The sequence below is a fragment of the Callorhinus ursinus genome, unplaced genomic scaffold, assembly GCF_003265705.2.
Source record: "Callorhinus ursinus isolate GAN/ISIS: 27379988/994484 unplaced genomic scaffold, GSC_fseal_2.0 scaffold4, whole genome shotgun sequence".
NCBI lineage: Eukaryota > Metazoa > Chordata > Mammalia > Carnivora > Otariidae > Callorhinus > Callorhinus ursinus.
In genome coordinates this window covers 46,482,989-46,555,077 of record NW_027397066.1, presented here as the reverse complement: position 1 = coordinate 46,555,077, position 72,089 = coordinate 46,482,989, and positions in this window count along the sequence as shown.

Genomic DNA, 72,089 nt, shown 5'->3' with positions numbered 1-72,089 from the left:
ACATTTGTATCTTTGTGGTAAATACCCAGTAGTGCAATTGCTGGATCGAACGGTAGCTCTATTTTCAACTGTTTGAGGAACCTCCATACTGTTTTCCAGAGTGGTTGCACCAGCTTGCATTCCCACCAACAGTGTAGGAGGGTTCCCCTTTCTCCACATCCCCGCCAACATCTGTTGTTCCCTGACTTGTTAATTTTAGCCATTCTGACGGGTGTGAGGTGGTATCTCATTGAGGTTTTGATTTGGATTTCCCTGATGCTGAGTGATGTTGAGCACTTTTTCATGTAAGGCTGGAATTTTCAAGAGTCTACATAAACTATGTAGCCCACAGACACTTTCTGTCAAGGCAGAGATTAAAGAATTTTGGAAAATGTACTATACTGATATTCTTCTGCATATTTATTCTGTTTTGAAAGGTATCATTTTTTAAATTAAAAATATTATATTTTAACATGTAAGGAGTTTATTATTGTTTTTAAAGAAACCATTAAAATAATATTTTTTTCATTGTCAGTTTTAATTTCTAATATGGCAAATAGTGATAGATATAGCCCAAAACAAAAGTTCTTTGAGGTCCTTAATGATTTTTAAGAATGGAAAAGTGATTTTAGGCCAAAAAGTTTGACACTACAGCACCAGATCTTTAAGTTTACTTTACTTCTGTTTAAAATATTCTTTCCCAAAACTTTCACATGGTTCTTTTACCAAGTTGTTTCCATGGCCTCTTTTTCAACATTCAGATCCCTGCTCAGATGTCAACTCTTCTGAGAAGCCCCTCCACTGAAAGAGTGAAAGAGAAGCTCTGTTATTTATAAAAATCTGTTTCTTTGTGTTAGCTGAATGTAGTATAGATTTTCAAATCAGATTTTATGAATCGAAGATAACACCTAGCATCAAAGGCACAAGAAATCAACTGTCATGGGCAAATCAAATTTGTGAGACTTTGGTGGTGGCTCCTGGTCCTTCATTCCCATGTGAGGTACTCTTTCTCTAACCCAGAGTAATAGATGAGTTTTCTGAATGAAGTACATGGTTACTTCTCACAGGGAGCATCTTGTTTATGACACCACTTTATACACCAAAGCATTGCATAAATGACATGGCATTTTCTAAGGATCCAGGCCTGAAAAACTTGCAGATTTGTTTACCATAAGCAATCCTATTCAGGGACTTCCTGTTAAAATTATTCCATGTAAATATTCTCTTCATTATTAGTCTGTGTGTTAGGGAGTCTATTTATTAATATATTTACAAGGAGATTAGATTGGGTCACTTTCTTTCCCCAGTGCATCCTTCTCTTAATAAGGACAGAAAATGAGCAGGTCAGCTACATAAATACCTTTTGTCCAACCACTAAAACCCTAGTTCTTAGGATAGAAACCTAGAATATACTAAGTGTTCATTACTATGTGTAATTTGAGTGACTGGAAGTCATTATATTTCAATGTTCTTTTAATATTTCACTATGTAATTTAATACAATTTATGCCTTTTTAAAAACAACTGGGGGCCTTTACGTAACATTGTAGTGAACATTCTTGCTGATCTTTCTTGGTGCATTTACCTAATTCTTTCCTTACATTAAAAGTGGAGTCCTGGAGGCGCCTGGGTGGCTCAGATGGTTAAGTGTCTGTCTTCGGCTCAGGTCATGATCTCCAGGTCCTGGGATCCAGCCCCATGTCAGGCTCCCTGCTCAGTGGGGAGTATGCTTCTCCCTCTCCCTCTGCCTCTCCCTCTGCTTGTGAGGTCTCTCTCTCTCAAATGAATAAATAAAATCTTTAAAAAAAATAAATAAAAGTGGAGTTCTGGATCTAAAGACATACATATATCACATTTTTAAGCATGTGACAAAACTGCCATTAGAAAGATTATACCACATTGCATCCCTGTCAGTAATATATAAAATTCTCTACTGAGTCACACTCTCATATATATTTTGTAATGACAGACTTTAAAAGTTGTTAATGCTATAAGCCAAAATAAAGCAAGCTTTTAAAATATGTATTTCTACATGAACAGACATTTCTGCAAAGAAGACAGCTAAATGGCCAACAGACACATGAAAAAGTGCTCAACATCACTCAGCATCAGGGAAATACAAATCAAAACCTCAATGAGATACCACCTCACACCAGTCAGAATGGCTAAAATTAACAAGTCAGGAAATGACAGATGTTGGTGGGGATACAGAGAAAGGGGAACCCTCCTACACTGTTGGTGGGAATACAAGCTGGTGCAGCCACTCTGGAAAACAGTATGGAGGTTGCTCAAAAAGTTGAAAATAGAGCTTACCCTATGACCCAGCAATTGCACTACTGGGTATTTACCCCAAAGATATAAATGTAGTAATCCAAAGGGGCACCTGTACCTCAATGTTTATAGCAGCAATGTCCACAATAGCAAAACTATGAAAAAAGCCTAGATGTCCATCAACAGATTAATGGATAAAGAAGATGTGGTGTATATAATATATACACAATGGAATATTATGCATCCATCAAAAAAATGAAATCTTGCCATTTGCAACGATGGGGATAGAACTAGAGAGTATTATGCTAAGTGAAATAAGTCAGTTGGAGAAAGACAATTATCATATGATCTCACTGGTATGTGGAATTTGAGAAACAAGGCAAAGGATCATAGGGGAAGAGAGGAAAAAATGAAATAAGATGAAACCAGAGAGGGAGACAAACCATAAGAGAATCTTAATCTCAGAAAACAAACTGAGGGTCGCTGGAGTGGAGGGGGGTGGGGTGGCTGGGTGATGGACACTGGGGAGGGTATGTGCTATGGTGAGCACCGTGAATTGTGTAAAACTGATGAATCACAGACCTGTACCCCTGAAATAAATAATACATTATATGTTAATAAAAAAATAAAAAATAAAATGTGTATTTCTTTGATAAATAGTAAGAAAAAACTTGTTGCATATTATAATTATATTTGATTTTTATGATGTCTTTTATATATTTCTATATTTTTATCTATATTTTTTCTGTATTTTTCCTTTTCTAGGTTTATACATACAGTTTAACCAGCTGAGTGTATATTCACATATATATAGACATACATATGTGTGTATATATACATATATTTCTCTAGATTTATAAACACACATTCATATTTTCACCCATGTTAAGAATTCAATATGCATAATAATTCTGTACAAATTCATTGGTTAATATCTGATTTTCTTGGTACAATGGCCATCATCCTATGAACTTTTGACTGTTAATTATGCCATGAAATATGGCTTGTTATTGATATACATTGTCATCACAGGGTAGCTCTTATATGATTGTAATGTCCTAAGTTATAATTCAGCTCTGAATTCTCAACTCATAATTTTATAGAAAAATTTAACTCCTTCAAGTAGATTATTTGAATATTTCATTGTATTCCTGAAAAAGTTATTTTCTGCAAACTTTTATAAATGATTTTGCTTCTGTTCTTCTAAGGCTTAAAGTAGAAGTCATAAATCAATGTCTTCAGGGACAGAAAGATAGTTTTAATGTCTAAAAAAAAATAACATAATGAGGTGTAGTGCCAATGGTGGCCATGTAAAGATGTTAAGTCCAACTAAAGGCAAATTCATTTTGTATAATTAATTTTGGTGAAACAAAACCTATCTACAGGCTGAGAATCACTACAACAGTTCTCAAGCTTTAGAGAGTGAAAATTCTATACATTTAGTGAAGACTATCAATCCTTATTAATTTCATAGAATAAATTCATCTTTGCTTTAAATATACGGACATGCACACACATGGGCATGTGTCCATACTACACAGGAACATATATATGTATGTATATGCATATATATAAAATATTTTTATTATTAGTCGAAGTTAGACATATAGATATTTTTTGTCTTAGTATTCTGTATATGCTAGAATTTTGAAATTGGCAATAACAAAACAGACCAAAACTTTAGGTGTAATAAAAAAATTTGGATGTAAGTCTAGCTTGTACCCAACAGAAGAATTTTTGTATGATCTACCTTTTTCTATTTGTTTAATATCTTCCTTCCCAACCAGAATGAGGGAAGAAACCAATTGGAAATAATTAATATAATGTGTTAGTATCTCTCTATTTCTTCCTAGGATATTGTTCATTCAATACTTGGGTTTCTTTGGAACTACCTCATTTAATGTAAGTCATTTTACTTACATTTATATATTGGTTTTTTAATGTTATTCTTCATGGAAGCTATTCAGAACCTATTTATGAGATATCAGTTTGAAAGTACATGAAGAAATGTGGTATCTCTAGATGCTAAAACATTTGTGTAGTTTAGTTATACAACTTCTCAGTTAAGTGCAGCTTAAATTGGAACTCAGCTGACATGTCTCAAAAGAGTTTTTCTCTCCTTCCCAGGCATTTGAAAAACTTGCTATAAACTTCAGGTCTTCTGCTAATTAGCGTTGGTAATAAACTTTTTAGAAGGGTTAGAGTTCCTTGTATTTTTTCTTGAAAAGCCCTGAATGATTTTTTTTTCCTCATGGTCTGTGAATGATTTAATCATTGATTTGTGGTACATAGATAAAAATATTTCCATTTATCTTTGGCTTTAACAATAACTACTAGGAGAAATAGAATGTCAGTGATTTTGTTTGATATAGCATTTGTCTTTTTTTAAAGATTTTTAAAAGATTTTACTTATATATTTGGGAGAGAGAGCACATACCAGCAGGGGAGAGGGGAGTGGATGGGAGGGAGAAGCAGACTCTGGGCTGAGCAGAGAGACTGATATATATCCCAGGACTCTGGGATCATGACCTGAGCCGAAGGCAGACGTTTAACTGACTGAGCCACCCAGGAGCCACCTGGCATTTGTCTTTTGAATGTGATATCAAAGGAGATACAATAAAGACTTTTACATTTTGACAGTGTTAAGTATAAAATGGAAATATGTATAAGCACAAAACAAAACACAATAGTGTCCATGTAATTAAAGTAAAGGAATAAAATAAAATCATAATCATAAAGAGATTTGACTTAATAATACTTAGATTATAGAATTAAATGCACCAACTTGGTGAATGTTTATTAAATAACTTAGATATTCCACCTTATTCACTGACACTCATTTCATTTCTTTATTCCTTTTCTTTTTTTCTTTACATGGTAAAAGATTGTAAATTTATGTTACTAACACAGAATTTTCTAATTATGCAAAGATTGATCTTTAAAATGCTGCACATTTAATTTCTTTTTTAATTTGGTATTTGTGGGCCACAAATTTTTTGAGAAAGATAGAATTTGGAGGATACTTTCAGATTTGGTCAAAAATAATGAAATAGATCCAGTAAGCTGGAGATCTGAACATTATTTTGACAGATGTGGGAAATAAGGGTTGTACTTGCCGATCTAGGACCTGGTTTTTAGTGCTTCACTTGCACTGGCTTCCAGCCATTCTCAACCATGGTATGAATGAAGTATATAGTTCACATTAAGTGACAAGGTCACTACTAATGATGTCCTGGAGGGCAGCCAGTCTAGTCCTAAACTCTGAATTGGCCATGTGGAAAGAAATGAGCATAAAATGTGAAAAACTGCTGCATCTAAATTCTGTGATAATAATACAAATAAATACATATCTTCTATGCTTTACAAAGCACATTAACATACAGAATATATTATGATAGTCACAGTTAAAACAATGAGGAAGGGCAATGCTTTTAGCCATACTTAAAAACAACAAAATTCATCTTCAGAAGCAAATAGCATGTTTGAGGTCAGACATTAATAAAAAAAAAAAAAAAAAAAAGATGCTTTCCTAAGCAAGACAAAGAGAAAGAAAAAGGAAGCCCTAAGAGATCATTTTGAGTTTAAAACTGATAGCCAAGAGGCGCCTGGGTGGCTCTTAGTCGGTTAAGCATCTGCCTTCGCTCAGGTCATGATCTCAGGGTCCTGGGATCAAGCCCCATTGGGCTCCCTGATCAGCAGGGAGCCGGCTTCTCCCTCCCCCTTTACCCCTCCCCCACCACTCGTGCTCTCTTTCTCCGTGCTCTCAAATAAATAAAATCTTAAAAAAAAAAAAAAGTGATAGCCAATACAAAATGTCAAAGTACCTCCATACATACAGAATGGAGTGGGGGATGGAGACAGCAAAGGCTCTACAGGTAGTCAATCTGACAGTAGATGCCTTTTACAATTCTGTTCAGATACGTGATTCAGTAATCCCTTGACTCAATGGTTTGTTAAAGAAAAGTTTGTGATAAAATAAAAATGATATGGATTGACTTAAATCACTCGTCCTTATTTTCTTCAAGCCTACTAACCGCTCTTACCTGTTAACTACCTTTTCTTTGCGGCCCTGTGGAAAACAAGTGTGTGTTGCTCTTTCACCGAATAATCACTTATCTACATTGTGAGCTATTAAGTTCCTGTTCTCTTAATTTCTTGTTTGTTGTAAATTGGAAATCATTTATTTTTAAGTTCTTTACACAGTGACTTTACAAATATAAACTTAAACCTTATGCTCTATGGATTCTTCTATCATTCTCTTTAGTCCTTATCAGAAGCTGTCCCATCCCTTCCATTCCTATCATAGGTCGTATAATGTTTGAGCTAGGAGAACCCCCAGACACACCGAAGGCGACTCACTTACAGATAAGACATGTTGGTTAATAGATTAATTCTCACCCTAACTGTCACCCTAACATTTCAAAAGAAAGAGCACTCACATCCTAGGCACTACTGTGCCATTCTTGTATACAGAACAACACTGAAAAGCAGATAGCCACTTTAACTTAAATTCAGGTCCGATTTTTTTTTAAGACTTATTTATTTATTTTGGGGGTGGGGCAGAGGGAGAGAGAAAATCTCAAGCAGAGTCCCCCCTGAGTGTGGAGCCCGATGTGGGGCTCAATCTCACCATCCTGAGATTGTGACCTGAGCTGACATCAAGAGTCGATGCTGAACCAACTGAGCCACTCAGGTACCCCAGGCCTGATTTTTTTCTTAGGTACTTGTAATACCTAACCCTTCTTCAGCTTACATCAAGTAATAGCAGGGTGACTACTTTAAAATCATGCTAAAAGGAGAAGAAAATATATTATTAAGCAATGCAAGGTTAATTATGTAATTCATAAATGAATGCACAGGCCTATTCTTGAACCTTGAGTTGAGTGAGCCTGAGCATATAGGGCACTCAACTCACAATTTAGCAAATGGCAAAAGATTGCTAAATAAAACCCCCAAACTGATCACCTAAAATACTGTATATTTACCAATAGAACATGTAATATGTTACCTCTATATTTCAAAATAATCATGACTATATGTGATCTATAACAACAAAATATGTATTTTATATCAAGACAGAAAAAATAAATAAAAGCTATGGTCTCTCTATTTTTTTTAATTTTAAAGATTTTACTTTTTTTTAAGATTTTATTTATTTATTTGAGAGAAAGAGAATGAGAGAAAGAGAGCACGAGAGGGAAGAGGGTCAGAGGGAGAAGCAGACTCCCTGCTGAGCAGGGAGCCCGATGCGGGACTCGATCCCGGGACTCCAGGATCATGACCTGAGCCAAAGGCAGTCGCTTAACCGACTGAGCCACCCAGGAGCCCCAAGATTTTACTTTTTAGAGCAGCTTTAGGTTCAGAGTGAAATTTAAAAGAAAATATAGATGTTTTTCAAACACCTCCTGACCCCACACACACATAGCCCTCCCCATTGTTAACATTCCCACTGGAGAGGAACATGTGTTATAATTGATGAACCTACACTGACACATCATCATCACTCATAGTCCATTGTTGGCATTAGAGTTTATATCTGAAGCCGTACGTTTTGTGGATTTGGAAAGTTGTCTAATGGCATGGGTCCATCATTATAGGATCATACAGAGTATTTTTCACAGTCCTATAACTCCTCTGTGCTCCACCTCATTTATTCCTCTCATCCTACCCCACCCCTGGCAACCACTGAATTTTTACTGTCTCCATAGTTTTGTCTTTCACAGACTATTGTATAGTTGGAATTGTATGCAGCCTTCTCAGATTGGCTTCTTCTATTTAGTAATATGCATTTAAGATTCCTCCCTGTCTTTTCATGCCTTGGTAATTCATTTCTTTTTGATGGTGAATAACCCTCCTTTCTTAGTCTGTTGATGTGATGCATTACATGAATGGATTTTGGGGAGCTTTTTAAAAATTTTAATTCCAGTTAATTAATATACAGTGTTATATTAGTTTCAAGTGTACATTACAGTGATTCAACAATTCCCTCTACCCCCCAGTGCTCATCACCACAAGTGCATTCCTTAATCCCTATCACCTTTGCCATGGCCTTGTTCTGGTCTTCCATGTGGGATACATTTCTCTGCCTTCTCATTTTGTCTAAGTCTCTGCCTGTTTGTGTGTGTCAGAAAGTCAGCTACATCTCCCGTTCTTGAGGGTAATGGCTTTAGGAAGAAGCAGTCCCATAGCGCCTTGCTGGGTAGTGTCTCCTGTTCCCTAGGGCTAGGTGCTTCCATGAGGGTCTGCAGCGTGTGCTGTGTGTGCTCTGCTGTTGTGTCCAGGGGCCACTTTGTCCTTCAGGCCCGTCACCTGCGGAGGCTCTTTGCCTGTCACGGGCAGTGTTTGCGGCCTGGCCTGAATGTGGCACATTTTAAATGGGTGTGCCCTCATCTGTTTGTGAAATGAGACCTGTCACCACTGCTGCCAGAACTGAGGCTCCATAAAACCCCCAGCTGGAAGACACAATGTGAGCAGGGGTTTGGCTGGTGTTCTGGTGGAGGGGGCCTGCTGCACTGGGACGGAGACCAGCTTGACTGGGAGAAGCGGTTCCACTGGAGCAGAAGGGGGCAGCGCTTGGTGTAACCAAGTTAGGTAGTGAATGTTCCCATGGTGCTGGTTCCCACAGGTGGCCCTCTGCTTATGCTGAGAGGTGGGGGAGGGAAATGGCGCCAGCCAGTTCCTTTGCTCCTGGAGGGATCTCGCCATGGACGCTGTTTCTCTGGGACACACCCCAAGATGAGTAAACAACCTCCCAACTGTGAGCCTCAGGAGATCTTCAGATCACTGTTTCCATGCCGTATGTCCATACATTTTTTGCCAGACTTCTCTTGAAGATCAGCACAATACCCTGTGGTCTCTATTCCACCCAAATCTGCTAACCTTCAAAACTCCAGGCTTTAGAACCCCGCTGGTTTCAAGAACTCACAAAATTCAGCCCCTCTTTCTTTCCAAGCCAGCTGCTATGGCGATTAGTTTAGTCTCTGTGTTAGTCTGTCTCTTGCCCTTCTTCAAGTCTGTGGCTCCCTCCCCACTGCAATGGTAGGATCCATTTCTCTCCGAAACCACATCTCTGTACTTCCTACCTTCTTCAATGTGACCTCTTCTCTACCTTTAGTTGTGGAGTTTGTTCTGCCAGGCTTCAATGAAGTCAGTTTCTGGGTAATTAGGATGATTTGACATTTATCTAGTAATATCCTGGGACCAGTTGAGCCTAGGTCCTCCTACTCTGCCATCAGCTTCCAATCTCTTCTATATTAATTGATTTTTAAACATTGAACAAACCTTGCATGCCTGAGATAAATCCCAGTTGGTCATAATGCATAATTCTTTTTATGCATAATTGATTTGACTTGCTAATATTTTGTTGAGGATTTTTGCATTTTTGTTCATGAGAGATATTGTTCCATATTTTTTTGTTTTTTGTAATGTCTTTGTCTAGTTTTGGTATTCGGGTAATGCTGGCCTCATTGAAATGTCCTCTGGCAATAAATTCCTTCAATTTCTGTTTGTCTAAATAAGTCTTTATTTCACCTTCAGAGGAGAAATAGTTTCACAGAATACAGAATTAATTCTAGGTGGATTTTTTTTTTAACCTCTTAACCCTTTAAATATTTCACTCCATTCTTCTTGTTTGCATGGTTGTTGAGAAAATATTGGATGTGATTCTTCTCTTTGCTTCTCTATGGGTAAGATATTTTTTTTTCCTGTGGCTTTTTTCAAGATTTTTTTTTACTTTATCTTTGATTTTTCTGTAATTTGAAAATTATATGCCTAGGAGTAGGGTTTTTCAGCATTCATTCTGCTTAGTGTTCTTTGAGCTTCCTAGATCTATGGTTTGGTGTTTGGCATTAATTTGGGGAAATTCTATCATTTTTTTCAAACATTTTTTCTGTTCCCTTCTCTTTATTTTCCATCTGGTATTCCCATTACTTGTATGGGATGCCTTTTGTAATTGCCCCACAGTTTAGATATTCTGTTGTAATTTTTTTTGTCCTTGCTTTTCAGTTTTAAGTTTCCACTGGTATACCCTCAAGCTCAGAGACTCTTTCCTCAGCAGTATCCAGTCTACTAGTGATTTATTGTGATGGGTAATTTTGTGGGTTAACTCGACTAGGCTAAGGAATGCACAAATGGCTAACACACTTTTTTTTTCTTTTTTTTTCCTGGATGTGTCTGTGAGAGTGCCTCTGGAAGAAATAAGCATTTGTACCAGTAGACTTAGTAATTAAGATTCACCCTAACCAATGTGGGCTGGGACCAACCAAATGGCTGAGGACTTGAATAGAAGCAAGAAGAAAAGAGGAGAAGAGAGGAGAAGAGAAAAAGAAGAGAAAGAAAAGAAGAGAAAAGAGAAAAAAGAAAAGAAAAGAAAAAAGGAAAAAAGAAAAGATAAAAAAAGAAGAAAAGGCAAAGGAAGAGCTAGTTCTTGTGCTCTCAAGATGGGAAGTTCGTCCTTTCCTGCTCTTGGACGTCGGAACTCCTCGTTCTTGGGCCCTCAAACTTACACCAGTGGACCTCCCAGTTCTCAGACTTTCAGCCTTGGACAAGGAGTTATACCATCAACTCCCTTGAGTTGTCGGGATTTTAGATATGAGCTAAATTATATCACCACTCCCCTGGTTTTCCAGCTTGTGTAAGGCATTTTGTGTGATTTCTCATCCTTCACAATCACGTGAGCAAATTTCTATAATAAATCTCCTCTTATACATATCTCTATATCTTTTGCTGGTTCTGCTTCTCTGGAGAAACCTGACTAATACACCAACCAAAAGCATTCTTCACTTCTTGTATAGTGTGTTTGACCTCTAGCATGTCTAGTTAGTTCTTTTTAGGATTTCCATCTCTGCTTATGTTGCCCACCTATTCTTACATGTTATCTACTTTATGCATTAGAACCCTTAGCATATTAATCATAATTATTTTAAATTCCTGGTCTGATAATTCCAATATCCCTGCCATGTCTAGTTCTGATGCTTGCTCTATCCTTTCAAGTTGTGTTTTTTGCCTTTTATTAAGCCCTGTAATTTCTCCCTCATAGCCATACATGAAGTACTGGGAAAGAGGAATATCTCTAAATAGGCCTTTAGTAATTGGTAGTAAGATTTAGAGGGAGGGGAAGTGTTCTATGGTTCTGTGATTAGGTTTCAGTCTTTTAGTGAGTCTGTACCTCCGGACTGTAAACTTCACAATCCTGTCTCAGGTTTTTCTCCTCCCTAAGGTAGGCCAGGATGGCTAGAGAGGGCTGGAGTTGGGTATTGCCTTTCTCCCACTTGGCAAGATAGAGCTGACTGGAGTTGGATAGTTCTACTCCCCCCAGTCAGTAAGGCTCTGATTAACAAAGTAGGTTAGGCTAGGCTCTGGTTAACTAGTTTCCCCTGAAGGTGGGATTTTAGGAAGAACAGAATTCTCTGGTATATTTCAAAATGTTTCCTTTTCCCTTTCTCTCCTGCAAGAAGCAGGCAGGGGTTTTTCTCAAATGTTTACTGAGGGAACCTGGTTCCCTGGAGGTAAATGATCTCCTGGAGCTCCTGGAGGTAAATCTCACAAAAATTGTGGGGACCCCCTTGTGACAGGGTTCCCTTTACGTTTTTAATTCTCAGAGTTGTCCACCCTGAGCCTGCAGCAATTCACCATTTTCAGTTCAGTTTTCTACTTGGCAGTTCCCATGGCAGCTTCCACTCTTGAATCCCTGCTCTGTTAAGCTGTGCCTTATTATATTGGTCTGTCTGAATCTCTCATCTTTGGCTAAGCCATTTGTCATGCATCCTCTCCTCTCTTATGGAACCAAGAATTGTTGATTTTTCAGTCTGTTCAGATTATTACTTGTTGTTACGATGGTGGGGTGATGTCCAAGCTCTTTACATGCTGAACCAAAACCCAGAACTGATTTATTTTTATAACATAACTAATTATGTTCTCTATAATCTGTCTCTATAATCTGATTAGAGTTGTGCCCATCCTAAAACCATTCTTACTCATGTTAACATTGGATTGATTTCTATGTGCTGTGACACACACTTTTTGTTTTCTACTTTCTTACTGATATTTGATGGTTTGGGTGTTGCAATTAATGACTTCTGTCTTACTGACTGTAATTATTTGAAAATGTGGCCAAGGTAAATGTCTCTTTGCCCCGCCACCCCATAGGTATATATAGCTTATAATCTATTGCTCTCCAAAGTCTTTAGCCCCACCTGTTTCTTTTCTTGTTTCCTTTTCCTTTTCCTTCATTTGGCTTAGACTTTCTTAGAATTTGGCTGTTAGATCTGAGTTATCAGGAACCTGATCATAAAAAAACAAGAATGTTGCCATTCTTGTACCATGCAGAAACAATGACAATTGTCTCTAGTGCCATTCAGCATTCAATCCCCCCAGTATTTTGTTCACTCCATGCCAATAAAGGAATAAAGTTTATAGCTCCATAATTCAAGGAATTTGGAATACAATAGTGGAATAAAAACATGTACATATTACTATAACAGAATGTCATTTAAAATGTGGGCCAACAAGGTACAAAGTGTTATTCAATTTAATTCAAGGAATACTGAGTGTATTAACAAGCACTGTGTTGCAGGCTGGATGGAAAATGATGTTTTCTTAGCAGCTCTCTGTCTAATGAGAGAGATAGGAAAGTAAACAAACCATTATGATACATTGAGAAAAGTGCTATGATAGAGGAATGTTATAATAGTTCAAAAAAAAAAGAGAGAGAGAGAGAGAGAAAGTCACATCCCACACACTACTCTGTTATAATGCAGGTTTTTATTTTATTTTTTTATGATTTTAGAATAATAGAAAAAACTTCTAAAGAACCTTAATGAGAAAAGTTGCATTAGATATTCAGCTGATTCCAGAAAAAGGTATATATGTTGACAAGTTCTTTTGCTAAAACTTAATGCTATTGAGAAGTGCAAACTCAGGCAGAAATATTCTCAAAGACTTTCATCTTTTAGGATAGCCTCAATTCTCTCTAAAATTTCCTTGTTCAGCAAAATTCTATTAATCAAAACAGAAGTTTACACATTTGCTAGATAAATTCTACAAAAGGATAAACCACAATGTTAACTATAATCAAATACAAAATTTTAGAAGCACAAACAATTAGAACAGGAGGATTTGGAATAGTCAAGCTGGAGAAGGCTCCTACGTGTCACTTTAGCCTCTCAGAGTTTATTCTTTAAGTTACACTGGACATAGGTCTAATAACGAATAGTTGACATAATTCAATGATTATATTTTTACATTTTAGAATTTATAAAACAATTTAACAGAGGTTTCCTCATTTCAGTTCCATATATACACTTTGCAGTGATCATAATTCTAATTTTAGAAAGAAGATGAACAGAGATTGGAGAAGATAAGAAACAGCAAGCTGGCTAAGTCACACTTTGAGCAATGTCTTCTAATGTCAAATTCAACAATTTTTCTAAAACATTTCAGCTACTAGCAAAATATTGGTTCTGGTTTATTTTTACCTTATAATCTATAAGTTTTCTGCAGAGATATCTATCAAGTCTTTCTCATTTTACCATTAAACTCTTCAAAATATTAGTTAGGGTAGAAATTTTCAATACATTAAAGCTAAAATAAATAAAAGTTCTAAAGTACTTGACACCCTCCAAAAAGGCTTTGCCTTAATTTTATGTAGAGTTTTCTTTCAACAGAACTTTGCATTCATTAGTTTAAAAATGTATGTTTATGACCATTCATCATACTCACATCCTCCAATTTGTATTGAGTGTTTAAAAAAAAAAAACATTTGATTGTTTAAAGATACTTAAAGAGAGGTCTAAAACAATTAAACTGAATAAAGATATTACAAAATGGCTTAAATGACACCAAATAACTTTGTGTTCACATTATCACATTGGTAAACATTTGTATTCTCTAATTTAAACATGCACTTTCAATGTGAGTGATATAGCTTCCAAGCGGACAAAAGTTGGTACTTGGGGTATAAAAAATGTTAGCTATTATAAAGAAGTCCTCCAAAGAGCCACAGTATATCAACAGATATATACATATACATTTTTGGTATTAAATGTTACAGAAGTAGGCAATTCAAAAAAAAAAAAAGGTCTAAAAAGGCTAGTAGGGGAAGGGGACAATAATGAAAAAAGGTTGAGATGTACATTCTAAAGATTATGTCTCAGTGGATCTCAGCATTCTCTTTTGTAAAAACAGAGGTGGTGGTGACTGCGGTTGGCGGGGAGAGATTAAATTATTGAATTTTATGAAATGGAAAAGAGAGATTTAACATACAGGTCCACTGTATAGTTACCACTTATCCACAATTCCAAAATCCCAAAACTCTGCTTTAAATTTTAAAAAATTCTCCTAAGTTGGTATCTAAAGAAACACAAATCGAGATATCCCTGAGATCTCTTCCCCTACCTTCCTTTTGGTAGATTAGTGAAGTGCTATTTCGGCAGACCTGAGTTAACTCAGCAAAGAACAAACTGGTAACATTTGCTTCTAGTTCCAGAGCCCTCTCCTTCTCTCCAGTGAAGCCACTTCCTTGACCTCTGAAACTTTCATTACCTCGCAGTCACCTAGATATACCCTGCCACCTGCACTTCCATTGTATAAGTGATGAACAGTTTGAGAGCTGGGGTTTTCTTCTAGATTTAATTCCATACTGTGTCCCACCCACTTCATCCAGACTAAACACAACCCTGACTTGAAGTGATGTGAGGCTATTTACTGCCTATGCTTATACCACTTAATGTAAATAGTCATTCCTGAGGGGCGCCTGGGTGGCTCAGATGGTTAAGCGTCTGCCTTCGGCTAAGGTCATGATCCCAGGGTCCTGGGATCGAGTCCCACATCGGGTTCCCTGCTCCTTGGGAGCCTGCTACTCCCTCTGCCTCTCTCTCTCTCTCTGTCTCTCATGAATAAATAAAATCTTTAATAAAAAAAAAATAGTCATTCCTGAGACACCAGAAAAAAAAAAACAACAAAAACATATTTACTTACAGAGTGCTGCCCCAAACCTCACTGAGTGTTATTAACTATACAGAATATTAACTGTATTGTCTTTCTAAAATTCAAAAAATTCTTAATTTCAAAAATTATCTGGCCCCAGGGTTTCAGATAAAGATTACAAGTAGGAAATGCAAAGTTTTGCCAGGGAACTTGAGATAACATAGTAAGGTTTGTGAGTGCAAAATAGAAAAAGTAAGAAACTATTTCTGTGAACAGTGTGTTTGTGGTTAAAAGTAGGTTAGATATGAGACACAAGTCTGTGTGGGATGAACCTTAGAGATGATTTCCTTAAAGCTGCGATCCTTTACTGCGTATTCTGCAAGCCTGAGCACCTTCCAATTGATAATGTTTACACTGTTTTGCCTTAAGTTTGCCTCTGAAGCCAAGTTAGGTTGTTCCTCTTCTTAAGCCAGCAGTCTTCCTCAAATGACTGGTAGTATTTGCTATATAAATCCTCTGATTCCTTTACCTTTTAAAGCAAGTGGGCTTTAATAATTTTCCCATGGGGTTAAATCCCAGTTGTCCACAGCATAGCTGGCTTGATAGCATAATCTATTGGCTGCCTCCACTCCCTTTTTTTACTTCTGTACTTCTCCACTGGTGTTTACTACCTCTTCTAAATAAACTGCTTGTGCTTTCTTCTTTCTCGATCTAATCCTGGGGAACTCAAACTAAAACAAAGACTTATAAGTTTTCTAGTCCTCCCTAAGAGCTGGAATTCTTTGACTGAATCCCACAGAGGTGCCAGGGCAGCTGTTACTTATAATTTTCTAATGCTGTTTGACTGTTTGCCTAGCTTTCTAACAACTTGTTTTTACACTCCTTATTATGAAACAGTACTATTCCCTTCAAGTTGCTTGATTATTTGACCTGTTGTCTAGTTCCATAACCTACTAAAAATTATGATACACCAGCTGGATGAAACATCTATCAAGCCTCTCCATTGGATCCAGAGGCTTCTCTATGTCAGAATATCTTAGTTTCAACAGCACAAATTCAAGTCCAACAATGATCGGTCTGCTTTTCTCCACTGTAATTAAGTGGGCTGTGTCTAGCCATGTTCTGAGATAATAAGATCTTAAGAATCATGATAATTATCATCATAATAATAAAAAAGTTATAGAGGACTTACTAAGTGCCATGAACCTTGCTAAATGCTTTACTATTGTGTATCATATCTATGAACTAGCTCTGTTTATCATCACACAGACCTTGAATAGTGAAGTAACACACTCAAGGGCATACAACCGGGAAGATGTAGACTAGTAGTTTGTCCCCAGGACATTTGATTGCAGAATCTAAACTTTTAACTGCTATAGTGTGATATCACTCTAAATTCTTTCAAAAGAAAAATAAATTATTTCAAACTAAAGAATTTTTGTCCTGTGAAAAAAAGTCTTAGTCCAGTGTTAATCATTAGATGCCCCTTAGCCATGACCTCAGGACCCTAAGATACTTCTTTTATTCAGGAAATGCCAAGATTTCCAAGATTGGTAGCCTATAAATTTGCCCTTTTCTTGCTTTTACTTACTGTCTTTCACAGATCAACAGCCATAACTGAGCAAGAGATATAACTGCTACCGCAACTCCAACTTCTGAATATTTGCATTACATGACTCACCATGAATAACACATGTTAGAAGCAATCTTAAGAAGTTTAAAAAAACAACTAGATAAATATGTCATTAAAATCAGGGCTTATTTTATCTCTCAAGACATCGTTGTATTACAAATGCTTGTTTAATAGTTTAATCATTACAAGATGCTTGTGTGATTAATATCTACTTATTATTTAAATCCTTAAATGGAGCTTTCCTTGCAAATCACCTCCCATCCAAACACTGATATTTAGCATACAGATGCATGATGAACATTGAAGCTATCATTGAGTACCTACTTTGAGTCAAGAATTTTACACACATTATCATGATAAAGCCTCCCCACAACCTTGGAGAGTATAGATTATCTACATTTTCTTTTTCAGAGAGACTGAAAATGGGAAGTTTTTGACCAATGCCTCAAAGGCGACAGCGTTTAAATTAAGAATTCAATTGGTATCTCGTTTCCTTTTCTCCAATGTTCCTATAGAAAATTTTAATTGTGATCAAATATACATAATAAAAACTTCCATTTTAACCTTTTTTTTAATTTTATTATGTTACGTTAATCACCATACATTACATCATTAGTTTTTGATGTAGTGTTCCATGATTCATTGTTTGCGTATAACACCCAGTGCTCCATTCGATACATGCCCTCTTTAGTACCCATCACCAGGCCAACCCATCCCCCCAGCCCCCTACCCTCTAGAACAACCTTCAGTTTGTTTCTCAGAGTCCATAGTCTCTCATGGTTCAAATAATACATTATATGTTAAAAAAAAAAAAGAAGAAGATAGTAGGAAGGGAAAAATGAAGGGGGGGAAATCGGAGGGGGAGATGAACCATTTTAACCATTTTTAAGTGTATTGTTCAGTAGCATTAAGTACGTTCACATTGTTGTGCGACCATCACCACCATCCAACTCTAGAACTTTTCTTCATCTTCCCAAACTGAAACTCTCCATCCAGTAAACAATAATCCCCCATTATCCCTCTCCATAGCTCCTGAGAACCACTACTGCAGTTTGTTTCTATAAATTTGACTACTTTAAAAACCTCATATAATTGCAAACATACAGTACTTATCTTTTTGTTACTGGCTCATTTCACTTAGCATAATGTCTTCAAGGTTTCTCCACCTTGCAGTAAGTTTCAAAATTTCCTTCCCTTTTAAAGTTGAATAATATTCCATAGTAAATATGTATCACACTGTGTTTATCCATTTGTTTATTGATGCACACTTGAGTTGTTTCCACTTTTGGCTATCATTAATAATGCTGCTGTGAACATGGGTCTACAAATATCTGTTCAAGTCCTTGCTTTCAATTCTTTTGTGTATATATCCAGAAATGGAATTGCTGGATCATATGGTAATTCTACAGTTAACTTTTTGAGGAAATGCCAAACTGTTTTCCACAGAGTTTCTGCCATGTTACATTCCCACTAGCAGTGTGCAATGTTTCAATTTCTTCACATCCTCACCGATACTTTTTTTTTTTTAATAGCAGCCATCCTAATAGGTATGAGGTGATGTTTCCTTTTGATTTGAATTGCATTTCCCTCATGATTAGTGATGTTGAGCGTCTTTTCATGTGCTTATTGCCCGTTCATAAATCTTCTTTGGAGAAATGTTTATTCAAGACCTTTGCTCATTTCTGAATCAGATTGTTTATTTTCTTAATGTTGAGTTGTAGTTCTTTATATAATCTGGATATTAATTCCTTATCAGATACATGAGTTGCAAATATTTTCTCCCATTCCATTGGTTGAATTTTCAATCTCTTGACAGCATTCTTTGATACACAAAAATGTTTAATTTTGATATAATCCAATTTATTTTTTTCTTTTGTTGCCTATGCTTTTGGTATCATATCCAAGAAATCACTAACAAATCCAAGAGGGTAGCCTTCCTGTGCTGCTTCTTTCTTTTGCTCAGGCCCATGGCACCAGCAGGATAGTCGAGTGTCACGGTTTTTGTACTGCCAGAAAGCTCCCTAGCCACTGATGAGATCAGAAGTGGCACAATAAACAGTACAAGAACGTCCATTTGGATACAGACCTGAAGGCCAACCCTTACGGAGACATTTTCCATGCAAAGGGAATTGTGCTGGAAAAAAGTAGGGATTGAAGCCAAGTTTTTCCCTCAGAAAGTGTGTAACGGTCTAGCTGATCAAGAATGACAAAACACAAAAAAGAAAAAAAAAATCACAGCCTTTGTACACAATGATTGTTGAATTTTATGACGAAAACGATGAAGTTCTGGTTGCTAGATTTGGTTGCAAACCTCGTGTTCCCAGTGACTCAAAGTAGCCAATATCTCTCTTTTGGTCTTATACAAAGACAAGAAGGAAAGATAATAAGTTTTGATGGTGAGAACATGATAATAATAAATTTTCATAAGCCAAAAAAAAAAAAATCCAAGAGCATAAAGCTATCTCTCTTTATTTTCTTTTAAGAGGTTTATAGTTTTAGTTCTAATGTTTTTGATGTATCTTGAGTTAATTTTATATATGGTCTGAAGTACAGATCCAATTTCATTCATTTGCATGTAGATATCCAGTTTTCCCAAAGCCAGTTGCTGAAAGGATTATCCCCCCACCCTTTAATAATCCTGGCACCCTTGTAGAAATCATTTGACCATATAGTAAAATGTTTATTTCTGGGATTTCTATTTCATCTGTCCATATGTCTGTTTTTATGCCAGTACAACACTGTTTTGATTCCTTTGTAATAAATTTAGAATCAGTAAGGTGATACCTCCAACTTTGTTCTTTTCAGGATTGTTTTAGCTATTCAGAGTCCTTTGAGATTCCACGTGAATTTAAAGTTTTTAAAAATATTTTTGCAAAAACCATCACTGGGATTTTTATATGGATTGCAGTGAATCTGTACATTGCTTTGGGTATACTGACATTTTAACAATATTAAATCTCCCAGTCAATGAACACAGGAAATAAACTTTCCATTTATTTTTGTCTTTAACTTATTTCAGCAACATGTGGTATTTTCCTGTGTACAAGTCTTTTGCCTCCCTGGTTAAGTTTATTCCCAAGTATTTTATTCTTTGTGATGTAAACAGAACTGGTTTCTTAATTTTTATTCAGATTGTTCATTGCTAGCATGCAAAAATCCAACTGATTTCTGTGTTGATTTGGTTTTCTGCAAATTTGCTAAATTTGTTTATTACTTCTAACGACTTTTGGGGAAGGTATTTCTTTCTTTTTTTTTTTTTTTTTAAGATTTTGTTTATTTGACAGAGAGAGACACAGCAAGAGAGGGAACACAAGCAGGGGGAGTGGGAGGGAGAGAAGCAGGCTCCCCGTGGAGCAGGGAGCCCGATGCAGGGCTCGATCCCAGGACCCTAGGATCATGACCTGAGCTGAAGGCAGATGCTTAACGACTGAGCCACCCAGGCACCCTGAAGATATTTCTTTATGGCATATCATTTTGCTATATCACACTGCCTCTACTATTAGCTTGAATTGCAGTCACCTATCTATGCAGTTGTGGCAAAGGCATAACTCTTATTTCTTTTTTCATCTTGGGACTATGAAAATAATGATGAAAACAGTAACAATAGCAATGTGATTAAGAACATAGATTTTGGCAAAAGTTAATTTTGGCCCTTTACTTGCTTTGTCCCTGGGCATCTTTATTTATTGAATTAAACCATGCTTACCCTAGGCTTATTAAGTACAGTCACTTGCTAGTCCTTAATATATGAGTCTCAGATTTCTCTTCTATTATTTGGGTATGATCAAAAGTTGTAAGGATTCAATAAAGTGAATCAACAGTGTCTGGCTCATCCATCAGTAAATGTTAGAAAATGTCATCTCACAGTATCCTCACATCAAATGAAATAATATATATGAAAATACATTGTGATCCAGGAAACTCTCTTATAAAATAATAATTTTTAAAGCATGTATTCTTTCATTTACTGCCCCAGAAGGAAGACATTTTATCCCACAATATTTCTGCAGGAATAATGAGTTGCTACCACTGGGAGAATAAATGAGCAGTAAAATGCTCTGTTCTTGCCTTTTCCCATTGGACCACTAAGAATCACCCACTGATCATGAGAAGTCCCATTATCTCCACAATCCCTCTTTCTAAACATGTAGCTACTTCACATGAAAGCTATAAAGTACATAGTAGTTCAGCCATAGTTTAATAAGGATTAACAAGTTTAGATTTATAAAGCATTTAGAATGCTGCCTGATATATATACAGTGTTATATAAGTGTTTACTCAATAACTAAAATAGTTATGTGAAAAGTCGTGATCTGCAAATGCTGTCTTTGTGTCCTGCTTAAAGTGGTGTGATTTTATGTTTTTGTCTTATACAAAATTCTAATGAAAAGAATATAATGTCAGGATAGAAGATTTAGCAAACAATTTTATTCTTTAATTCTATCCACTCAGCCTTAATTAATAAATCGTTTTATTTTTTTTATGAAATATTTGGGTATTTTACAAGTTTTGCCTCCAAGATTCTGTAGGCTTCTTTTTTCTCTTACACATCTCATGATGTTATGATTCCTTGACTGTTTACTTGTAAATATTACATCAGTTATAACACCAGTATTGATGAACTCCTCAGTGTTAAGCATGTGATGGTTACCTGTGGATCTACCACTGGTTAGTGAAGTAGTCATTGTGAAACAATAATTAAGAAATTTAAGAGGAAGATTTGGTCAGGGCAGGAAAAGCCAATGTCTTAGTATTAGCAAAATGAAGCTTTGGTGTTACAATTACTAGAGAACAAGTTTCTTAAGAAATTTAATTCATTTTATGATACCTGCATAGGCTGAAATTACGCTTGGTGTGGAAGTAATCTCAAATCAAAACTTTGAAGTTTAATAGGATGTTGAGTTCTGTCTTATGAAGACAGACAGTGATCAATTTGGAATCACCTATATACTATGAAACTGAATTATGAAATGTATACTTGAAAAACGTATCAGATTAATGTGGAGAAATAACAACATGAAGAAGGAGGAAATCAAGCATCTCTCAAGGATACATTTGAATGGGTCCTTAAAAGAACACCCTTGCTGGTATATAAGGTGGTTATCCCTTCCCAAACTAGGTGCCTTCCAGAAATAAAAAACAAAACAAAACAAACAAACAAAAAAAACCCTGATCTCACTTGTATTAAGAAAGGGGATAACAGATGGTCATACAAAAGTTATTTTTTTCCTATGCACATGGGCAAGGTGAACAGATCCACTATTAATTTTGGCAATTGTTGACAGCTATTATAGCATCTATAATGAGCCTGAATGCTAGCATAGCTAAGTGGAATTGTGTTTTTTATTTGTTTCATGATAAGCCTTCATGTTTCTATAATAAAATAAACCATAAAAATGAAATGGTTAGAATGAAAGGTAAAAATAGTCATTAAGAATAAAAATATAACAATTTAAAAATTTTTAACTGATGTGACATGATAAAGATGTGTTTTTGAATGTGCCTTGAAATTAGATAAGTTCTTACATTTTTTTCCTGAAAGACAGGCCTAGCTACCTATGTTGCACACAGTAGTCATTCTGTTTGAATGTAATCAATGGTAATGTGTTTATTGCTGTAGTTTTTTCTTCTAAGAATTATAACCTAACTTCTGTATTAAAAAGATTTATTAAGACTCTATTTTACACAAGATCTATAAGTTAATATGGTAATTATTACATTACTACCATATTCATCTAAAAACAAAGCGCAAAATTACCGTTTTATGTATTGTAATCGTAAAAAATGAGAGTAAAAGCAGGTTAACATAAAATAATCATAAAGGGAAAATATGAAATGCTATACCACAGGAAAATATTATAAAGAAAAAAAACATGAATCATAGGGTTAAATAGAGGAAAGTAAAGGTGATCATTACAGGAAGACAGTATTTATACAAAGATATCAAAATGGTCTAATCATTCACTGAGTATAAAAAAATAGAAAATAAAATTAAGACACGCTAGAACAAGAGGGAGATAATCCAATGGGGTATTCTTTTTGATGGCTCCCATCATATACAATAAAGTTAGCTACTTCCTTGTGGCCGAAAAATTGTTCATGGTCTGGCCACTGCTCACTTTTTTCTATTCTTTCTCGCACCAGTCCCCTCATCTGACTCTGTGACCCATCTCCATGACAAAGCAAACACACCCCACATTCCAATTTTACTGAAATGTAGTTTCCTGGCAATATTGCTCCTCCAATGTAGTCTCAGACTATCATGCTATTATACTTCAATTTTCTGTACCTGAAATCCTTTTTCTTTCTTCTCTCTGTTATTTCCTGGTCTCATTTCTACTTGTAAGATACTTGAGAGCAGGAGCTACGCTTCACTCCTTTTTGTATCCCCAGATCAGGCCACATTTTAAAGTCTAAACAAGTTAACTAAATAAAATACAAATGTCCTAGGACACATGGGTGACTCAGTCGGTTAAGCATCTGCTTTCGGCTCAGGTCATGACTCCAGGGTCCTGGGATTGAGTCCCATGTCACGCTCTCTGCTCAGCGGGGAGCCTGCTTCTCCCTCTTCTTCTGCCCCTCCCCCTGTTCTGTCTCACATGTTCTCTCTCTATCAATAATAAATTTAAAAAAATAAAAAATAAAATACAAGTGTCCTGTTAAAATTATTGAATAAGAAAAATAAAAGATATAGGAGAGATAAAAATTATTCCAATAGATACATAACAGGATTAAACTTAAGAAATAATGTATTACAGTCAGAGCAAGATGGCAGAGGAGTAGGAGACCTGGATTTCGTCTGGTCTCAGGAATTCAGCTGAATAGGGATCAAACCATTCTGAACACCTACGAACTCAACAGGAGATCCAAGAAAAGCATAGCAACAACTCTCTGAACAGAAGAGCAACCACTTTCTGGAAGGTAGAATGTGCAGAGAAGTGAATCCGAGGCGATATTCGGGAGGATGGACGGCGGGGGAGGGGGCCTCCGTCAGCCGCTACTCGCAAGTGATAGAGCCGCGGAGCACAAAATTAGAACTTTTAGAAGTCTGCTCCGCTGAGGGACATCGCTCCAGTGGCTAAGCGGGGGGTGGAACCCTCACGGGGACAGTGTGGTCTCAGGACCCTAGGGGTCACAGGAAGACCAGGGGTGCCTGAGTGAGGCAGAGCTCCCAGGTATCAGAGCGGGGAAGTTGGCCGCAGAGACGGAGCCGAGGTGCAGGCTCTCAGCTAGTGGTTGCCATAAACTGTGATCTGCGGCACAGTTGGGCCACTGCTCCTCCAGCAGGGACCCAACAAGCGGCAGATCCGGGGAGACTCCCCTTCCTCCACTGGGAGGAGCAGCGTGGGAGTGCACCACAGGGATCTGCTGGGTTTGGAGACTCCACATGGGGTCGGGTGCCAGAGATAGAAACGCTTGGTCACCAGCCGGGTGAGCATGGAGTATAGCCGGAGACTGGGAAGACGGGAGTGATTGACTGCTTTTCTCTGGGGGTGCACTGAGGAGCGGTGCCCTGAGTTCTTGGCTCCTCCAGAGTGGAGATTGGGAGGCCGCCATTTTCACTCTCATCCTCCAAAGCTGTACAGAAAGCTTGCAGGGAACAAAAGCTCCCTAGAGCAAACTGGAGCAGATTCCTTAGCTGGGACCGGCAAGGGTGGGGCAATTCCGCCTCCAGCAAAGAATGTGGGAACCATGGCAACAGGCCCCTCCCGCAGAAGATCAGAAAGCACAGCCAGCCAAGACCAAGTGTACCAATCAATGAAAATGGCAGAACTCCAGGGCTAGAGAAATACTTCACATAGAATTCATGGCCTTTTTACCGTGATTCTTTAGTCTTTCAAAGTTAATTTTTTTAACTGTCCTTTTTTTTAAATTTTTCTTTTTCCCTTTTTCAACCAACATCTTATCAATCCCTTTTTAAAAAAATATTTTTATTTTTCATTTTTAAGGTCATATTCTATCCCTTCATAGTAGTTACCCTTATTTTTGGTATATATATATATATATGTTGTTCTCTCTTTAAAATTTTAGGTACAGTTTCTTCTAACAGATCAAAATATACCTAAATCTCTAGTGAATGGTTTTGTTCTAGTCTCCTGTCTGATCACATTCTCTCCTTTTTTTTTTTTTTAAATCCTCTTCTTTCTTTTTTCAACCAACTTCTTATCTTATCGATTCCTTTTATAAAATCTTTTGTAATTTTCATCTTTACAGTCATATTCCATTTCTTCATCATATTAACCCTTATTTTTGTACATATATAAGTTTTTCTTTCTTTAAAATTTTGGGAGGCACTTTCTTCTAACAGACCAAAATACGCCCAAAATAAAGTGTGTGGCAATGATCTATGCACCAACATGACCATATTTGATCAAATTCTGTTTTTTTTTTTTTGTTTGGTTGGTTCTTTTTTTGTTTCTTTATATCTTTTTTTTATTCTTTTTTCTTTCTTTCCCTTTCTTTTCCCCCAGTTTCAGGTCTTTTCCGATTTGTTCAGTATATATTCTCAGAGGACGTTATAACCCTGTTAGCATTTTGTTCTCCCATTCATCTATTCTCCTCTGGACAAAATGACAAGATGGAAAAAATCACCTCAACAAAAAGAACAAGAGGCAGTACTGACTGCCAGGGACCTAATCAATACAGACAATAGTAAAATGTTGGAACTAGAGTTCAGAATGATGATTTTAAGGATACTAGCTGGGCTAGTATCTCTAATAACATGGAAGTTATTAGAGAAACCATTCCTGGAGAAATAAAAGAACTAAAATCTAACAAGTTGAAATCAAAAAGACTATTAATGAAGTGCAATAAAAAAATGGATGCTCTAACTGCTAGGATAAAAGAGGCAGAAGACAGAATTAGTGATATAGAAGGCCAAATGATGGAAAATAAAGAAGCTGAGAAAAAGAGAGATAAACAACTACTGGATCACGAGAGCAGAATTTGAGAGATAAGTGATACCATAAGACGAAGCAATATTAGAATATTTGGGATTCCAGAAGAAGAGAGAGAGGGGCAGAAGGTATATTGGAACAAATTATAGCAGAGAACTTCCCTGATTTGGGGAAGAAAACAGGCATCAAAGCCAGGAGGCACAGAGAATCCCTCTCAAAATCAATAAAGACAGGTCAACACCCTGAAATCTAATAGTAAAACTTACGAGTCTCAGAGACAAAGAGAAAATCCTGAAAGCAGCTCAGGAGAAGAGATATGTAACCTACAAAGGTAGAAACATTAAATTGGCAACAGACCTATCCACAGAGACCTGGCAGGCCAGAAAGAACTAGCATGATATATTCAGAGGACTAAATGAGAAAAATATGCAGCCAAGAATACTATATCCAGCTAGGCTGTCACTGAAAATAGGAAAGATAAAATATTCCAGGACAAACAAAAACTAAAGGAATTCGCAAACACAAAACCATCCCTACAAGAAATATTGAAAGGGGTCCTCTAAGCAAAGAGAGAGCCTAAAAGCAACATAGACCAGAAAGGAATACAGACAATATACAGTAACAGTCACCTTACAGGCAATACAGTGGTGCTAAATTCATATCTTTCAATAGTTACCCTGAATGTAAATGAGCTAAATACCCCAATCAAAAGACACAGGCTATCAGATTGGATTAAAAAACAAGACCCATCGATATGCTGTCTGCAAGAGACTCATTTTAAACCCAAAGACACCCCCAGATTGAAAGTGAAGGAGTGGAAATCCATTTACCATGCTAATGGACACCAAAAGAAAGGTGGGGTGGCAATCCTTATATCAGACAAATTAGATTTTAAACCAAAGACTGTAATAAGGGATGAGGAAGGACACTATATCCTACTTAAAGGGTCTATCCAACAAGAAGATCTAACAATTATAAATATTTATGCTCCTAACATGGGAGCAGCCAATTATATAAACAAATTAATAACAAAAGCAAAGAAACACATCGACAACAGCACAATAATAGTGGGGGACTTTAACACCCAGCTCACTGAAATGGACAGATCAACTAAGCAAAAGATCAACAAGGAAATAAAGACTTTAAATGACACACTGGACCAAATGGACTTCATAGATATATCTAGAGCATTCCATCCCAAAACAACAGAATACACATTCTTCTCTAGTGCCCATGGAACATTCTCCAGAATAGATCACATCCTAGGTCACAAATCAGGTCTCAACCGGTACCAAAAGATTAGGATTATTCCCTGCATATTTTCAGACCACAATGCTTTGAATCTAGAACTCAATCACAAGAGGAAAGTCAGAAAGAACTCAAATACATGAAGGGTAAAGAGCATCCTACTAAAGAATGAATGGGTCAACCAGGAAATTAAAGAAGAATGAAAAAAACTCATGGAACCCAATGAAAATGAAAATAAAACACAACTGTTCAAAATCTTTGGGATGCAGCAAAGACGGTCCTAAGAGGAAAGTATATAGCAATACAAGCCTTTCTCAAGAAACAAGAAAGGTCTCAAAAACAATCTAACCCTACACCGAAAGGAGCTAGAGAAAAAACAGCAAATAAAGCCTAAACCTAGCAAGAGAAGAGATATAATAAAGATCAGAGCAGAAATCAATGAAATAGAAACCAAGAGAACAGTAGAACAGATCAATGAAACTAAGAGGTGGTTCTTTGAAAGAATTAACAAGATTGATAAACCCCTGGTCAGACTTCTCCAAAAGAAAAGAGAAAATGACCCAAATCAACAAAATCATGAATGAAGGAGGAGCGATCACAACCAACACCAAAGAAATACAATTATAAGAATATATTATGAGCAACTATATGCCAGCAAGTTAGATAATCTAGAAGAAATGGATGCATTCCTAGAGATGTATCAACTACCAAAAGTGAACCAGGAAGAAATAGAAAACCTAAACAGACCTAACCATGAAGGAAATTGAAGCAGTCATCAAAAATCTCCCAACAAACAAAAGCCCAGGGCCAGATGGCTTCCCAAGGGAATTCTACCAAACATTTAAAGAATTAATACCTATTCTTCTGAAACTGTTCCAAAAAATAGAAATGGAAGGGAAACTTCCAAACTCATTTTATGTGGCCACCATTACCTTGATCCCCAAACCAGACAAAGACTCCATCAAAAAGGAGAATTACAGACCAATAACCTTGATGAACATGGATGCAAAAATTCTCACCAAAATACTAACCAATAGGATCCAACAGTACATTAAAAGGATTATTCACCATGACCAAGTGGAACTTATTCCTGGGCGGCAAGTTTGGTTCACATCCGCAAATCAATCAATGTGATACAATACATTAATAAAAGAAAGAACAAGAATCATATGATCCTCTCAATAGATGCAGAAAAAGCATTTGACAAAATACAGCATCCTTTCTTGACCAAAACTCTCTTCAGAGTGTAGGGATAGAGGGAACATACTTCAATATTATAAAAGCCATCTATGAAAAGCCCACGGCGAATATCATTCTCAATGGGGAAAAACTGAGAGCTTTCCCCCTAAGTTCAGGAACATGGCAGGGATATCCACTATCACCACTGCTGTTCAACAAAGTATTAGAAATCCTAGCCACAGCAATCAGACAACAAAAAGAAATAAAGGCATCCAAATTGGGAAAGAAGTCGTCAAACTCTCACTCTTTGCAGATGATAGGTTACTTTATGTGGAAAAACCAAAACACTCCACCCCAAAACTGCTAGAACTCATACAGGAATTCAGTAAAGTGGCAGGATAGAAAATCAATGCACAGAAACCAGTGGCATTCCTATACACCAACAACAAGACAGAAGAAAGAGAAATTAAGGAGTCGATCCCATTTACAATTGCACCCAAAACCATAAGATACCTAGGAATAAATCTAACCAAAGAGGCAAGGAATCTGTACTCACAAAACTATAAAATACTCATGAAAGAAATTGAGAAAGACACAAAGAAATGGAAAGGCGTTTCATGCTCATGGATTGGAAGAACAAATATTGTGAAGATGTCAATACTACCTAGAGCAATCTACACATACAATGCAATCCCTATCAAAATACCATCCACTTTTTTCAAAGAAATGGAACAAATAATCCTAAAATTTGTATGGAACCAGAAAAGACCCCGAATAGCCAGAGGAATGTTGAAAAAGAAAAGCAAAGCTGGCGGCATCACAATTCTGGACTTCCAGCTCTATTATAAAGCTGTCATCATCAAGACAGTATGGTACTGGCACAAAAACAGACACATAGATCAATGGAACTAAATAGAGAGCCCAAAAATGGACCCTCAACTCTGGTCAACTCATCTTTGACAAAGCAGGAAAGAATGTCCAATGGAAAAAAGACAGTCTCTTCAACAAATGGTGTTGGGAAAATTGGACAGCCACATGCAGAAGAATGAAACTGGACCATTTCCTTACACCACACACAAAAATAGACTCCAAATGGTTGAAAGACCTAAACGTGAGACAGGAGTCCATCAAAATCCTAAAGAAGAACACAGGCAACAACTTCTTTGACCTCAGCCACAGCAACTTCTTCCTAGAAACATCGCCAAAGGCAAGGGAAGCAAGGGCAAAAATGAACTATTGGGACTTCATCAAGATAAAAAGCTTTTGCACAGCAAAGGAAACAGTCCACAAAACCAAAAGACAATCAACAGAATGGAAGAAGATATTTGCAAATGACATATCAGGTAAAGGGCTAGTATCCAAAATCTATAAGGAACTTATCAAACTCAACACCCAAAGAACAAATAATCCACTCAAGAAATGGGCAGAAGACATGAGCAGACATTTTTCCAAAGAAGACATCCAAATGGCCAACAAACACATGAAAAAGTGCTCAACATTGCTCAGCATCAGGGAAATCCAAATCAAAACCTCAATGAGATACCACCTCACACCTGTCAGAATGGCTAAAATTAACAAGTCAGGAAACGACAGATGTTGGCGAGGATGCAGAGAAAGGGGAATCCTCCTGAACTGTTGGTGGGAATGCAAGCTGGTGCAGCCACTCTGGAAAACAGTATGGATCATATGACTTCACTGATATGAGGAATTCTTAATCTTAGGAAACTGGGGGTTGCTGGAGTGGTGGGGGTGGGAGGGAGGGGGTGGCTGGGTGATAGACATTGGGGAGGGTATGTGCTTGGTGAGCGCTGTGAATTGTGCAAGAGTGTTGAATCACAGATCTGTACCTCTGAAACAAATAATACATTATATGTTAAAAAAAAAATAAGATAGCAGGAGGGGAAGAATGAAGGGGGGAAATCGGAGAGGGAGGCGAACCATGAGAGATGATGGACTCTGGAAAACAAACTGAGGGTTCTAGAGGGGAGAGGGGTGATGGGTTAGCCTGGTGATGGGTATTAAGGAGGGCACATTCTGCATGGAGCACTGGGTGTTATATGCAAACAATGAATCATGGAACACTACATCAAAAACTAATTATGTAATGTATGGTGATTAACATAACATAATAATAAAAATAGAACTAATGTATTACAAGCTGAAAGAGGGATTTTTTGTTGAATTACTGTTGCTTATATGGTGAAATTCTAGGAAGGAAAGATTAAAATTATTGCATATAAAGAGAAAAAACACTGAGTTGTGAATTGAAATGCTGGGGAAGTCCCATATCTGCTATTAACCAATTATCTGGTGAGGGAAGTAATACATCATCTGTATCCTCATGAAAAAAAAAATCTTCTATAAGCCCCTCTTCATTATTTTTGAGTTTATATCACATTTCAGTCAAGATTACTATTGATTTTTGCTATATCATAAGTAGCAAGAAGTTTCATAAGCAATAATGTGGTTAATAAATAGAAAATTTAAAACATTTCAGTTTTGATTATTTTCATGTGCTTTACTTCAATGATAAAATATGGTCGAGAGGACATTATGTTGAAACAGCAGTACAGTTAGCAGGAGGTGTCAAGAGTAGCCTAGAGATCAGTTTTTGATCTGGTAAAAGACTGCTTACTGATAACCAGTTTTCCATTCTTTCTAGACATACGAAAGACTGAACTTGATGAATCCCTTAAGTTTGGGTATTTGTAATACTATTGAGGTAAGAGAGGGGAATGTTAGTTCCCAGTGTCATGAGAATTCTCCTGAGTTCTCTTTCCCCTGCTAGGTTGATTATGGGAACACATGTTCAGATGGCACTTCATCATCCCTGTCCCTAAGTAAACAAGATGAGAAAATAAACATCTTCTCAGTGCTACCAACCCACAAAAAATAAACTGTTTGTCTTAAGCCACCAAAATTTTGAAGGTGTTTAATTCCACAGCATAACCTAGTTTATCCTGATTGTTAGAGAATTTGGTTCACATATTTGAAATGCTGACTTATAGAAAAGCCAAAAACATGTGGCATTAGATTAGGTATTCAGAGGCAGGTAATGAGGTAAATGTTATCAAAGACTTGAAAGGTGGGGATCAGGAACAGTTTAACTATGAAGTTAATGAAACAGACTTCAGGTCTGTTTCATAGTCCACGTACACAGGTCCATCCCAAAGCCGTAAGAGGGAATTAGTAATGTGTTCACAGGGACTTTACAAGCAGACATATTTGCAAAATTTTCTGACATCAGTACTATAATCTCACTTTATTAAGACGACTGTCTCTTTTTACTCTACCTCTCCATCACCTTCTTCATGTTAAGTGGAACTAGTGTTACCACAATCATTTCTGGTATTTGTCTAAGGGGAAATTGAGTTGGAGATACATTTAGTTTGAGTGTAATAGAATATAAGAATTAACACAATTTATAACTAAGTTTTGTTAGCCATAACAGGGGAGAAATGCTTTCCAGAACATTCGTACAGCTCCCTGTGCCAATCCACCTGGTATTATTCAACAGAAATGTGTCCTCTACCATCTGGCACCAGAAGAATGCGAGTTGTGGAGGAGTAACAAGATCGGTATGTATGGAGTTAGAAACAAGTATATGGAATATTTTTTCCAGTTTTCCAGTTACAAAATTGTAAGCAAAAGATTTGTTTTTTATAGAAGCCAAGTCAAAACTGAAGTTCTCTCCTTTATGTTACATAGGAAATAATGTGATGCATATAACTATAAACACACAATACATTTTTAAGTGGAATTATAGAATTCATCAGCATTCCCTTATTTTGAGGGGCAAAAAGATGCACTTACTTCCAATAGTGTGTATTTCTATAAATGAAGTCATGTTCTATGTGTCTAAACTGTCAATAATTTTTAAAAAGATCTACCATGTTAAAGGAAAAACAGATGCACTTTTCTGTTCTGCGAAAGAAAATATTATTAAAATTCGCTGTAATATGAAGATGCAAGAAAAGATAATATAATTAAAAAGGCAGAAAAAATTTATAGGTATATCATAAGTAAGATTTTAAAAATGTGTGATTTTAGGGGCGCCTGGGTGGCTCAGTCGTTAAGCGTCTGCCTTCTGCTCAGGTCATGATCCCGGGGTCCTAGGATCGAGTCCCAGATCGGGCTCCCTGCTCAGCGGGGAGCCTGCTTCTCTCTCTCCCATTCCCCCTGCTTGCGTTCCCTCTCTCGCTGTCTCTCTCTCTCTGTCAAGTAAATAAATAAAATCTTAAAAAAAAAATGTTTTAAAAATGTGTGATTTTAAAAATTTGTTATTTTTTATTTGTAATTATTTTGTGGTTTATCTTCTCATCGTAAATATCTAAGTTTGTGTTTATAATTTGTTCTTATTTATTTATTTTTAAAGATTTTATTTATTTATTTGAAAGAAAGAGAACACAAGGAGTTCTCTTGTGAGGGAGGGGGAGGGGGAGGGGCCAAGGGAGAGGAAGAAGCCGGCTCCCCACTGAACAGGGAGCCTGATGCAGGGCTCGATCCGGGGAACCCCGGGATCATGACCTGAGCCTAAGGCAGACACTTAACTGATTGAGCCACCCAGGTGTCCTTTGGTGTTCTTTTTTAAAAGAGGTCTTCTCGGCTTCTTCCCTGAAAACTTCAACACACACCATCATACCGATTCACACTTTATGGTAGAAAAACTTTTAGCAAAACTTTTTTTTCACCATTTGGGATTCAGGTAATATCTAACAAACTAATGACACTGGGGCTACAGGTTGAAATACAGAATGTTAATAATGTATGTTTGTTATTATTGGCTGCGTTTGGCAAGGTATTGAGAGAGATGAATCCAGAAAATGACTGACAGTAATGAATGAAAACAGACAAAACCCTTCAATTCAGAGCCCTATAGATTTGGAAGAAGAAACTGCTATTCAACCACAGATAATAAAATGTACCATTTAAAACAAAAAAATAAAGATATTTGTGAATGAATATTCAAAGCAGTTTTATGGGGGTGCCTGGGTGGCTCAGTCATTAAGTGTCTGCCTTCGGCTCAGGTCATGATCCTAGGGTCCTGGGATGGAGCCCCTCATCGGGCTCCCTGCTCCGCTGGGAGCCTGCTTCTCCCTCTCTGCCACTGCCCCTGCTTGTGTTCCCTCTCTCGCTGTGTCTCTCTCTGTCAAATAAAAAAACGAAATCTAAAAAATAACCACACACAAACAAAAAAAAAAGCAGCTTTATTAGCAATAGATAAAAACTAGAAACAACTCAAGTGTCTATCAATTGATAAATAAAAACATTTTTATACATCCATAAAATTAAATACTATGCAGCAATAGAAAAAAATTATGCTAAGTGTAACAAACAAAATTCTATTTATGTAAAATTATACACAATATTTACTATAGTCACAAAAACTAGATCAGTTGTTGCTTGGGGATAAGGAACAGAAGGGAGGATATATACACAAAGGCATGAAGAAATATTTGCAGGTGATGAATATGGACATTATTTTGACTGTGGTGATGCTTTTGCAGGTGTATACACATGCAAAAACCTAAAAGACTATACACTTTAAATATGTGTAATTTACTGATTGTCAATTATAGCTCAATGAAAGTATAAATAATTACTATGAGAAACAAAGGCTATTGAAACTGGTTTGTTGCAAGGATCAAATCAAGAACATGGCCATCCACATTGTTTAAAGTCTCTGATGGGATAGAATTGATGCCCAGAGTATCTTCACAAATGGAAATATATATATCTGCCACAGAGAAAATATACTGCATGAGTGGATTTCCCAATGAAGCCTGAGAAGATGAGGGTATCTAAATATAAATCATATGTGAGAGTGAGAAAAATTAAGAGAGAGCAAAAGAGAGAGAATTGTATTCAATGTAGACACAAATCTTTAAAAAAAAGCAAAAATGAGAAATATTCTAGAAAAGAGCTTGTATATAACCTTTAGCATATGTTGCTGATTTGGAATCAACTAGATGATAGATCCACTAAGGTTTTAGCAGAGTAACACTACCAAAGAAACATAGCACAGACCCTAGAGTAAAAATGGGTCTATGTCTGAGATGTGAAACAATCCTTGATTCCAAACCCAAAGAATGTACAACACCAAAAGTGAACCCTCATGTAAACTATGAGCTCTGGATGATTATGATGTGTCAGTGTAGGTTCTTTAGCTGTAACAAATGTACCACTCTGGTGAGGGGTGTAGATAATGGGGGAGGGTATGCATGTGTTGGGGGCTGGGAGCATATGGGAAATTTCTGTACCTTCCCCTGAATTTTGCTGTGAACTTTAAACTGTTCTAAAAAAGAAGTTTTAATTAAAAAAAAAAAAAAAAAAAACTTCACAATGACAACAACAATAACAAAAACCCTTGGGTTTCAGCTTTCTATAAGCAGGCTTCCAGCTGAGAAAGCTTCTTACCTTCTTGTAACTCCCATGCCCCAACCCCACTCACATACAACCAGGAAAGCATGCCTCTCAACATCAACTTTCTCTGTAGTGTTACATTAATTAAACATGGAGGGCATTAGACTGAGGTGGCTCTGATGTCTTGATGACCCATGTAAGCAAACCAAAATCTAAGCCTGTAAACGCCTCAAAACTAAGGACAACCAATCATAAACAGACAACTGGACTTTAAGCTATAGCTCATCAATAATTTCCTTGCTTTGCTTCTGCCTTTTGTCTATAAGTGTCTCTCACTGAGCTCCTGTCATTGGAGCACTCCTGACTACTTCCAGTTTGCCACTGCCCTGATTGGGATTGATTTTGCTCAAATAGACTCTTAAAAATTTTACTACTAAAAAAAGTTTATATTTTACAGTAGCCAACAATGTTATCTTTTTTATAAACACATACACACACACACACACACACACACAGAACAGAAAAACCAAATATAATGGGACAATGGTATGACATGACAAAGAGCCTGTTGATTTTGATCTCCACAGGTTTGTCAAGGGTGGATTGATGAGGGGCAGCATCTTAAGGAAGGGACACCCTCACAGTACTCTGAGAAGTGGAAGAGATAGAGAAAGCAAACTAGCTTTTTTTAGTAAACCAGCTTGTGGATGGGCTAATCCTCTTTGCCCTGCCTCTCAATATAGTAAAAAAAGGATGCAATTTCAACTGAGATGAATCCTCTTCTAGGATTCACATTTAGTCCTCTTAGCATAACCCTTTGACCTGACAACACCCCCTCCCTTCCCTAACCGTACACGGGCTCCCACACACAAGCCAATGAAAAACAAGGATGGTATTTGTTTCATTCCTTCACTTATGAAATATCAACACATATTCATTGACATTAAACCTTTTCATCAGTTGTAAAATGATAGATTTAAGGATACTTTTAGGACTTCTATTTAGATGAATACACATAGAATATTCATCACAGGATATTATACAATATCATCGACACTTAAAATTTATGCTCTGAAATAAGACCGACTCTTTGGACGTTCAGACTGTAATATTTACTGGCTGTGTGGCTTTGGATACATCACTTATCCATGTATGACTTCAGTTTTTATCTATAAAATGAGCACAAGAATATTATCAACCTAATGTAGTTATTTAGAGGATTACATGGAAAAAAAAAAAGCAATTTAATGAGACCAGCTTAATGTCTGGCCCATAATGAGCACTCCAAAAGATGTTATTATTTTTATTACAGGAAGAAATCAAGTTTTGAAGTTGTCACAATTTTTTAAAAAGTCTCAGTTATAATAAAATAAAAATTATCTTTGCCTATAGCTTACACACACGTACATGCACAAAGGGCCTAAAACTTCCTGGGAGAATAGCACAGTTGGATAGCTCCAGTTTTTCATGGTTCCTTCAGAAAATGAACTATGATCTGAAGTTCTCTTTTTTATGAATTATTGTGAAACTATCAGGAGGGTGAAGAGCTAATAAAAAGGTGGGGTTTTTTTGTTTTTTTTTTTTTTTGTAGAAAATCTCTCCTTGGCCTGAAGCCAAAAGATCAGAAGAAAGAATAGAAGGTAGGCCAGTACTGATGAATTTCTAATGAACATTGAGGGTCAATGGGTCAGGCTACAACAGTGTGAGGTGCCATGAATAATTTTTACTCACTTGAACCTGCAGCCACTTATATCTTTTATGTTTTCTTCAAATGTAAATGTTTGTAGGTTTTGAAGAGTGAAAAACTATCAATTTATAATTCTATAATATAATTTAACTAACGATTAAAAACAAAAGGTGTATATCAATATAATTGTTTTGCCAGAAACTTAGTAAGTGGTAGAAACAATCTAATAATAGCAGTGCATGCAGATAAAGGGGTGAAGAACAAGTCAAATGAAACAACGTTGTTAGCTTTGGTTGGGACTGACTCAAGGAATAGAGTTTAGGATAGTTGGAAGGGATTTTTTTCCCCCTGTGTTTTGTTGCCTTGTTAAAAGCTATTATTTGTTTTTATTATTGTTTTATAAAGAGAGATAAGGTGAATCCCATAGAAATTCAAGAAAGTCCATGATAAAGCTGAGCTGTTGGCCAGATCTGAATTAGAGGAAACTCTTGGAACCTCAGCAGCAGATTTTGTGAATCTTCATTTGAAGTTTTCTGCATTATCTTGACTCATTTATTCCATATACCTTTCAGAAATTCAAGTCCTGAACTCCAGGAATATGATCTGTTATAAAACGTTGCCTCTCAACTCTGCATGAGTTGGAAGAAAGCAATCTATAAAATATTCAAAGGTGCCAGAAATCATTCCCCGTAAGTGGAAATTTTGAGGTAGTAAATAGAAGTTGTGTATAAATTAAGAAGGGCAAGATCAGAGGTGAGGCCTTTCCTTAGGAGGATATAGAAAAGTCAGAGACAAAGAGTAATTATCTGGGACGCCTGAGTGGCTCAGCCAGTTAAGCAACTAACTACCTTTGGCTCAGGTCATGATCTCAGGGTCCTGGGATCCGATCAACAAGCCCATCAGCATCAGCTGCCTGCTCAGCAGGGAGTCTGCTTCTCCCTCTCCCTCTGTGCACCCCCCCATTTGTGCTCTCTCTCTCTCTCTTTCTCTCCCTCTCTCTCAAATAAATAAATTTCTTTTAAAAAGAGTATTATGTAAGATTAAGGTGGTGGGTTTATGCTAGTAAAAACAGATCCATATTCTGAAACAAAATGCTGACAAAAAGATGTAGGTTTTCTTTCTCTCTTGCATAGACAAAGAATTATCTTGACTCATTTCCAATTTCTCTCTTCCCACTATTTCTTCAACCTACTCCTCTCAGGCTTTTACCCTCACCTTTCCACCTCAAAGAGGTTTTTTTTGTCAAAGTTATCAATGACTTCTATTTTACTCCATCTCATAGCTAAATTTCAGTTGACATTTATTTATGGACAGCATTCAACAAAATTGATAAAAAAATAATTTCTTTACTTGCCTTTCCATAGTATTATACACTTCTGACTTTACTTTTTCCTCACTGGTCACCCCTTACCAGTTGTCTTTCTGGTTCTTCCTCATAACCTTGACCTTTACTTCATTAATATTGAGATGCTGGGGCATTCACCCCTTGGATGTCTTTAGATTTTTAGTCTACTTACTCTCTTAAGGATCTCATGCAATCTGTGTCTCCCAAATTTCCATATTGCTAAGCCAAACTACTCTTCAGAAATTCAGAAATATACATATACCTCACTATTTGACACTTCAACTTGGATGTTTAATAGAAACCTCAAACTTAACATGTCCAAAAGAGAGTTTCCAATCTTCCCCCTTCAAACTTGCTATGCTTATATGTCTCCAACTGAGATCATGACAATTCTATCTTTTGTTTGTTCAGACCAAATAACTTGGACTCTTCTCAGTTGCTCATGCCATTCATTCAACTTGTTAGCATGTCCTGTTATTTCCATATTCAAAATATTTCTGGTATCTAAGCATTTTTCAGCAACTCCACCATTACCGTCCTGTTTAAGCCACAGTTATCATTCATCCAGATCACTGTAAGAGTCTCCTTCACCTGTTTATGCAGTCTGTTGTCAAGGCAGCAAAGTGTTTCTGTTGAAGACTCATCACATCATGTCACTCCTTCTCACAGGACCCTCCAATGCCTTCCTATCTCACTCAGAGTAAAAGTCAAACTATGTACAATTATCTATAAGGCCCAACCGAATCCCTTATAGGCACTTTGGCCTCTTTTCCTCCCTACTCACTCCACTCCAGCCACACTGTTTTCTCTGCTTTTCCTTGAACTTGCCAGACATGTGTACCATCTTAGGTTGTTTGCACTTGCTCTTTCAACTGCCTGAAATACTATTCCCCCGGTCATCAACATAACTTTGCTCAGTTAACATTACCTTCGCATCTTTGCTCAAATGTTACTCTCCAAGAAAGGACTCCTTTTACTAGCTATCTGACTTCCCAACACACTCTAGTTTGTTTTGTCTTTTTGTCCAAAGCACTTACACCATTAACACACTATATATTTTGTTTTAGTTGTTTATATACCACTGTTTCAACATAAACTCCTTCAAGTCAGGGTTATTTGTTTTGTTTTTGTTTTTTTTTTTAAGATTTATCTATTTGAGAGAGCAAGAATGAGAAAGAGAGAGTACATGAGGGGGGGGAGGGTCAGAGGGAGAAGCAGGCTCCTCGCCCAGCAGGGACCCCAATGCGGGACTCTATCCCGGGTGTGTTCCTAGAACCTAAAACAAAGCCTGACTCAAGGTAGGACTTAATATATCATATATCATAGTTAAATGAATGGATATTAAGTATCAAATTATTGTATTGACAATAGCAGTTTAGAAATTCAGATCAAAGGACACTGTGGATTACAAGGAAGTCTATATAGATAAAATGGTACTACATTTGGACCTCAAATGAGGATAGTATACATATGAGAAAATGGTAAGAAAGGCGGCAATATGCCAGCCATTCTGATAGAGTTACTGTAACTACCTGGAATGGATGATTTGTGCTGAAGGATGGTAAGAAATCAGCTTCTAAAATTGTTTTTGGCCCAACTGATAAAATATGAAAGGGATCTCCCCACTAGAGAATTTTGATTTTAAAATGTCTTCCTTTTTATTAAAAATGGAACAAAATATAAATGACCTTCTCAATGCTGAGAAAGCTCAATGTTGAATGATCAATACCATCTCATGTTATAACGTCCAAAATTTTCTAAAAAGGTGGTCATTTTGGGAATTAAAAAGCAGCAACAGCCTGAGAAATCTGTGAATGAATTTTTGGCTAATGTGATGTCTAATCACCACTCTCAGATGAGTGTGTTTGCTCGTGTTTTGCATCCTACCCCTACCTCTTTGTGTTTTACTATTTTAGTGCACATAAGAAAACCTCCAATTGCTACATGTGAATCTCTTTGCATTTTCTGATGGCTTGAACTTATTCTGCCCACATGCAAGTATTAAAGAATGCAACCTCCAAGTAGCTCTCAACTAATGACTATTGGAAGTTGGAGTATAAATGTTTCAGCTATTTTCTCCCTTTGGTGGGATAATTCTGAGAGACATTCTTTACATCAGCTCTCCGAGTTCCCCAGTAGGATCATGCTAAGGGAAATAAATCAGTCAGAGAAAGACAAATGTCATATGAATTCCCAAATATGTGGAATTTAAGAAACAAAACAAAAGAGCAAAGGGGGAAAAAAGAGAGAGGGGCAAACCAAGAAACAGACTTTTAACTCTAGAGAACAAACTCATAGTTCCAGAGGGGAGGTGGGTAGGGGGATGGATTAAATAGGTGATGGGGATTAAGGAGTGCGTTTGCCGTGATGAGCACAGGGTGATGTATGGAAGTGTTAAATCACTATATTGTACACCTGAAACTAATATGTCACTGTGTGTTTACTAACTGGAATTAAACTAAAATCTTAAAAAAATAAATGAACACAATGATCACTTGTCTAATAACCCAGCATATTTGCTGCCTTCCCTTCCCCGTCTCACTTTCTTATTGCCATACAGGTGTCCTGGTATCAGATCCCAAATATATTATCACTTTCCAATACTCTTACATTAGTGTTTGCTACTCAGAAATGCTGAGTCTTTCAGGGTAAATCTAGATATTTTGTGAATATAACAGAACAAGTCCAATAAGGTATTGAGTTTATCAACTATAATTTTCATCAATTATTCTATTTTAATAACTCTATCTTGTTAAATGGGGTGATCATCTATACATCAATGGGTGCATGCCACAAATATCCTGGGAAAACACCACTTTAGCAGTGGCAGAGAGGAAATGAGTGCTAAAGAAATTAGCAACCTATACTAATAAAAACTCAGCAGGCAAGTCTGTTAAAAGCTTTCTCCTCTCGTGCTGACCCCTTGCTACCTCATTTGTGAAATTCAGTTTCATTGTATCAAGTGGTACAGACACGGGCCAATAGGCCACAGAGGGTAAATATGCACGTTAAAGTCTCAACACACTACCATTATAACTAATACTTTAAACCTCACTAAACCCATTTTATATCATTTTTCTATGTTTGCAAATAACCGTCTTAAAATATAACCATATTTTTTATTTCAATTTTACCATAAGTTCTCACATATTTATTTTTCAGGTTTTTGAATTCTGATATAATAGATGGATTAATCCTACTTATATTAATTGTTACTGTGAGGTACTTAACATTGTCCACATAAAGAAGATTTCGTTCTTAATTATTTGTCTTGGGATCATTACAACCCCATGTACTTTTACCAATAAAAACGAAACTGACCTATATACCAAATAAGGTGGTTTAAAAAAAATAATTTCAGCAGAAATACACAGGTATGTGTGTAAATCAAATTTGAGTTATGTAAGTTTCTTTTTCTTCTACTGCTTTTAAAATACCACTCTTGAAACTTTCTGCATAGAAAACTGGTCAATCTTGCACTCACCATTTGAATGAGAAAAAGGAGATAATTAGCAAACACTGCATTAATTGAGTTTAATGAAAATTAAGTTAGTATGATGGTTTTAGGGGCAATGTTCTTAGCTTGCAAAAACAAACAAACAAACAAACAAACAAAAAAACTCAGACTAGTGATTCCTAAGGCTCAGAGAAGAAAAAGATACCCTAACATTGACCAAGTGAAGCTATTTTCCATAAAGTATTTTGATTTCAGCTTTGATTGCTCTAGAACAGTATTTCTAGAATACAACAGAAAGATAAATGAGAGTAAATTCAGAATGTTCATAAAAAACCAAAACCTATTGTTGAAAAAAAAATTCTTTTATCTTATTACAAAATAGCAATGCAGTGATGAAAGAACTGTTAAAAATATGCAGGGCATATTTAAATATTCTATATTACTACTACATAGATTGTAAAATGCAGTATTTGACTATAGAACATTTTGAGTTGAAAATAAAGGATAAGAGGGCGCCTGGGTGGATCAGTTGGTTAAGTGACTGCCTTTGGCTCAGGTCATGATCCTGGAGTCCCGGGATCGAGTCCCGCATCGGGCTCCCTGCTCAGCGAGGAACCTGCTTCTCCCTCTGGCCTTCCCCCCCCTCATGTGCTTTCTCTCTCTCTCTCTCATTCTCACTCTCTCAAAATCAATCAATCAAAAAAAAAAAAGATAAGAAAGGATAAGAAAATCATAAACTCAAAACAGTTAAATTTAAAAATATCATTTTGTCATTACTTTTTCTTAATATATATATATATTTACTCAGAATGCTTAATATTATATTTTATGACAAAATAATTTGATGTATTTTTGTATTGATTTTAATATTTAATTAAGATATCAATTATTTCATTGAGAATTTAAAATCTGTTAAAATTTGCCTTTTTAACTGTAGTATTTTGTATACTAGAAATAAAATCCCTCAAATAATTCCCTATAAAACATTAAAATGATAGAAACATATTTATTTTATATAGCTTGTATGTAACTAGAGTTCGTTTCATAAAAATAGATTTTCATTAAAAAATTATTCATCAAATAAACTTGGGAAATAGTTACAATAATTAATACTAATTCCTTGATTTCGGAATGTGTAAAATTCATTTATAAGCTTATATATTTGGGAAATTTCAAGAAATTTGGGCAACAAATGGGCAACATCTTTAAATTTATTTGATAGAAAAACTTTCTTCCCCTTCTCTAATTCCCACTGCCACCCAACTAATTCAATGAAATATTATAGGAATAAAAATGTTTATAAACAGGATGACATAACCAAAGCAATATTTTTAGAATATAGACCACCACCCATATGGCAGTATAGAGAATATATTAAACTACAAGATGCTCCCACTACTGAAAACTACAACAGATTTGACAATTTTCTTTGCAAGTCTTGCTTAGAAGTACAGGGGCGCCTGGGTGGCTCAGTCGTTAAGCATCTACCTTCAGCTCAGGTCATGATCCCAGAGTCCTGGGATCGAGCCCCGCATCGGGCTCCCTGCTCTGTGGGAAGCCTGCTTCTCCCTCTCCCACTCCCCCTGCTTGTGTTCCCTCTCTCACTATGTCTCTCTCTGTCAAATAAATAAAATCTTAAAAAATAAAAAAGTATAACACATCACTTTGAAATGGTGGAGAAGTTGATATCTAATATTCTGGCCTCTATTTTGGATATATCTGAAATGGAGACAAGTTTGCAATGTTGACCTTTTAGTTAGAGGTGAAAAGTTATTTTTTAGACAAGTTTATACTTAGATTTGTTCACAATGTATGTGTTTAAGGTTAACTGCCACAATATTATCTATAGGTTGGAAATCATTAGGATGTGCCCTAGCTTTGTAGTTACATATATATATCCAAATATGTTTCATGTGGTTTGTGCTCAAACTCTCCTAGATACATGGTTCCCAACGCATAAATCCAGTTGACTTGCAAACTTGAAAAGAACTTCATCTGCAGAAATTAATTTTGAATTGGAAGAATTTTATATTTTTTTCATTTAATAGACTATATTGTAATGTACAAAGTTACAGAAGGAAGAAAGTGATCCAATAATGCTGTGCCATTAGTGAAAATTACACCTCTCCCTACATTAGCTTAACATACACACACAACTATACAAGCACATATGCACACAAATATAATATTTGAATCTAAGGGATAATCATTAGAAATTAATGAATCAGCTTTTTATTCAATTCTTACAATTACTTGCCTTATAATTACATTAGAATCAATGAAATACTATATAAAACTACTTTGATTTACTGTATAGATCCCTAAATCTTGGTACAATCATACATTTGTTAATTAATTTATAAAATAAGCATGGACTGAATGTGGCAAAAATATTCATGCCAAATTCTTACTTTGTTTACTAAGAAATGTGAACAGGACATTTCTTGCTTATTTTGTGATCTGGGTGGTAGCACCAGAACCAAGTGAGATATTGTCAACTAAACATTTCCTAACAGTTTCTGAAATCAATAAAGTTTTGAAATCTAAAAAATGCTCTCTTATTGTAGGGTTCATGACCATGGAAGAACAAATTCTTCCAAACAGACTTCTCTGTCAGTAAAACTGTTTTACTGACCTTATGGTAAACTTGGTGCTATCTGTCTCACAACATATAAATCAGATCTAACTTCTGATGGAAGATCTCAATGACCTCTGTCTCCCTATAGGGATAAAAAAATAACAGATGGATTGTAACATTTTGAAGAATGATATAAATGATGTTACATCCCCAATATAACTTTGAAATCTGCTCCCATTTGGCAAGATTAAGTGTAGTCCATATTTTCTTTGAAAGCAATCTATTTTTAAGCTATCACATGCTATTTGTTATTGTTTCTGAAAGACGTTTTAAAGAGCTTCATCCGGGACATATTATATGGGTTATTAGTTTAGAGACTTGTTGAAAAAAATTTTAATGTACTTTATGCCCTAGATTATAAAGGTAGAAATTACCTGCTATCTCTGGGTTTCTCACTGAAGATAAAATTTTTAACATGAGATAATTTGAACTTAGGAAGAATATTCCACATTTAATCATTTTTTAAAAACAATACCTTAAATGGCCAACATCAAGTCACTTGCTAATTATATTCTTGTCCTGGGCCATTTCATACTTATGTTGAATAAAAGTACAGGTTTCATGGTTTAGATTCATCATTTCGATAGCTTTGTGGTTCATATGATGCTATATTTTCTCTAACACACATCATCTGTTACATTTCAAATCAGTTTTGATGTAAAAAATGAGAACAATAAACATGATTATAATTAGGGGGAGTTTGTTAAATGTGCTTTAATAGGTCCTATTGTGAGATGTGTCTGATGTACAAGCAGAAATCAAGGCTAGCATACTGAAAAAGAAAAGATAAACAAACCCCATGGTTAGTGAGTAGATATAGAGTTTGAAACTGTTTGGTCTAGGAAGACATCTAAAATACAATTTGGTACATACAGAAAATGTAATTAAACGATAATTGCACTGAAGCACAATGAGTGTGAGATAAACAGCTTGTGAATCAATAAACCATGAGGCAGCAGGCTGAGGTATTTATTGATTTATGATTCATTTAGCTCCAAGTTCACTTCATTTCTAATTCAATTGGAACTACTGTATTATCCTTCATTGGGAGAGCTGGGTGGAGTGATTGTATCATTTTTATATGAGGAAAAGATTATCTAAATTAGTATTTTTTTTTAGTTTTATGTAAGTACACTCCTTTGAGTTTTTTTTTTCCTATTTACTAACCAAATCTACAGGCTATGATATATGGCTATACTAAAATTTGTCTTTTTACATATTAAAATTTACATTAATTTGGAAACTTTAGGACAGCATATCCCTCTGATAAATGAAAATCCTGTGCTTTCATTAACTTAAGACATGAGTATTGTAGAGTATTGTAATGCACATTCTATCATGGGTCCTAACAAAAGAGCATTCTGCATTTGAACCTAAGAAAACTGAACATTTTAAGTAAACTAGACATTCTTATTGTTGCCAGGGAGTGTCATTATTAGCTTCTACATGAATAATTCTTTGTATTTATGCTGTTACCCTGAGCACCTTCATAGATAAATCCTAAGTATCTGTTTCCCCTCACTGATCTCAAGTAGATCAAAAAGCAAAAATTCAGCTTTTCCCTTCAGCAAGCATCAGAGGTAAGCCACTAAATAAGAACACATTCTAAGTACCTCTCTCTGAGAGTGTGTACAATATGTAGAAAGTATAGTCACTGAATACTCATTACTGGTCACTTTAAAAAATAAGCAAAACTATTATTTTGTTCCATCACAAAAAAAAGCTGTCAGTTTATCAAGGATAATACTGGAAAAATGAGAAGTTTTTGAGGAGATGAAGAGCTTTATAATTTATAATTGAATTTGTACAGTTAAATAATGTCTCAAATAAACAAAGAAAATGAAGCACAGGGACACCTGGGTGGCTCAGTTGGTTAAGCATCTGCCTTGGGCTCAGGTCATGATCTCAGGGACCTGGGATCAAGCCCCAAACCCTGCATCATTGGGCTCCCTGCTCAGCGCCTGCTTCTTCCTATCCCTTTGCTCTTTCACCCTGGTTGTGCTAGCTCTCTCTCATGCATGCTCTTTCTCTCTCTCCCTAACCCCATTCCAAACATAAATATGTATTTGGTTTATGTGCTAAATAAGCAAGTAATAAAACATTTGTAGGGTATGGAGATTGCCTCTATATACCATACCAGTGTAAAAGAAGACACCTTAAGTTCTCATAGAAGGAGAAACTCCTAGGAGTGTTCTCCCTAGCCCACCTTATCAATGTGAGAGAAGAAAGTTATTTAAATGGAGTGAATACTAGAGATGGGGGAAGGAAAGCAGAGTGCCAATATGAGAGATGGTCGAGCACTTGCTTAAGAGTAGCTAAGGGCCACTTCTTACCTCTTCAGTCTTCTGAGAGGAAGAAAGTTATCTTAATAAGATACAATTAATCTTGACTTGTGGTATAATTAGAGGCCTAGATCAGTGCATTATATTCCTTTCTTTTTTAAAAGCAAAATACCTTCTTGCTTCTGATTTATCCTTCTAGAAGTACGATAGGGGGAGTGATATTTAAGAGGAGCTTTTATCCCCTTCAAGGCTAAAAGTTAACTTATGTGCCATATAGCATCTCAAAAGGAATAAATTCTGACCCTAACACATACCCCTGAGTCCCTGGAGGAATTATTTAAACATCAAATTTGGCTATGTTATTCCAAATGGCAAATCATTATTCTCATGCAACAACCTTGACATTTCTGCATTTATCTTTAAAAAAATCAATTTCCAAATTAATTAATCAATATGTATCCTTGATATAATACAATACTCCAAGAGTTTAGGTATATTTTCCTTCAAGGGATTAATTAATTAATCAATTGAATTCATAAATATTTATTTAATATCTAGTCAAGAAAACTGCGAGACACTAAGAATACAAAAGTGAATAACTTATGTGTGATCCTTGCCCGCAAATTATCATGATCTATTTAACAGTGGTACAAAAAAGAAATGCCTGGAAAACAAAGAGATAGGATTTCACCAAATGCTGAGCTTTTCTAGGAGGAGAAATTCACATTAGAATGAATTTCAAGTATCAACTTACATAAAAATCAGAATGCATCAAGCATACATAGTAAGTACACATGAAAATTGCAATATCTAATGCAAGAATTCAATCTCCTATCTATAAGGATGTACAAATATACATATTCAACAACCTAAACATATTTTTTAGAAACCATATTTTTGAAATATTTATGTGATTTATGGTTGCAGGAATGTTTCATGTCTTTTTAAACTTCATATTGTACGTTGAATTATGAGAGCCACAGTGTAGTAAGTGTACTGCACTTATAAAATATTTTCCTTCAAGGACCTTAACCACATTGGCAGTTTCCTAGTGAGAGGAAGCACTCAAAAACTTTAGATAAATGATGTCAAGAAGTAATCAATAAAAAACAAACAAAACATATGAAAAAATATTAAAAAAAACAAACAAACAAACAACTGTACTCATTATGTGTCAGATGGCTTCTATTTATAATGGAACGGGTGATCACCGAATTTAACATCTGTTCTCCCTCCCCGCACTGTTAGAAGGTGGAGGGTCAATAATGTATTCTCCAGACCGAGAAGGTACTTTAATACTGAAAAATGAAGCCAACCACTCCATACCATTTACAGAGTTTTAACTCAGGGTAACTTACTGATAGGGCAATCAGGTGGGCGATCCACGGGGCCCTAGTAGCCATACTACACAGCTCTTCCCCACTCCCACCCCCAGACCATCATCCCCAGCTTTTATGGAGCGAGAGGTATGGTGGTGAGGTCACAGGGTAGTTATCTAAAGTGGTGTCATCTGTGTGCCAGAGGATCTCCACTAGTTAACGTAAAGCATTCCATCTGTGCACCAGAGGGGAGAAGAAGATGGAGGTCCAAAGATGGAGTCAGTGTTGTCCTCACTCCCACACCCCACCTTTAAAGGAACCACTATCAAATATTCCATTTCTTTCTGTAGTCAGGAAAAAGTGGGGTAGGTAAATATAACAATTGTGTCAATGACTAAGTAACACTGAGTGCTCAATGATAGTGTGTTATTATTATTTAACTGTTACAGATGCCAGTTTTTTTATTGTTTTATTTTAATTCCAGTATACGTAACATACCATGTTATATTAGTTTCAGGTGTACAATATAGTGATTCAACACTTCCATACATCACCCGGTGCTCATCACACAAGTGTACTCCTTAATCCCCAACACCTATTTCACCCATCCCTCTACCCATCTCCCCTCTGGTAACCAGCCAGTTTTGATAGAAAACAAGTTGCCAGTTGGCAAAGTCTATCATTTTGCAAATAATTCCTGAGATATCAGTTCACTGTCTGTATTTTGCCATGTAGGTGGCACAAATAAATCTTGTTTATAATATCAAGCCTGCAGTGGCATCATCTCATATTTGTTGTTGGGCTTTCTTTACCCTGGTTTTCATTTCTTAATATATAAATGTTTTATCTTAATAATATCACGCTGTATGGTCTTTTTGATCAATATTTTAAAATTATATTATTTGATAATTTCTTAAAGAAGTTTGTTAGCACTTCTTATTTCATAGTATATAGAAGGCTTTATTGTGTAATACCACTGTTTTTTAATATGTTCAGTATTTTCTTGTGACTTAGGCACATAATGAAAGTATTTTTCAAGTGAATGTAAAATGAAAAAAAGGGAAATATAAGTTGATATAGAAACTATTCCAGCAAAAGTCGAACCAGTAGGTACTGTAAGTGTCATGTTCAAAATATATATCTAATATTTATCAAAGTATATAAAAACTCATTATAGCTAAGCAACAGATACAAGCTAAAATGGACTAACACATAGTTAAATTTTAATGGCAGGAAATCTTGCTGCCGTCAAACCTAAAGCAATACAGAGGATAAGATTTTTTTCTAGACTAAAGAATGCTTTTTAAATGTATAACTGGTCTCCTTTACTTTTACCATCACCTACTGATTGTCTTCAAAATTCCAAGTTCTGAAGTCAATTGAGGCATTTTGTTTCACTTGTTTCCTTCTTCATAAAACAATCATATAAGATTAGTCTTTATTTGAGGAATGGAGTAATTGTGATAGTATGAATATTTGAGTCTGGATACGAAGAGTAAATATTTTGGTCTTTAGGAGGATTTATACCTTAAATTGAAAACAAATATTCAGTTAATTTTATGTAATATAATCATGCAATAGAAAATACCAAAAAATGTTAAAATTCAACTAGCAGTTACTTAAATATAATTTTGAGACAATTTTTTAAATGATCAATTTAAAATACATCACATGTTCTAACATTGTATATTTTTATTTATCACATTTTTTGGAATGTATTGGTTAGTTTTTACCTTCTTTTTTGTGTAGAGCATAATAATCAGTGAGTTATAATCACTAAATAGTAAATTATTAATCTGCATTTTAAAAATAACATAATTACATAAATTCTAGTAAAGTTCCAGTGATTGATTTGCTTAATTCAGTACATAAAACCAACATTGTTTCCTCATTATCAATACGAATATCTAATTGTTTTGCTTCTTCTTAGAGTCTCAGTGCCCGTGATTATCAAGAACGTATCCATGGTGAATTTCTATGCATTTTCAAGTCTAAGTAACTTGAGGAGTAAGCTGTTTACAACCCCTTATCCTTTTCAGGTTTACTTCGCCAAGCTGCAATTTACTATTTCTGCCACATTTTCTGAGTTATGATGTATTATAGCATGTGGATTAAGAATCTTATTCTCTAAAGCCACACGAACCTGTGGTTCTAAACCAACTCTACTGATTCTCATTACTAATACTCATGTGCCTCTGATGGCCCATATGTAAAAGAGAGATTACTTTACGCAGCTGTCATGGGGATTAAATGTATGTGCAGGGTCTAGCTAGTTATCTGGATTCTAATTAATATTCCAAAACTATTTTCTTATAACATGTAATACTGGACAACTTAGATTGACATTCCATTAGTTCACACTGAGATGACAGATCTGTTTACAAAAAAGGCAATCATATTATTAATTTGATGTATGGAAATGAAATGAAATGAAATGGTTTGGGAAATAAAGTCCCTAATCATTTGCTACCCCAGATGAAACTCTATCAATGAGAATCTCTGCAGGTATTATGAATCAGATGATTGGAAAATGACAGGAGGAAATACAAATATTTGCCTATAGACAATTATTCTCATAAGAATAACAGAAAAAATATTTTTAGAAAAGAATTTATGCTGTGGAGTTTGCTTTGAGTCATATTTTTCTTTCTATCAAATTCTTTCTCTGCCTCCTATTCAGTGGAAATAATTGGGTGATTGATATTAAAACTACCAACTATTACAAACTTGAAACATATTGATGCACGCTTTTCACTCCTAACATTTCTTAATATTACTGAAAATGATAAAGCATTATAAGAAATCTCTTAACTGAATTTCAATGATCTAATTTCTATTTTAATGTTGAGTAATATTTGATAAAGCAAAAATTATATACTGATTATAATTGTTCCTATATATATAATAGCATATATTAGTGTAAATAAAACTTCTCTGAGATTATTAGGCATATAAAATTTTAAATTAGGAAATAAAGAGTTCTTCAACTTTGAATTCGACATCATAGGTCTGACTACATTCCTTCTCTCTCCCAGCCCCTCCTGGTTCAGTACTAGACAGATTAAATACATCTGCTGGAAAAGGAAACCTTTACCATCACTCTCTTCCCTCTGATTCTGGGTACAAAGAATCTGAAGACCTTCTTAGGCTGAATTTTAGGATTAAAGATACCACATTAAAAAATATTGTTGGTATAATTTTCCTGTTTGATTTATGATTATTTCTATTAGTCCCACAATTTTTACACATAATATATATTGATTTAAACTACAGGGAATTACCATTGTTACAACTGAATATCTAATGTCACTCTGTCTTGTGCTCTCCATAAATCCTGGGTGATTCCCATATTCAGGCCAGCCCACAACTAATTTTTTCAAATTTCAGTGATTGGGGAATTTTAGAAAAATCAAGAGATAAAGATCTGTTAAAGGATTCTCCATGCCATTTTTTTCTATATTCAAACCAATATCCAGCAACATTAACAATCATCTGTGTTGTTTTCAGCCTTCTGTTTTCAAATGGAGAGTATCTTTTGTGCTAATATTGGAGGTAGTTAAATGATGAGGATAAAGGAGTATGAAATAGCCTAGGGATAATCTTCTGTAGGTCTATAGGTCATATTCTTTAAGAATTATAGGTAATGTTCTCATCTCTATCTGTAAACCTTCCTGAGGCTGAGGGGGAAGATGATTTCCTGATGATGAATTCTCTTCAGCCTCATGGATTAATCCCATTAGCACTAACAATAGACAAAGTTCCAGGTGTGACAAAAATACTAACCTTTTCCTAAATAGATTAGGGAGCAGATATTTAATGGGATGAAGCTACGGGATCTGAACAAAAGAACAAAAGGAAGAAAAATAGAAATATGTACATGCAAACTTCGTCATTGCAAAAATGAAGACATTGGGGCAGTTTACAGATCAAGGGAAAAGGGATACCTGTGATGCCTTGTTTATGAATAATAATTACACATTCATTAATAATTTTATTTCCATAAGAAATAAAATCTTTACATAGAGGGACCAAAAGTTTCCAGTCTCTAGAGAGGGAGAGTTTTCTAAAAATCCCCTACTATACAATTGTGGATTCCCCTGGATGTAACAAAATTAGACTTGTGTACTTAACTAAGCCTAAAGTTTTTAAAGGTTTCAGTTCTTCAGATGCATGAGAAGTATACCTCTCCTTTACCATAGCGGGGAAGAAAGGTAGAATATCTTCTACATGCCACCTGATGGTGGCCTTCCTTGCTAACTGTAGCCACCTTGTACCTTTAGGATGTCCCTCAGGCTCCTGTGCTCCCTCGCTCTCTCACACTCTGTCCCTCCCCATCTTCTCTCCTAGAGCAGTGTATCACTTCAATGTGCATAAATTAAAATTTACCCTAGGAATTGTTAAATTACAGATTCCAGGGTCTACCTGCAGAGATTCTGATTTAGAACGGCTGCTTTGTGGTCCAAGAATTTGTATTTTTTTTTTAAGATTTTATTTATTTATTTGAGAGAGAGAGAGAGAGAGAGAGAGAGCATTAGCTGGGAGAGGAGCAGAGGGAGAGAGAGAAGCAGACTCCCCGCTGAGCAGGGAGCCTGACCTGGGGCTGGATCCCAGGACCCTGAGATCATGACCTGAGCTGAAGGCAGACTCTTAACCGACTGAGCCACCCAGGCGCCCCAAGTATTTGCATTTTTAACAAACCCCTTAGGTGATTTTAGTCCAGTTAGCTGCTATTATTGTAGGAGGGCCTGCCCTCCACTAGAGCAGTGCACACAGCTTTGTCTCCTCTCCCCAGGTAATTGCCCCCCTTTCATCCGCTATTTCTCTGATCTCCTCTAGTGTGCACGCTAGTTCTTGGTGTTTAATTTGCTTAGGATATTTCTTTCTGCCGTGTAATATTCATGAATATTTTTTCCTCTTCTTGCTCATCTATTCAATTTTCCAGAGTGCCACTGTACCCATGGCCAATTTTTCACTCTTTTCAAGCCCTTATCCCATGGCCACGACCGCATTTTCTTTAGGTATCTTAACTTTCTATTTTCCCAAAATGTAAGGCCTATCAATAATAAACTTCTTCAAATTTCCTTACCCCTTCCAACAGACTATTTCACTAGCTCTTGGCAGATTTTTTAAATGAGTTATAGAGAAAAGGGCTTCTGGGGCACCTGGCTGACTCAGTCAGAAGGGCATATGACTCTTGATCTCAGGGTCATGAGTTCGAACTCCACATGGAGTGTAGAGATTACTTAAATAAATAAAAACTGAATAAGAAAGAAAAAAGTGCTTCTACATTTTTCCAAGGTTAACCTCCTCACTTACTTTCTTGATCTTATATATTTTGTCTCTTTCCAGGGATCTTGTTAAATCAATCTTTAATGTAGGTTTTTATTTGACAAATTATTACTAAAAATGTACTATGAGTTCAATCCAAAGACAAGGAAATTCCTTTCACAAATTTAACTTTTTCTTGTCCATGACCCTTTAAAAAAATCAGACTCAAATTTCTGTCACAGTGTAAAATACTTTCCCTCCTTACTTTTACCTCCCAAAGTACATAAATTTCCCTCCCTTTTCCTGTTTGGAAACTTCTAAGGGCATCCCATCCCTGTTACCCTCACTTTTAGCTATCCAACTGCCCATACGCTGTTGTTGCCACTTTTCTGTTGGACCCTGGCCCTTAATCACCACCTCCTCACACCCTCCTTTACTTCTTGGTACCATTTGATATTTAGGTAAACCTTCATGAATCTATTCTCATAACTTCTGAGAGGCTGAACTTTCTATAGCATTTTAGATTTTTTCTCATTATCATTCCCTAATGCATGATTGTGTTTCTGTGCTATAAGTTTTGAGATTCCCGAAGTTCTGTCCCTAACCTCAAGTTTCCTTTCCAGGATTTCTCTCCCTCAACAGTCTCAACCATAAAATAAATGCAATTATCTATAATTCAGAAAAGGTACATCTATTAAAGGAAAATCCTGTAGGTAATATTTATTGCAGTTTCTGCCATACATAGTGCATTCATAATAGATATTAATAGCTATGATTGCTGTGGATGTTATTAATAGTAAATCATTATTGTGATTACTTCCAAAGCTCCATGGTCTTTCTAAAGCTCAAATATTCATTTTCCGTTTTTACCACTTATACCTGAAAGACTCATTTGTAAGTCAAACTTAATAAAAGTAGTTATGCATAAAATGCTATCAATTATATCTTTATCAGTTTTGAGAGTCCTACTACGTGTATGGTTTTTCCATCATTACATTCTTTCTTTTGATTACTTAAATACTCTGTAATAAACTTACAAGTATTCAGTTGGAGGAATTACATTGCATTTTTCCAGTGTACCTGGAAAATAGTTTTTTCCAAAAAAAAAATATTTAACTCCAGATTACTACCATATGGGGGGACTAAACCAGCTGAATACTTCACAAGAAGCGTGTTCATGTCCTTGACTTAATAGCACAGAAGGGAATCTTGTTGCTGGAATAAGGCTTAGGCTCTCAGAGGAGACCTTCTAATTGAATACCATATGGGACCCTATTTATGGAAATACTCTGAAGGACATCTAAAGGTACAAATTTTGTGACATTAAAATGTTTTCCATTAATATAGTTTTAATTTTGTTCACCTCATGGGAGAAATTGATCGGTTTGATATCTAAGGGTAAGCAAAATACATAGTGCCCCATTCTTCTCAATATAAACACGTCTATTTTGAACTATTGGACATTAATTCATTTAAAAACAATTTTTTTGAGTTGTAAGCTACATGTCTAGCACTGAGTCAGTCACTAGGAATTAACTGACAGACATGGACCCTTTCCATGTAGCAAAATTTGCCTTCTGTTAAAGGAGACATATCAGTTACAGTACCGAGTGATCAGTTACATAGCTAAAGTACAAAGTGTTATAAAAGCAAATAGAGACACTTTTTGCTAAATTTACAAGGTTTTATTACCTGAGACACAATCTAAGGTGTTATCTAATAGATAAGAAAAAAATAGCTAGCTGAACTATTATCTGTATAATGTTCCTGAGAGCAACATTATGGTGCTGATACTAAAACTCTTTGTTATCAGAATAAAAACAACCATACCAGGAATCAATCCAGGGTTGTCAACTGTACCAATATCTAGAGAAAAATTAATGTACTTCAGATGTTCAGTTGACTGCATTGAAGTATTTTAAGGTATAAACTCAAAGCTTCATTTAAGTGACTGATTCTTATGAAATCTAAAACAGTCCCTAAGCTCATTTTTAGTTTCTCTGTTCCAGTCCTAAATCAGTTGTTCCTCTGTTTTTTTATTGGAGAATGGTATTAGAAACAAAGTGCTAAGTGGGCTTGTAGCTATTGAGTTGTTACTATTTCTAGGCCCTCTAGGTGGACAAAATTAGGAAATATATGTATTTTAACCCAGGTTAAATATCTATAATTATTTCATGATATGTTGAGCTAAAAAGAGTCCATACTGATGTCTCCAACTCCATTTCAGTAGAACATGACTCATTCCAATCTTCTCCCTTGCTTATCTGCAATGTCTCTGTCCAATAGTGAGAAACCTGACTCCAACCATTCACCATCTTCCATCCATTTACTTGTTTGTTCAACCCCAGTACACATGGAAAGGACTTTCAGAATTGTTAACCCATACCCCTGTGAGAAACAGCTTTAGCAACTAGAATACAGTATTTTTGGAAGGTCCCTTTTTTGTTTATTGCTACAGTTTCCAGTGGAAACATCATTTTGCAAAGTTATTTAAGTCGGTTCCATTTTTTATCCACCTCCTTCAGTAAAGTTATGCTCTATACTTGTGAAACAATCTGATTTTTTGTTACAGTCTGCATTCTATCCTGAAATTCCTGAACTCCTGGTTGATTTTTTTTTCATTTGTATACATTAAAGTTAACTCTCTGTGACATACAGTTCTACAGGTTTTGCAAAATGTATAGAGTCATATGTCTGCCACCTCAGAACCATAGATAACAGTTTCATTACTCTAAAAATTAGCCTGTGTGTTCTCTTTTAGTCAATTACTCCCCAGTTCCCTGACACATGGTAACCACTTGTTTCCATCAATATAATTTTGTGTTTTCATAAATGTCATGTGAATGAATTCCTATAACATGTAGCCCTTTGTATCTGTCATCTTTCTCTTAGCAAAAGGAATTTTAGGTTCATATTCTTAGTAGATTTTTTGTTTATTTGTTTTTTTCCTATGGATATACACAATTGTTTCAGCATCATTTGTAGAATTTGTTGAAAAGACAATTACTTCTCCATTGAAATGATTTTGCACCTTTGCCAAAAATCAACTGACTGTATTTATGTGACTCTATTTCTGGGCTCTCAATTCTATTCCATTCATCTCTATCTATCCCATCACCGATACCACACTGTCTTGATTACTGCATCTTCATGGTAATTCTCAAAACAAGACAATGTGAGTCTTCTTTGTTTTTGTTTTTGTTTTTATTTTCAGAATTGATTTGGTCTTTCCATATAAATTTTAGGATCAACTTGTTCAAAAATATAATAGTGAGATTTTTGTTGGGTTTGCATTAAATCTTTAAATAAAAGCAGGGAGTATTGAAATTTTAACAATATTGAGTTTTTAAATGCTTGAATGAGGTATATCTCTCAATTTATTTAGTTCACCTTTTATTTTTTTATCAGCATACAAATTATGTACTTACTTTGCTAGATTTCTATTTCAGTATTTAATTTGTTTAGTGCTATTATATATATTTTTTATTTCAAATTTTGTTTGTTCATTGCTAGTGTATAACAATACAAATGATGAAGAGGTCAACTGACTTTGTGTCCTTTGACCTCTATAAACTCATGTCATTTTTAAGGCTATGGGATAGGAATATATCATCTAGGAAGAATATATCTTTTCACTTACCAAATAGTGATAGAATCTTTTAGTCTTGCTTGTACAAGTCCTATTTTTTTTTTTATTTCATCATAATAAACTTTCAAGGAATGGAAAAAGAGGAACCTGTCCAATTATATTAATTTTATTTGCAAATTAATGGAATGCATATGAATTATTTATTCAAAAACAGAAAAATAGTATGTTAACTAACTGGAATTAAAATAAAAACTTTAAAAAATGAAGAAATAAACATCTTGCTACCAGAAGACAGGAGTATAACAATTCTGAATATAATAAGAGCATGGTACAAATAATTTATAGTGTTCTCAAAAGAGAACCACATATATGTGCTCAAAATATGTTAATTTGTTTTCTCTGTAGTTGTTAATATACTTTGAGACTATTAATGATTGACTTACATATCCAATCAATTTATGAATTTGGGTAGAATAAATTTAGAGAGCCTTATTGAAATAATGGCCTAATGTAACTCTGTGACATAAGTGTTTTCAAAGACAGTTTGGATGGCTTCCCACAGTGTTCAGTCCAATACCATGATTATTAAATGATAAACCACTAACTCTAAACTGATTGAAGATAATGTGAAAGAACTGTATTTGAATTTTGGTAAAAGAGGTTGCTAGTTTAGATATCTGTGGTAAGACAAAATTTAAGTAGGTAAATATATAATTTCTTGAAATATATTACATATATATATATACAACCATAAATGAAAGTCAAAAAATGAATTTGAGCCATAAAAAGTATCACTCTGATAAAGTAATAATAAAGTAATAAACTTGAATGCAATTAAATGCTATTGTTTTATAGCAATTAAAACTACATTGAGTAGAAAAATTAGATTTAATTTTTTTTTCAGTTGGATCAGAAAACTATATGTATCAAAAAGCCAAAATGGCTAATTTCATAGTTTCTATTTTGCATAAATCTTTATAAATTGTTCTGGATATAATGTGAAATGAACATATAATTGGCATTTAGTGGCATTAATACAAGTAATTCGTTATGATCATGGACATTTTATGTTACTTATTTGATTATCAACTATCTGTTATTATTAATATTATTATTTCTCTTTGAGCTTAGACTGTTGAAGTAGCAATGGTATTGTTTTCAAAGAAAAAACACGTACACATATCGCACAAAATTTAAGGGCAAAATTTTCCTTATAAATAAAATAGGTTAAATTGATCCTGACTTATTCATCACAGAATTATTGTGAAGTGGGGGGGGATGTCTTATGAGTAGCTATGAATGTGTATTTAATTCAAGAATTATGTGTCAAAATACAATTTTGCAGCATTAACTAATGTGGATCTATGTATTTTTTTGGCTATGTTATCTTTTAATTTCCCTTCATTTATCCTGTCAGCCTTCAACCATTCAAACTATAACTTGGCCTCCATTCTCCAGAGAAGTTAGACAGCTCAAATGGAAAGCCAAACAAACAAATCATGTTGTGTCATTCCAGGTTCCAAAGTCAAGGGCCTCTCAAAAATAGCAGTTTGGGCAGACCACTTGCCTAACCTTTGTCTTGTTGACTTTCTTGTTTTCTCCTATGGGCTGGGAAAGGGATATAATCAGAAATAAATTTGAAGATTTTTATTTCTGCGATGGGACTCAGAACAATCCTAATGCCCTACCTCTCTCAGACCAAACTTTGAAGGTGGTAGTTATAAAACCATAGATAGTTTTGGGTGTCAAGAAACTAAACAAACTTGTTCCTATTTCTCATCTTGGACTTGGAAAGCAATGGAATTTCAGGTCCCCACTGTATTAGTCAGGGTGCATCAGAGAAACAGCACCAACAGGATATATATATATATATGATATATTAGATATAGATAAGAGATTTAATTTAGGAATTAGCTCACACAGTTAGGGAGTCTGAGAAGTCCCACATTCTGCCATTTGCACACCGGAGAAACAGGAAAGCTGGTGGTAGAATTCTATCCAAGTCCAAAGGCCTGAGAACCAGGGGAGCTGATAGTGTAATTTCCAGCCGGAGGTCAAAGGCCTGAGAATCAGAGGGCTACTGGTGTAAGTCCTGTACTTCCAAGACCAGGAAACCAGGAGGTCTGATGTCCAGGGGCAGGAGAAGATAGATATCCTAGCTCAAAAAGTGAAAAAGAATCCATCCTTCCTTAGCCTTTTTGTTCTATTCAGGCATCCAATGAACTGGGTGATACCTGCCCACGTTGGTGAGAGCAAAGCTTAAAAAAAAAAACTAATCAAATGCCTATCTCTTACAGAAAGACCCTCACAGACACACCCAGAAATAAAATTTTACCAGCTATCTGGGCACATCTTAGGCCAGTCAAGTTGACATATAAAATTGAACAGCGTACCCAATACCACCCAGCAGGATGTATTAGCAGATTAGGCATGGCTATAAATTGCATTGGAGGCATACCATCAAGTATTTTTCTAGAACCCCTAGTACTAGAAGGTAGCTAAATGTTTAAATTTCTCTGATACATAGTTACAAATGTATTAAAAAGAAAAAAAAACATCAAATGATTATGAGAATTTGCTACAGTAGAAAGCAGCATGGATGATTCAGTTGGGAACATGGATATCCTAATGGAAGTCAATGGGAAAGTTTGAGGATAGCCATGAACCACATGGGTAATGTAATTTTTAAAAAATACCTGCAAGACTGATATCAACCAATGTCAGGTAACTCCTCACATTAATGCCCTAACCTCTGAAACTTAGATGTCATCCCAGGAAAAAAAAAAAGAAAGAAAGAAAGAAAGAGGAAAATCCTGAATTTGGAGAGAATATGTGAAATTGACAAATATTACATTTCTGCCATCAAGCTGACTAGGCATTTAAAATAGAGATTAAGTTAATTTATAGAACAATAAGAGTCCTTTATATTTCACATCTCAATATGAGTATTATAATCTCCATGCCAATTATAGCAAAGACAATGAACACTAAGAAAAAACTGTCCTACAGAATAAATGTTAAACTCACAATTAAGAAAAGAATTTTCACATTTAGCAACATTTTAAAAGAGAGAAAATAGATATTCATATAGATAGACCAAAAAAACAGGTAAATGACTTTTATTTAAATTGTCAAGTAATTTAGGAAGCAAGATAGCATATTCTTACTAAAATTTGTATAGTTACTATATGGTATGGTTACCTGCATTGCACACTGTTAGTTAAAACACTAGTTTTGTATTTTATCTTATTGTTTAAGTTAGGGTAACAATATTTAGAGTCAATAAGCCTACTGAGAGTCTTCATATATTTCAGAGATGAGTCTCACATTGAATTATCATCACAAACTCTGTTATGGATAGCACTTGGATTCTGGAAGTTTCTTAAGTCACTAAGTATAACCAAGTGATTTAAAAAATTTTGTAGTGATATTTATTATATACATGTTATTATATACATGTAGTATGTACATGATAATTGTAAAGAAGTGTCTACAAAACCCAAGTATCCAGTATTGATTCAAAAATGATTATTTGGGTGAGGTATTTAAATTTATTTCGTATTAATAAATCCAGACTTCACTCTACCTACATTAAGATAATATGAAAGTGAACTAACTTTAGAAGGAATAGTCAAGGATTTTAATGATTTTTATTCACACTCAGCGACTTAAACAGAGACTAGTAACTTCTCTTGTCCTTATGTACCAAATTGGGTCTACTAAAGTCACAATCATAAATTCCTATTCCCTGATAATAATGTCATGAAAAGTTCCCAAACTGCTATGATTGCTATTACACACTTTAAAATTATTAAATCTATGTTCAAATTTCCTGCACCATAATAATGTCTGATAAATCTAGATATCTATCTATCTAATGATTGATAGATAGATATCTAATGATAGATAGATGATAGATAGATATAGAGTATATTAATATAGATACATGAAAAACATAATATAACTTATGTTTTATTTTTATTTCAACTGTCAAGTAACATAAGCAAGATTGTGTAAGCAAGATTGATCTACCGACCTATTGATCAATCTGTCTATAACTAAAATATCAGTTTTGCAGGAGTAGTAGTACCCTTGATTTATTTTGTTAGAATCTTTTTCATCTCATTTCTGAAAGAATATATTTTTCAGCTCTAAAGTTCTATGATTTTCTTACTATTATCCACTAGAAGACTTGGAGAAAATCAGTTTTGTCAGCTGGAATGATAATCTTAATGGGGGGGGGTGATTTTTTTTCCATCAATAGAAAACTCCTTGACAGAATGATAAAAGAAGAATTCTAGAGTCAGATATCATTGAATTTGGTTGCCAGCCCCAACAACACTTCTTAGCAATATGAATTTGGGCAGCCTACTATAAGAAAACCTGAGGTCTCCCATATATAAATTTATCTTAGATGTTTATTGTGTATAAAAGAATTAAGCTCAATGAATCACTCAGGATTGACACTCAGTAAGTGGCAGCTATGGTTATGGTTATAGTGTCAGAGCATAGTGATTAAGTATGTCAAACAATATCTAACGATAGCTTTTGAATAGGTTGCTATTAAATGAATTGAGAAAATCTACCAATAGTTGTATTAATGGTCAATACTATTTTAAGAAACTTTCATTATATCCAGTTGCTTTTTTAAGAGACACAACTTAACGTGCAGTGTATTTAACTGAATGTGAATTACGCTATCAGGGATCTCTATTCCCACCTCAAAGGTAATATTGACAGGATTTAGGAGCTCTAGTAAGTTTTTTGAGCTCCTTGGGGGAATAGTGCCACAGAAATACAAAAGGTTATTTGCACATGCATCACTGAAGTACCATGGGGAGCCATGAAATTCTAACACAGTTGGCCTGCTATCACTGTAGAATGACATTAGGAATTGACTATTCTGGATGAATGCAAGCCCCCAGGGCAATTTGGGTTAAAAGGTAGAAAAGTCAAACTACAAGGCCAAGGAAGATATTCCCTGAGTAATGAAAAGCTTTTTCTGAATGCTCTGCATCTCATATCTTGTGAGTAATGAACAGCTTTTATCATACTCTGAATTACATATCCAAATAACCAGATTCCAATAATTGCTATTTCTTTGTATCTAACAGTCAGATTTAACACTTAAAAATCATATCTTCATCTCAGATTGGGCTTTTGGGAAATCTGTGTGGGAACACTTCAACCAGTCCCTTGATGTGCCTTGTCATAGTTTCCCTTTTTGCAAAATTGAGCTGATAATATGCGTTTTTTTTTTTTCTCTCTCACAGTGTACTCAAAATACAACTTAGGGATTCCTGGGTGGCTCAGTCAGTTAAGCATCTGCCTTCAGCTTAGGTCATGATCCCAGGGTCCTGGGATTGAGTCCCGCATTGGGCTCCCTGCTCAGCGGGGAGCCTTCTTCTCCCTCTCCCTCTGTTGCTCCCCCTGCTTGTGTGCTTTCTCTCCCTCTCTCTCTCTCTGGCAAATAAATAAATAAAATCTTCACACAAAAAAAATACAAAATAAGGCAGCCTCCCTCTCCTTTGGAAAACTTCCTCAGGGAATTTCTGTTTGAGCTGTATGTATGCTATATTATCTTATACCAACATCTTTACTTCACTTAGACTTGGTCTATACTTAGCTTCAAAGGGGATATTAATGTATATTTATTATATTTATTCATTTATTTATTCAACAGATTTTTATAGAATGCCTTTTAAATGCCTGACATAATGCTAAAATAAATAGTGAACTGATCTTAGTCTCAATCTATAAAGAATGTGTAGTCCATTGGTAAAGACAGATGAGGGAGTGGAAAATGACAATCTATAAAAACAGGGTGCTAGAAAGTCTCATTAGCCATTCTGTAGGACCAAATAAAAAAGGTTCCCAAAAAGATGCAAGAATAGGAAAAGACTTCCTTGAAGACACAATTTCTAGATTAGGAAGAAAGAGTAAGAACTAGCCAAACATAAGATAAGGAGAAGCAAAAAGCATTCCAAACATTGGGAACAGCAGAGGCAAACACCCAAGCCCCAAAGCCTCTGAAGAGCATTCAGATAACAAAGTTCAACCTAGATGTCACGAATACTGACTTCTGGGAAATTAAATAATTCATGGGGAATCACTTTGAAAAATGAAATATGCTATATAAGTTTAAGGGATTATTATCTCTAATAAATTCTCTCTAGTGGGTAAAAGTGAAAAAAAAATACTGGATTAAAAGTCCATTTAATTTCAAACACATTATATTTTTTCCCTAGGCCATAAGCAAAGCATCTAGGAAACTTTAAATGTTTTTTTTTATTTCTTCTAAATTCTCCCTTTTATTTTATATTGTGATATTTTGACACTGCTCTAGAAATAAAAAAAGATTGCATATAACTACTTTTCCCCATAGGGATTTTCTAAAATTTAGTTACATTTGTATTCCGCCCAATTATCTAGTAAAAAGAAATGTTATGAGTGCTATACACATTTATTCAGGGCAAAGTTGTCATAACTGTATAAGTAACAATCAGAAGCTCATACATGATAGAATATTTCACTGATACATAATTTAGAGAAAGATCAGAGAGGAAAGTGAGGGAATTGACTCTCTCCTGAGAGAAAAGTCAGTATATCATAGATTTCCAGTCCCATGGTTGGTTAAGTGCCTTCTGATAATGAGGTACTACAGGGATGGATATAGAGTAGAGATTCTGAACACCAGTCCCTTAATAGGCTACACCAGTATCCCCTGTGTGGCTTAAAAATATAAGACCTTTCCCTCTGAGATGCCGATTCCATTTCTAGGTCTGGATTCTTAGTGTAAGATCCAAGAATTTGTAGTTTTGAAACAAAAGATTGGAAATACTGAAAAACTTTTGCAAAAGCTGTAACATTTAAAACCCTTCAAGTTTAAAACATACTTGAGTTTTGACAGCATAAAGTCTATCTCCACTTCTCTGCTGCCGGTTGGTGCGAAGGAGCCATCCTGCACTTGTGAGAATAAAGTTTCTGGATTTGAATGATTCTCCCAGCTAAGGAGTGCTAAGTCTGGAAAGATTTGGTGATGTGTAGGCCAGTCATAACCACATGCAATGAGAAGTGGTCTGTTCAGGGGAATGTTCTGTAGCTTTCTGGGAGAACAACTTCCCATTGGTTTCTCTTGCTGAGGCTAATGGCTTAGGACTGCACACAACTATAGACTGTATATTGTTTGACATCCAGTTGGAGGCCTCAGTTTTGCAAGTGGTTTATTTGTAATGGGCTCACATCATTTTCTGAGTTGTGCAGAGATGTCCCTTTGAGGAGGCATTTATTGGCTGAAAAAATGAACACAGCTTAATACATCTTTGAAATGGTAGACTTTGTAACTTTGGGGGGAGAATGATGTGCTATAGCTACATACTGTAGCTACAAGAAGAAAATAACTATGGGGGGAAGGCCAACAATAGCAATTCTAGGAAACATTTATCATTTATTATAATTTCTATCACCAAACAAAAAAGCAATAAATAAGGAAGATATTCTAGCAATTAGGAAGACAGGCTTTTATCACTGAGCTGAAAACAACATGAATGTTGGGATGCTAACACAGCTTGTTGAAGTTTGATATATATAAGTATGGGGAAGGAAACAATAATTTTCCTCTACCTTTCAAGATTCTTGGATGATATCCCCCATCCCCATGAGAAAAAGGCAGATTAACAGGAGAAAACTAAACAAAAGTTTAATAACATGTATTTCCTCCAGGAAAACTGAGTAACTCCCTGGAAAGGCCTAAGCCACCACCTTAAATACCATCTTCAACTAAAGACAAAAGATAGGTGTTATGGGGATTTGTTAATGGGAGGCCACCAGGAAAAGCACAGTAACAAGAAACAAGGGTATGGTTGTTATACAGATTTAAGTCCACTGATTGATTTTCCACTGATAGGAGTTTTTAGAGATTTAGTTATCCTTCTCTTCTAGGTACAGAGAGAGATGCATGCTTACACATGGAGATTTCCCTTACAAATGCAAATGTCCTTTAAAAAGAGTAACTACTACTTGGTTTTCAGAACTTTTCCTGTATCTGCGGTTTCTTAAAAATAACCAACTGAAGATAATCATTATGCTAAAAAGGCATATTTTGAGGTGGCAAATTTTGCTCCCCTTCATAAGGAAGTCAGTGACCATTAATCATCTCAATGCATAAGGTCATAAAATTGCAGTGGAATCAGGATTTTAGTTCAGTATGGTTCAAATACTATGAATGGCTTCTTTCATGCTTCCAAGACTATGATTCTTTGGATACTCAGAGGATAATGTTTATAGCATTGAAGTCTGCAGTCTTTTGACATAATTGCCCTAGTCCTTAAATGTATATTCGGAAATGATATACTGTTGCATCAGATAATAAAAATTGAGGTAGATAAGACTTTAGTAGGAGAATATATGTCAATTTGAGTAGGAATTGGGTGCGTTCAATGTTTACTATAATATTGGTAGTACCAGAAACTTCAAATCCCTCTGGTAGCCTTGCTTATGAGTCCCTGGTTGTTGTTGGGCTTCCCTGAGAACCCCTCAGATAGTCTGCATCTTGCAGTCCTGTCTATTGCAATCACCTATTACATAAGAGGTGGTCAGATGAGAAGCAGAAACTTTTGTCATTTTATGAGATCTCAGTCTTTGACTGTTTCTCTGTGTTCTGACATTCTCTCATATATCTCCAGTGCTTTTTGTCCTGTTTTCATCTTTAGGTGAGACAGACAGGCTAACGGGGGCATGAGTAGGAAGAGATTCCTTTCCCCCCAGTGACCTAAGACCTTATTAAAAGTCTTTTCCCCTGGAGAGAGTAAACCTTGTTGATGGAGAAGGTGACAGGCTTTCATTTCAACCCCTCTCCCAGCTAGAGCAATAAGTGAGAGGATCTTTTTTCAGGTCCTCAATGTGAAAACCTAATGGGGTTTCTGGTGGCACAACCCACAAATTTCGGCCCTCCTTAAGACTCTAGGACTATAGGACTTCCTCTAGGACTTCCTCACTCTTATGCTAGCCCACATTTAGTTTCAAAAACCCATCAAAATTTCCATTTGTGTGTTTCTAGGAATTCATGACTCCAGCAACATCTGCCTCACATCAGCAAATCTCAGCCTTGACTATTTGGTCACCTGTCTCTCAGTATTTCCCCATGGTGATTTTCCCTACAACCTCAATTTCCCTATGTGTCCAAGAAAAGTTGTTGATTTTCCATTTGTTCTGCTTTCTCTTGTTTTAAGTATGAGAGTGACATTCTTCAAGTTCTTTATATGCCAGAACTAAAACAGTAAGTGCCCTTTATTAGGATTTAATGTACGTTAACCTAATGACTACTGACATTAAACATTTTTGATGTTTATTGTCTAGTAAGTATATGTTTATTTCTTCAAGTATCTGTTCAATTTCTTTGCTCATTTTCTTGGGTTATGGTATGGACTGAATTTTGTCTTCCCCAGAATTCATATGTCAAAGTCCTAACACCCAGTACCTCAGAATTTGACTGTATGTGGTGATCAGGTCTTTAAAAACCCTAATTGAAGTTAAGTGAGGTCGTGAGGGTCAGTTCTAACCCAATATGACTGATATCCTTATAAGAAGAAATAAGGACACAAACACAGAGATAAGGATGACCACATGAGGGCACAGTGAGAAGGCAGTTATCTGCAAGCCAAGGAAAGAGACCAAGAGGAAAACAAACCTGCAGACACCTTGATGACCTTGGACTTCTAGCTTCTAAAACTGTGAGAAAATTAATTTTTGTTAAGCCAGCCAGTTTGTAGTATTTTGTTGAATAGGGTCCCCTCTAAAAGTGATACTCACCCAAAACCTAAGAAAATGTGACTTTATTTGGAAATAGAGGCTTTACAGATGTAATTAGTTAAGAATCTCAAAGTGAAATTATCTCAAATTTAGATGTAGCCCTAAATCCAATGACTGGTATCTTCCTGGTGAAAGGAGAGGACAGAGACACAAACAGAACAGTAGATGGGGTGGAGGTGGAGCCAGGAATTGGAGTGATGGGAAGGGTCAACATCATCTACCAGCATCTCAGAAAGAGGTGTGGGACAGTTTCCTCTCCAGAGCCTCCAGAAACCAACCCTGCTGACATCTTGATTTCAAACTTTTGCCTTCTAGAATGGTGAGAGAATAAATGTCTCTTGCTTTAAGTTACTAGTTTGTGGAAATTTGTCATAGCACCCCTAGAAAACTAATACACTTGTCTAAATATTTTTTTTAATTTCTTAATGTGTAACTCCACTCATATTTTCATATCCCATTGTCCAAAATCACATGTCAAAAGCTGATATCAATCAACAGGCATAAATATATAATTCCCTCTGGGAAGGACAGCAAATATTTAGGGATAATAAATGTAGTCTACCATACTCAATTTTATATTTTTGTATGTATAAAGTATAACTATTTAATGATAAACATTAGTCCTTCTGTACTAATATACCACGGATACCTCAGACTTACAGAAACTTCTTGGTAAAGTTTTTATCAAACCTGATTATATGGTTCTTATTTTAACCTGATAATATTTTCAGTGGAGAACTTTTGGTAATGTTTCTTGTCTGTGCTATTATTTTCTTTTTATACACTTGTGTTTGCATGGAATATTTCCTTTTAAGAATTCATTTAAGACAGTCTTGCACTGTGAGAGGCAAGTTTCTTAAAGTTGTGTGATACGATATGTTAATCCACCTAATCTGGAATACCTTGTAACAAGCTACAAATGAGAAAAGAATTCAGTTGTCACTGCGCCGCCCTCCCAGTCTCCCTTGGGACTTGAAGTAGCTGGCCTGTGGTATATGGCCATCTCCCACGCAGACAGAGGCCAGGGCTTGTTGTTTCCAGATTTGAACAAATTGTCAGAAGAATTTGTGGTATTCTTTCTCACACCAACTCTCCTCTTACACACCCTGACAATGTTTTATAACCCAAGTTTGGACACTCTGCCCCTAGAGAGAGTTTCAAACTGTCTACCTTATGAGGTCTTCTCTTACAAAATCAGTTCCTGTCCTGTTCTTTATTTCTCACTCTGGTCGATGCTACAGAAAAAAAAAAAAAAAGAAAAAAAATCAAGATTCAAGAAGAAACAAAGAAAAGTCCATCTTCAGTTTGTATTTTAGATCATCCTTTGTAAATGATTTTGTATTCAAAATTTTCCCCTCAGAAATTTTCTTTTAGTTTTTCTTTTTTTTATTTTATGATGTTATGTTAATCGCCATACAATACATCATTAGTTTTTGATGTAGTGTTCCATGATTCATTGTTTGTGCATAACACCCAGTGCTCCATGCAGAACGTGCCCTCTTTAATACCCATCACCAGGCTAACCCATCCCCCACCCCCTCCCCTCTAGAACCCTCAGTTTGTTTCTCAGAGTCCATCGTCTCTCATGGTTCATCTCCCCCACCGATTTCCCCCCCTTCATTTCTCCCTTCCTACTCTTTTTTTTTAACATATAATGTATTATTTGTTTCAGAAGTACAGATCCATGATTCAACAGTCTTGCACAATTCACAGCGCTCACCATAGCACATACCCTCCCCAATGTCTGTCATCCAGCCACCCCATCTCTCCCACCCCTCACCACTCCAGCAACCCTCAGTTTGTTTCCTGAGATTAAGAATTGCTCATATCAGTGAGGTCAGATAATACATGTCTTTCTCTGATTGACTTGTTTCTCTCACATAACACCCTCCAGTTCCATCCACATCGTTGCAAATGGCAAGATCTCATTCCTTTTGATGGCTGCATAATATTCCATTGTGTATATATACCACATCTTCTTTATCCATTCATCTGTCGATGGACATCTTGACTCTTTCCACAGTTTGGCTATTGTGGACATTGCTGCTATAAACAGCAGGGTGATTTTTAGATTGGCTTGTTTTACTAGAGTGGCTTATTTAAGATATAGCTCACATACCATAAAATTATTCTATTTAAAGTCCAATTCAATGCTTTTAATATATTAACAGAACTGTAAAATCATCAGCACCATGCAATTTTCAAACATTTTTATCATCTTCCCCCAAGTTCCCTATAGACATTTGTAGTCACTGCCCATCTCCCTACCCCACAATCCCAGATCTAGTCAAATACTAATCATCTTACAGTCTCTATAGATTTGTCTATTCTGGATACTTCATATAAATAGAATCATGCAATATATATTATTTTGTAACTGACATATTTTACTTAGCATAGTGTTTCCAAAGTTCATTTATGCCATAGGAGGTGTCAGTCCTTTTTATTGCTGAATAATATTCCATTATATGAAAAGACCACATTTTGGAGACTCAGTCAACATTTGGTGGTTATTAGATTGTTTTCACTTTTTGGCTATCATGAATAACGCTGCTATGAACATTTGTGTACAGATACTTATGTGGACATACATTCTCATTTCTGTTGAATGGAATTAAGAATGGAATTGCTGGATCATAGCATCTCTATGTTGTTTGAAGAACTGCCCGGCTGTCTTCCAAAGCAGTTGTACCATATTATATTACTGTACACATAATTAAAAATGAATGATGGTTCCAATTTCTCTACATCCTCATCAATGTTTATGACTATCTGTCTTTTTTATTATAGTTGTCCTAGTGTGTGTGAAACTGTACCTCATAGGCCTGATTTGCATTTCTGTAACAGCTAATGATTTTGAGCATCTTTTCATGGCTTATTGGATATTTGTATACCTTCTCTGAATAAATATCTGTTCCTATTTTTGCCCATTTTTAATTGAGCTATTTATCTTAATATTGAGTTATCAGTGTTTTTTATATATTCTGAATAAAACTTCCTTATCAGATATATGAATTGTAAATATTTCCTCCTTTCTGTGGGTTTCCATTTTACTTTCTTGACAGTATATCTTGAAGCACAAAGGGTTTTAATTTTGATGAAATCCATTTTATCAATTTTTTTAAATTTTGTCACTGTACTTTTAGTGTCATATCTAAGAAATCATTGACTAATGCATAATCATGAAGATTTACTTCTATGTTTCTTCTAAGAGTATTATAGTTTTAGCTCTTATGTTTTACAGCATCAATAACATAAAACAATTGTCATCATCTGAACTTTGCCTCCATATATTTTTTTATACAATACTTAACATTATTGAACTTAAAACTGTTACACTGTTTTGTTGGCTTTAAATAATAGACAATAATTTCTAGTTACTTGAGATACATGGGCTCATGGTCATATTTTATATGTAAAATTGATAGAAACACCGGCACTATCACACTTCAGGGGAAAAAGCCTAAGTCTGTCTGCTCCCTGTTTTATTCCTCCAAGTCAACATCCAGTGTCTGAGCACCTTCTCCTAAACCTAAAGGCAAAGACATGTGTCTTCTAACACAACCACAGAAAAACGTCACTGCAATCGTGTCTCCTCCTCCTGTCACCCACCTTTGAGAAGGCGAACGCGCTCGCCACTGTCCCCATATGCCGACAACATCGGCGCTGGACGCACTCTTCCCGCTGAACCAGTAAGGCTGATGCCCCGCCACGCGCTTGAGCAGTCTGGCCACGGCGACTGTGATGCTCTCTCGTTCAGAAACTGACGACCACCACCGCCTTGGACACGTTCAGCTGTGATAACGCAACGCGGCGCCTTGACAGAAGCCCCTCTAGTCTGGTTGTCCAGGAGCAGCAACACCAGAAGGAAGGAAACATGGCAACGGCAGGCAGCATCATTTTTCAAGATGAAAAAAATGCTGCTCTTGCGAATACTTCTGGAGCTGTACTCTAAATCACAGCACTCATTTACTTCTCTCACGTGCCTACTGTACTTCCTTTCCACAATATTGTGCATCTTTTTGAACACCAAATGACCCAGACACAGTCAACAAAGGCGGTAAACCAATGAAAGCATGAGATGTCACCTCTCTGCACACAGAGCACTTGGCCAGGTGCAGGAGCATACGGCGCACACCTGGGCGCACACCCAGACTCTCCTCTCCGACTCCGGCCACGCTCGCCAAGCTCCCTGCTCCCTTGTGTGGTCTGAGGTCCATTTGCAGTTATTTTTTGGTATGTAAAGAAAGGGTCAAAATTGGGGGGGGTGGTTATATAGAGATAACTAGTGTCCTTGCACTATGTATTAAAAAAAAAAAATTCTTTGCCCCATTGAATTGTCTTGACATCACTTTGAAAATCAATTGACAATAAAAACAGGGTTTACTTTTGGACTTTCAGTTTTATTCCATTGATCTCTATGTCTATTCATATGCTAGTGGTTCACTCACATGAGTACTATAGCTTTGCAATGTTTTGATTTCAGAAAGTATGAGTCCTCTAACTTTGTTCTTCTCTTTCATGATTTTTTGGTTATTCTGTATCTTTTGCATTTCCATATAAATTTTATAATCAACTTGTCAATTTCTGCAAAAAAAAAAGCTGGAAATTTAATAGGGATTGTTTTGAATCTGTAGATCAACTTGGGAGTATGCCATCTTAATAATATTGTCTCCTGATCCATGAGCACAGATTTCTTTCCATTTTTTCCATAAATATCTAGAAGTTTTCAAACTATGAGTCATGCCCTTCTTTTACTAATCTTATTCTTTATTATTCTTTAGTTTTAATGTTGATAGTATATTGACAGATCTAGATATTAAGTGTTAATATAAAATTTATATTCTGGATATGGAAACATACACAAATGCACATATAATATACCCTTACTAAGTTATAACCTCGTGGTTTTTTTGTTTGTTTTTACATTTCTCAGTAAGCTACATAAATGATTTGAATGGAGAATAAATTGGATCAAGAACAAATTTAAATGAACTTTATTTTAGTAGATTTGAAGATAGGAGGCTAAATATAGCACCAGTTGATACATAGCTTTAAGCAATTTAAAGATGGAAATCAGTGATTTGTAATTTTTTAATTATTCAATTAATGGAATTATTCAATTAGTGGAATGTAAATAAAGCTGTTACTGTTTGCAATAACATTTTGTGTGGCAAAGGATGATAGCTTATCTGAGCAAAACATTCAGAAGGAAAATGAGTCAAACAGGAATCAATTTTATGTCCTTTTCTGTGGTGGGCAGAAAAAGGCCTCCCTAAAATATATAAATTTCCTAATCCCTGGAACAAGTGAATATTGTGGTCTATGGCAAAAGAGTGACTATCACCTTTCTTTGGGGAAAAAAAATGTGATTAAGTTAAAAATCTTGAGAGGAGGAGATTATCCAGGTGGGTCCTAAATCCAATGACAAGTATTTTTATTAAAAAAAAAAAAAAAAAAAGAAGAGGAGAGGGAATGTGAAGATATTGGTAGAGATTGGACTAAAAGGGCCACAAGCCAAGGAAAAGGAATTTCAACAGCCACCATCATCAGGAGAAAGCAAGAAAAGATTCTCTTTTCGAACTTCCACAGCAAGTATGGTTCTCACCACACCTTGATTTTTAGAATGCTGGCCTCCAAAACTATGAAAAATTAAATTTCTGTTGCCTTAAGCCACCAGAATAGTATTGTTACAGCAGTTCTAGGAAATGAATATATTTCCTCTCTAATATTTGATCTAGATGGATCCAAACATCTCTATTTTTAGATTTATTTTAAATTTTTAAAAATATTTATTTATGTGTCTTTAAGGTATTAATAGCTACTTAAACTTTACCAAAGATATTTAGTATCTTATATGTATTATGAGTATTAATATAAATTTGATTTCCCAAGGATAAGCATTTTGTTCAAATGTGGTAAAATTCAAAATTTGAAAAAACATTTATACATGTACATGCAAATTTTAGTATGTATGAAATTCACAGCATTAAGAAATAATTTAGTATTAACAAAGATTGTGAAACATTAATCAACAGATTCTGCTGGCCACTGTGTGTCAAGTTAACTGAGGTAATATTTAGTCTAGAAGCAGAATATTAGTATCTGTAAAAATTTAGTTATCTATTTACACTAGAAATAATCACCACCTTGTTAACTAACTCCATATTCAGTTTTCAGGTCATCATAATATTGATGGCT